Consider the following 58933-nt stretch of genomic DNA (forward strand, 5'->3'; position numbering starts at 1 on the left):
GTGTCTTGTCATGAGGGCAGCCTTTAGCGTATGCTGGATGCGTAGACATTCTTTAACGACGAAACTTCAATGACACCATGATGCATAATGTGGCCTGTGGCTCAAGGGGCCGCGTGCGTCGCGGTGTCCGAGGCGACGCTCTCCGCCTGCCGCGCCACCCACCGGCACCGCTACTACCCCGTGGCACATCGCGGTGGTGGGGGAGGCGGTGACAATGCACGCGATGCTGTCGATGCTCCTCCTCGTACCCTGTCCCAGTTGACGAACCCCCCTGGGGGCCGTCTCAAGTCTCAGCTGGGAGTCGTCTCAAGTCGGAGCTGGGAGCCGCTGTGGGATCAGCGCTGCGGCAGTCGCCAAGGAAGCAGCAGGTAGAGCTCTCGCTGCGTTTCCCTTCGTTTCCTCTCGCGACGCTCGCCAACACGTAGATCGTGATGTCAGCATTCCCCACTGCCTCGCTCATGCTGTTAATCTACACTCAACGTGTTAATATTACTACTACACGCTTTTATTTAACTCACTCTGTCTGTTGTTGTATCCTCAAATCTTGTAACTCAATTTTAATCCACTTCCCAATGTCGTATCGACTGCAAACTTGGTATACGTATGTCATACTGGTGACAATTCTATATTCTATCATTAAAATAAAAAATATTTTTAAACCATCTTTTTAATATGTTATGTTTCGGCTTGGGTCTAATTGCCCACGCTCAACTGACGGCTGTAAATCACCCGGCACCTTACGTTGTGGCAAGCTTCGGGGCCACTTCCTAGAGTCGTGGAGTTCAGCCATTACTCGTACCGTACATTTCATTAAAGCGTGTTTTTTTAAGTATTTCTAAATATTACTTATTTAGTTTTACCAGGTAAGGCACACTGAGCGATGTAGCTCTTTTTCAGAAGCGACCTGGCCAAAAGACCTCTCACGTGTGACTTACTACGTGCACATTTATAGCGGCAGCCAATTACTCTCAAACCCAGCAGAACCCAGAGGGAATTCCACACGACCACGGGGAGAACATCCAAACTACAAATATACAACAGACGTCAGGGTCGAGATCGAACCCACCAGGCGAGATAGTTAACATCTCGCCACCATGGTGCCCCCATTATTAATGATTAACTCCGCTAAATTGTAACTTTCACACGCGTCGAAGGGGTTGCATGCGGACACAGGCTGAGTAAGGATGATAAAAGTAATATTTAAAAATACTTCTTTTAAACACCCTTTAATGAAATGTACCGTACGAGTAATAGACCCAAGCCGAAACATAAGGTATAAAAAAGATTGCTTCAAATAATTATTTTTTCTTTTAAATGATAGAATCTAGTATTGTCATCAGTATGACATATTTATACAAAGTTTGCAAGTCGATACCACATTGGGAAGTGGGTTAAAATTGAGTTACATTATTTGAGGATACGACAACAACAGACAGAGTGAGTTAATAGAAAGCGTGTAAAAATTCACGCGTCTGTGCCAAGTCGCCGCCGTGTGCATCACCACCATCGTCATCACCATGATGATGATGATGGTGATGTATCTGTACAAGCACGGGGCCGCAGCGTCACCCAGTGAGCACTGCTGCTATAGATGTCCACACGAGCTTTCATTTGTGGCCAGGTCCCTTCTGAACAAACGATGTATAGCTCAGGGGACCTTACTTGGTAAAACAAATAGTCTAGTTCGTCGGCACCGACCGCCAGAGTTGTCTGGACGGCTCCGTGCTCCTGCTCCTCCAGCCGCTCCTGCTCCCGGGTTGGGCGAGGGCGCTCCCAGCAGCCAGCCCAGGGCGGCTTGGCGAGCGCGTCGCTCGCCGGTCTCCGTACACATTACCCGAAGACAGAGTGGAGTCTACCTGCCATGGTGTCGCGGATGTCTTTGTGAGTACTTGTGCCGTGAGATGACTTCGTGACAAAGTCGTACGCCCAGACCCCGAGACTGCGGCGTCCACGACTCGCTCCCCTGTGGCAGCACTGGCAGGTTTTTTCGCTTGTCTCTCCAGACGCGGTCCAGGGCGCCGCGGTGGCAAGATCTCAACTCCCTCGCCTGGTATGCAGGATTTCGAGGATTTGAACCCAACCCTGACGCCTGCTGCTATATATTTGAAGTTTGCATGTTCTTCCCGTGGTCACGTGGATTTTTCTCCGGGTCCACCGGTTTTTCCCTCTACATTTAGAATCAACATCAAGCGTTTCGAGTATTTGGCTACTATAATTGTCCACGTGGCGTTGTGGTCGATGGAGTCGAGGGAGACCTTGATGTCGATGTAGGCCACGTGGAGTCGTGACAGTGACCTCGGCCTCACATTGGACCTGCTCAGATGTTGAGATGACATTTTGATAGCAGCAGTTGCGTGGTAAATAGCCTCCGAATGTCTCTGATCTTCGGGAGATTTTGAGAACACTGGCATTCCACAGGGGTTGAATTCCCCAAGATGCACATCCTCCCACACAGCCTCGGGAAGCTGCGAGCCACATGATGAGCGGAGAGGCTGCTGCGTGAATCAGAAGTACCTTCTCCAAAGGTCGCGGGCAACGATGATTTCTTTGCACACGCATTCATTTCTTGTACGCCGGCAGACGAGCAGCCGCCTTACAGCGGACCGATCATGGATGTGGGCGCTTACCTGGAGCGGATCTGCTTCGTGGGCAGCACAGCCCCCAGCGCGGCATCGCTCCGCGCCCTCCACCGTGCCCACGTGCTGTCCGTGCCGTTCGAGACCCTCAGCATCCACTGTGGGGAGCCCATAACCCTGGACCTAGAGAAGATCTACCGCAAGGTGATGACGGCACGTCGCGCGCACTGCGATCGGCACAGCGCGAGAGTTTCCGGTGATGTGGGTTTCACGCAAAAGTTAGCAATCCGATGGATTTACACTGCAGCATCTGTATGGCTCTCAGAGTGTGTTTTCAGGAATATACGTATGTGTTGAACTTATTTCGCACCATATGAAGTATCCGGAATGACGGCGGGAAACCACTTGACGGGTAGCACACTTTATTAAAACTTGTCTTTCCACAATAACACGTGTGGTCACTATTTCTCACACTACACACTCCACTTGACACGTGTGGTTACTACGGCTCACGCTACATGCTCACGGTACACGCTCACGGGCATTCCAGCCCCGTAGCGTCCGTGGAGCCTACAGACCCACCCCAGCTTGGGCGTGGGTCACGACCTCTGGGTCCCGCGGGCCGGCCCTCACACGGACGTTTGGCCCCGGGTCCCAAGGTCCCGCCTCTGAGCCACACAGGGCCCCGGTCCCCACAAGGACAGCGGGACTGGGTGCCTCAGGGCCCTATCTCTTCCTCCTCCGTCTTCTGTCTTCACTGGTCACCAACTCCCCGTGCGCCTGTGCGCACTGCCTTATATAGCCTCCGCTCCCGGGAGACGGAGCGTATGCGGACCGCGACGTGAGCACCCCCTTAGTTGACCAATCCCCACGCGCTGCCACACGATCCCCTCGCTGCCAGCGCGCGTCACCGATACCCAGCCAATCACCGCCTCATAACCCATGACCCCGCGCTGACCCATGATCCACTACATCACCCCCTCCTGCCCGGCTGCTAAACAACACAACAACAACAACAATAGTAACAACAACAAAATCCCCACCCCCCAGTGTGCCCCGTAACACAACAACAACAACACAACGACACAACACCAGACAACAACCTATGTACAAACCGACGAACAACACAATAAAAAGTCAACAACAACATACAACACCAGACAACAAGCTATGTACAAACCGACGAACAACACAATAAAAGTAATTCCAAGAAAAAAACGTGTCCAGTGTCTCTGTATCTATCGATCCCCCCCTCCGCTCGCTCCTCAACCGGGGTGATAGAGCGGTCGAGCGGATGGGGAACGCAGTGACGAGACGCTCCGGCCGCATCGGCCCCTCATTCAGTTGGTCAGGAAAAGTTGCGCGACTTAGCGCGAGTCCGCCTGGCCGGTCCATCGTACGGGACGGGACGCTGACGACCGTCTGGTGGCTCCGGCAGCCCTGGAAGGCACGGATCGGGCCTGGAAGGACCGGCCGTGTCGCGGGGATCCGGCCGCCGGTGGTCGGCAGCTGTCAGTTCCGAGCCACCTGGGAGCGGATCAGGCGGAGGCATGTGAGGATCAGGCGGAGACATTTCCCTCCTCGGGTCGTCGGTCACGTCACATGCTCGGTCCTCACGACACAAAGGGAGGCCATACGGAGGCGAGAACGGTTTCAGCCGGGAGGGGTGGACGTACCAACGGCGCTTTTCCCATTTTATCTGAACACACTGGGGGCGTGCAACCCGCACGACCTCCATGGGTCCCCGCCATGGCCTCAACAATTTAGGCGACGTAGCCAAAGGTGCCTGAGGGCAGTGCAGCCAGGCCCTATCGCCCGGTTTCCAATCGTGCACGGACACTTTTCGTGCACGCAAGCGCTCGTTGGTGATTTGCCGAGACCTCGAATTAAGCCGTGCGGCCTCCCGTGCCTCGGTCAGCTTAGCAATGTTAAATTTAATATGTTCGGCCAATTTTGAATTCGTTCGTGGCGCGGAAAGTCCCAGCTGAGTTTCCATGGGCGGGTCGGCCTCCCGACCATACATCAGATAAAATGGGGAAAATCCCGTTGCTGCATGTGGGGCCATTCTATACGCGGCGAGGACCCCCGGAACCTGCAGGTCCCAGTCAACATGTGCCTCGCACACCTGCTGGCACAGCATAGAAGTCAAAGTCCTGTGGAGTCGCTCCACCATCCCGTCCGTCTGTGGGTGGTACGGGGAGGTACGCATCTTCTTAGTACCCAAAAGGTCGCACACCTCCTGCAGCAATTTACTCGAAAAGTTCTTTCCCTGGTCGGTCAGCAAGCGTTCGGGAGCCCCCTTGTCCAGAACGTAGCCCTGGACAAAGGCGTCCGTCACAGCCGCCGCCGACTGGTTGGCGAGTGGCCACGCCATAGGCCACCGGGTAAAGTATTCCACACCAACCAACAGGTACTTGTTACCCCTAGGCGTGACTGGAAAAGGCCCCAAAATATCGAGCGCAACGAGCTCGTTAGTGCGCGAGACCTGAATAGATTGCAGCGGTGGATTTGACGCCACGGGCGGTGGTTTCCATCTGGCGCAGTCTACACACCCCTTTAGTATATTTACCACATCGCTCCCCATCCCCGGCCAATAATAGTCACGCTGAAGCAGAGCAAGCGTTTTGTTTACCCCCAAATGCAAGAGGCGTTCGTGTGCGGCCAGGACAACTTTTCCCCGCATAGCGGAAGGCACCACGAGTGCGTGCCGCCGGGACAAATTGTCCCATCTCATTAGCAGGCCCTGCTTGAGCAGCCAGGAGCCAGTTCGCTTCCGGCCCTCCTCGGGACCCCCCATCCTGCGACGCAACGCTAGCAGGGAGCTGTCAGCCATTTGGAGACGGCCCCACTCAATCAGAGACAGTGAGAGCAGCGAGTCCCCTCCCTCAGGGGTAGCGGGAACGTCACCAATCGGCGCATTCGCGGTCGCGGCCAACGCACCCACGCTTACAGCACCTGGCGGTTTACAGCGCGCCGACCCCATTAAGCACGCACATTTGGGACAAGGCGACAATCGCGACTGGGCATCCGCGTTAGTGTGGCGCAATCCCTTACAGTAAGTGGTCGTAAACTGATAGTCCTGGAGGACTTCCACCCATCGTGACAATTGGCCCGAGGGTTGGGCGACCCTCAATGAATACTGAAGCGCCGCGTGGTCCGTCCGGACCGTAAAATGACGGCCATAGAGGTACGTCTAAATTGCTGTACAAAAAAAACAATAGCCAGCAACTCGCGACGGGTGACGCAGTAGCGCTGTTCCACCGGCGACAAAACCCTGCTACCATAGGCGACCACCCGTTCGACTCCCCCAACGACCTGTGAGAGCACCCCCCCCAATGCCCGTGTTGCTAGCATCCGTATCTAGCAAGAAGGGACTTGTAAAGTCAGGATAACGTAAGGGCGGGGCACCCACCAAGGCGTCCCGGAGGGAGCAGAACGCGGCCTCCTCCTCCGGTCCCCATCGGAACTTGACTCCTTTTGCCGTTAGAGCGTGCAAGGGTGTTGCAATGGTGGCGAAATGCTCAACGAATCGGCGGTAGTAGGAAGCAAAACCAATGAAACTGCGTACGTCAGAAACCGACGTGGGCGTTGGCCATGAACTGACACAGTTCGTCTTCGCGGGATCGGTAGAGATCCCCGAAGAATCGACAATGTGGCCCAAGTATCTCACGGACTTCCGAAGAAGGTGGCATTTGGCTGGTTTAAACTTTAATTTAGCCGATCGCATCCGCAAGAACACCCCTCTCAACCGCTGGAGGTGTTCCTCAAACGTTTTACTGAAAACAATGACATCGTCTAGGTAAATCAAGCAAGTTTCCCATTGCAGACCCGACAAAACCAACTCCATAAGGTGCTGAAACATTGCGGGAGCAGAGTGAAGTCCCATGGGTAACCGGTTAAACTGGAACAGGCCCCCTGGAGTCCAAAATGCTGTCTTAGGTTTAGACTCGTCGTCGAGTGGCAGCTGCCAGAATCCCGATAATAAATAAAGAGTAGAAAAATAACGCGCACCAGACAATGCATCGAGGGACTCGTCCATTCTGGGGAGCGGATACGCGTCAGCCACGGAGATTTTATTCAGGCGACGGAAATCTACACAAAATCGCAAGGACCCGTCTTGCTTTTTAACCAGCACGATAGGTGCTCCCCAAGGACTGGAAGAAGGCGAAATGATGTCGGCCGCCAGCATATCGTTGACGGCCGACTGAACGTGTTCCTTCTCAGCAGGACTCAGCCGGAAGGGATTCTGCCTGACCGGTGCCGCATCGCCTGTTTCAATATGGTGGCGCAACAGGTCCGTGCACCCAATGTCATATTTGTGCTTACTGAACACATCAGAGAATTCTATCAGCAAAGCACGCAGCGCACCCAACTGTACCCTTGACAAATCCTTTGAGTCCGCACACAGCGAATCGACCCATTCAAGGTCCTCCCCCGATCGAATTTTCTGCGCCGGGACCGGATCAACATGCGCAACAAGGCGCTCTTCCGCAGGAACCCGTGCCGCATGAGCAAGCACAGTGCCCTGCTGAATAACGGCCGGCCGCGAACCAGCGTTTAGAACCATAACGAACGGGTCCTTGTCAGCCCGAACCAAAGTGTGAGCCACCGACAAATCCAGACCTCCGACAGCCCTATTTGATGGACCCAAAAGCACGCCCTGTTCCGAGGTCTCCCCATCCAATGGCTTCCTCAACCGGAGGGGAATCAACATCTGCGAACCCGGGGGCACGTGCACGGTCTGTGTCGCCAGCGCTTGTATCATAGCGCACGCCGTCCGAATTTCCGTAGGATTCGACAAAAAAGAAATACGGCGACCCGATGGTAGCTCAATGCAACGTTGATCGATGAGAATTTTAATGGGCATTTTAGACAAAAAATCTGTGCCCAACAGACAAGGAACCGCTGAGGAAGAGGAGACGAAAACAGGTTCCGACAATTTAATATCCCCTATGCAAATGGACGCCCGAATCTGCCCGACAATGCCCAACGAGCCCCCATTTGCCGCGTAAAATGGCACGTCCACCGGAAGCAGAGGTCGACATTGGACGGGGAGAATGTTGTAAATGAGGTCTGAAATAATAGTCGCCGACGCCCCCGTGTCCACTAACACCCTGACCTCGACCCCGTCTATGAATCCCGTAACGACCGATGAACCCGCCGACGCAGCCACTATTCTGTGACCCAACTCAGACCATTTAATGTCCCCTCGGTCCCGCACGAACCCCCCTCTCCGAACCGAATCCCCGACCCCTAATCGGCCCTCCTCTGCCGCAAAGCGACGGCCCATGTGTGTTGTGCATGTAGGCCGAGCATGTGAAGTGCCGCGACTTGCCGGGGGTAGTAGGGATGACTTGGGGCCTTGGTCGTCGTCCAGCCGAGGTCCCATGGCGCGCTGACGTGGAGCGCGGCAACCGGATGCCACGTGGCCCCGGAGGCCGCAGTTGTAACACATGATGAGGGACGTCGGAGGTCTCGGTTGCTCCAGCTTGCGGGCCGATCACAGAGGCGAACGACCCCCCGACCTCCAGTCCCCCGGTCGTCCAGCGGAGAACGCCTCCTCCCGTGGGCAGACGACTTGGGGCCCGGTGACCACCGGGCCCGGAGCTGAGGCCACGGCAGCAGTGCAGACGACCCCCTGTTTACGCTTGAGGACCTCGTACGCCTGTATACTTGTTGCGACCCGCAATGAAGATATGTCGACTTCGTCGGCCGTGTTGATGGGGACCCCCAGGTCCTGCGCCAACTTGAGCAGTTGCTCCAAGACCATCGCATCCTGGCCCTCCTCGTCCATACGAGGGAACGCGGCGTCGGCGAGAGCCAACAACGCCGTGCGGTAGGCGAGCGCGGTCTCCGTGTCCGCCTTCCGTTGCTCGTAAAACTGATGGCGACAAGCCGAAGGAGGTCCATAGACCTTGGCCATGAGGCCCAACGCAGCCTTAAGCATGGAGTGGTCCGACCTCTGTGCGGACCTGAAGGCCGCGAGCACGTCGTCGTCCAACATGGCAGGCAGTGCCCGCAGCGCCGTAGCGTCGGACCAGGCCGACATTTCTTGATGCGCCAGAAACCTGCGTTGGAATGCGCCCCAGTCCCCGCCTTCCGCCTTGAAGGCTGTCAACGTGGGAAGGCGCTGCTGGAAGATGAAGTCGTCCTCTGCCACGTGGTTCCTCTCCGCCGCACCGTCGGTCTGCAAGATGGTGGCCCCTATGGCAGGTGGCTGATGGCGGTCCGTAGCACGCGCTGATGACGTAAGCGGGCGCGCTTGGAGAACTCCCGCCACGTGTTGCTCGCCGTTCCTGCCAAAAGATGTCCTCGTGGTTGAAATGGCGGGAACTGCCAAGTCATTTTGGTGGGAATCTGCAAGGCGAGCCTGTTGAATGTCCGCCGATGTCCCCGCTCCTCCCGACGTGGTGATCTCCGCCAGGATGGATGCCGCGGCGAGTAGCAGCTCTGCCAGACGGGAGCGCGCCTCGCGGAGTCCGGCATCAGCCCCCAGCCGCTCGTCGGGCGCCCCCGGTGGGTCCTGCGGCGTCGGCATCTCCTCGTCCTCTCCCCCTGATGCCAGCTGGCCCGAGTCGTCGAGGTTATCCTCGCGGTCAATCCCGTGAGTCCGACGAGTCTTCCTTGTATCATGCCTGGAAGACTGTTTCACTTCTGACGCCAGTTGAAGTATTCGGAATGATGGCGGGAAACCACTTGACGGGTAGCACACTTTATTAAAACTTGTCTTTCCACAATAACACGTGTGGTCACTATTTCTCACACTACACACTCCACTTGACACGTGTGGTCACTACAACTCACGCTGCACATTACACTTGACACGTGTGGTTACTACGGCTCACGCTACACGCTCACGGTACACGCTCACGGGTACTCCAGTCCCGTAGCGTCCGTGGAGCCTACAGACCCACCCCAGCTTGGGCGTGGGTCACGACCTCTGGGTCCCGCGGGCCGGCCCTCACACGGACGTTCGGCCCCGGGTCCCAAGGTCCCGCCTCTGAGCCACACAGGGCCCCGGTCCCCACAAGGACAGCGGGACTAGGTGCCTCAGGGCCCTATCTCTTCCTCCTCCGTCTTCTGTCTTCACTGGTCACCAACTCCCCGTGCGCCTGTGCGCACCGCCTTATATAGCCTCCGCTCCCGGGAGACGGAGCGTATGCAGACCACGACATGAGCACCCCCTTAGTTGACCAATCCCCACGCGCTGCCACACGATCCCCTCGCTTTTAGCGCGCGTCACCGATACCCAGCCAATCACCGCCTCATAACCCATGACCCCGCGCAGACCCATGATCCTTCACCGTCAGCGCGCGTCACCAACACACACAGCCAATCACTACGCGCTGGCACACGATCCTTACCCCAGCGCGTATCACCACTACACATATATGCAGCCGACCGCGCTAATCGGAGGTGTGGGGGAAGGACAACAAACTAAACACAAAAAGCGGTTTAAAAAAAATTCGTTTTCAATTTAAAGAAATGTGTTTGCAATATTGTGCTAATTTAATTTGAGGACTCTTAATGATTTCGGAAAAGTATTTGTCAGGACTCGATGGTTATTCAGATAACATGGACATTGTTGCTATGATATTACTCGAGCACGACAGTTCCTTGCCCATAATATTGTCGTGCCATATATAAAACCCCACGAATATTTCAGTGTTCCCTTAGACTGTAAGACAATCCCTTGGCGACCTCATCTTTTCCAAGAATGTTCCTGACCGTGACTACTTCTGCCCACTTTACGGACTTTTTTGAGTTAAAGAATATACAGTAAATCAAAACCTATTCATGAATCTCACAGTAGTGGGGCAACTCGAAATCTACTTTTTATCTACACCGACACTTGCATGCATTTAATCCGCACAACTAGTTTCTCTCTGTATACAATCTACACTGGACACATTGGTAAATCTTCTTGGTTCTTTCGGTAAAGTCACGTAGAAGGGAAGTAATAAAATAATAAACATTTAACATAAAATCATTCTCACGACGTGTCGGCCACAACGCAAGCAGCCGTCCTCAGGTGAAGAATGAAACACCACCAAGCTTGGAGCGTATATTTAAGCTGGGTTGGAGGGGGGAAGAAGAGTGCCTTGACTAAAGAATTTGCATATGAAGAAGAAGTTTGTAGGTGGGGGAGTTGATAGGAACACATTGCCAGTGAACTCAAACACGTACGCCAAGCTCTTAAGGCTAATGGTTACTCCGACTACACAATCCGCAAAGCCATCACTCCAACCATCAAGAAGGATCCTGTTGAGGAGCCTTTCAAAACCATCACCTTACCCTACATTGCTGGGGTCACAAAAAAGATCTCCAAAATCCTGATTAAACACAAGATCCAGGTCCGATTCAACACAGTACATAAAATCCGTGATCTGGTCCTGTCTGTAAAAGATGTGGTTCCAGACATACAGTACCCTGGCGTCTACAAACTAAGTTGCCTCTGTGGTAGCAGTTACATTGGAGAAACCAAACGACATGTCTCGGACCACATCCGTGAACATAAAGCAGACCTGAAACACGGTAGGACAAACACCTCAGCCGTAGCAGATCACTGTTACAATTCAGTGGGCTCACATGACATTGACTTCTCCAAGACAGAGGTTCTCTGCAAGCCATCTGGCTACCATGAGAGATTCGTTCATGAGGCGATCCACATATACATATACAAACACAGAGACAATTTCAACCGAGAAGATGGATTCTGGCTCAGCAATCATTGGAAGGACGTAATAAACCATTTCGGATCTTAACTGATTGTGTTCACGTTTACGGTGACTTTCAGACCGCAGTCCACTCACTGGCATTGACTATATATCTTGTATTCTCCACAGGGAATGGATTCTTTGCTCCGCTGCAAGTCTCCCACCACCACTCTTCCATTGACATATTTCGTTGCTTCCTCTTAGTATCTTTCACGCGACGGTCAATGGTATAGTGTATAGCAGATTGTATAAATAGTATAAAATTGTGGTGTTTAATACAATGTATAAGGTAATATACAGTATCGTAATTGTATAGTGAATATGCAGCAGTGTGGTATACAATAGGGTGGGTAGAATAATACTTAGGGTAATATTATAGACGAAGGTATAGAGTGGTGTATAGTAATACAGTATATAATTTAATGTTGGGTTTGTCTATGGTAGTATATAGTACGGGGTAGACCCGTGTGATGTAAGAGAAAAAAGTTTAGCTGGAAGCATATTATATTTTTTGCGACATAGAATTGTAATGTATTACTTACTGTTAGTAGCTCAGCTTATTGGAGAGTATATTTAGTATACTGATGATACTATGTAGTTTATACTTTAGTTTTTTTACGTGGTTGTTTAGTAACTGCAGCTACATACTATTAACATTCCTCCCCTTTGTTAATGCTACCCCCATCCCCTCCCTTTGATGCTGCTAATCCTGCATAATGCACGGGCATAATATGACTTTCAAACCCCCCGCCCACCTCCTACGCATTTGCCATAAATATGCTAAATTCCTCTTGATATGCAAATTATTTAGTCAAGGTGCTCTTCTTCCCCCCTCCAACCCAGCTTAAATATACGCTCCAAGCTTGGTGGTGTTTCATTCTTCACCTGAGGATGGCTGCTTGCGTTGTGGCCGAAACGTCGTGATAATTATTTTATTATGTTTTATTTTTATTATTTTATTACTTCCCTTCTACGTGACTTTACCGAAAGAACCAAGAAGATGAATCCATGCAGTCACGAAAGCTTTAAATCGAAACATTGGTAAATATTGACAAATATCACATTTATCTTATTTGTCATCTAAGGCGTTATAAACCTTAGGCGGATTTTTTGTTGTTGTTGCAACTGACTACTGGCTCACGGGCCGCGTGACAAGGCCGTTGCTTGCCCGACAGATTGTGAAGGAGCGGCGAGGAGGCTTCTGCTACGAGAACAACGGCCTCTTCTCTTGGCTGCTGCGGCAGCTGGGATTCCAGGTGACCCTGTGTTCAGCTCGTGTGCTGAGCCCCTTCACTCACAGGTAACGCCTACCTTGACGCGTACCTTGACGTGGGTCTCTCTCTCTCTATGCCATACACAACATGATTGATTCTGCAAACACTGACCCTCTGCCAAGGGAATGCGTAATTTCCACAATTGGGCATAGGGCCAGCAATGGACGTACAAGCACTACCGACTGCTCGTACGATCGGGGAGGCTGCTTCACTGGAAGTTACGATTGTTCAGTGTTTTTCATCAGATTGGGAGCAAGTCTACATCGCACGCTGACTACAACTACAGTTTGCCTCATATTGGTTGTGTGATACTGGTTGTGTAATACTGGATGTATCATTCTGATGATGTGATGCTGGTTGTATAATACTGGTGTGATACTGGTTGTGTGATACTGGTTGTGTGATACTGGTTGTGTGATGGTGGTTGTGTGATACTGGTTGTGTGATGGTGGTTGTGTGATGGTGGTTGTGTGGTGCTGGTTGTGTGATGGTGGTTGTGTGATACTGGTTGTGTGATACTGGTTGTGACTACCAGCAAGTCGTCTGTAGCTGAATCTAAACATGAGATCGCTCTCCAACACTGGTGGTGGTGCTGCTGCTGAGGCAGCAATTTGATGGCACGTTGTGCAGGTGACAACTTCATTTATCGCCATGCCGGGTGGAGGAGGGTTTACGACACACATTTTTCTTCTGCGGTGATCCAACCCAAAAATCAATTATGAACCACAACATTGGTGGCAAAATCCCAGGAGTGTTCAACTTTAGTACATGTGAAGTATTGGAAAATGACGGCAGGAAACTCCTTGACGGGAACACACTTCTTTTATTAAATCTTGACTTGTAACAATACAACACGTGGCCTCTCTTCTTCACAATGCGCTTCTCTTGACTCTGGATTCTGTGCTGCCGGCTCTCTGTGCCTCGTGTAGACTCCGCGCCTCGGCTACACTCCTCTCTCGCCTCGTGTAGACTCTGCGCCTCTGCTACACTCTCCACTCGCCTCGTGTAGACTTTGCATCTCTCTCTCTGGCTACACCGTATGCATACTCGGCTCGTGTAGACCTTCCTCTCTCTCTGGCTACACCGTATGCATACTCGGCTCGTGTAGACCGTTCTCTCTCGCTGGCTACACATTATACATTACTCAGCTCGTGTAGACCGTTCTCTCTCGCTGGCTACACACTATACATTACTCAGCTCGTGTAGACCGTTCTCTCTCGCTGGCTACACACTATACATTACTCAGCTCGTGTAGACCGTTCTCTCTCGCTGGCTACACACTATACATTACTCAGCTCGTGTAGACCGTTCTCTCTCGCTGGCTACACACTTATACCTTACTCTCCTCTACTCTCCATTACTCTCCATTACTCTCCATTACTCTCCTCTCCGGGCTCTATCTCTGCACCTTCGTCTTCATTCTTAGATGGTTCCACTTCTGCCCCTGCTCCTCTGTGCATCACCTTATATACCCCTTCTTCCCGGGAGACGGAGCGGATGCGGACCTCAACGTCGGCACCGCTCCTCAGTTACCCAATCCCCACGCGCTATCCCTACGATCCGGTTCCGCTCAGCGCGTGTTTCCACTCCCCGACCAATCACACCGCGCTGCTACCCGATCACTCCCTCTGGGCGCGTCACCGGCACACAGCCAATCAGCAGCACTACCCCCACCCGCGCACTGACGCCTGCTCCTCCCCGTCAGCGCGCGTCACCACACACACACCCGTACATACGCGCTGGCACACGACATATACACCCAGCGCGTATCACCACTACATCACCCCCTCCCACATAGCTCGCAGCCGGCCCGGCTGCTAACAACAACCAACCGCGACGATAAAACGACAACCAACAAAAAAAAACCCCGTAACCCCCCGAGTGTGCCCCGTAACATAACACAACAACAACAACAAGAATAACTATGTACAGATTGACAATGAACCCGAAAAGTCAACAATAACACGATACGAGCAAATTCGAAACGAACGCGCCCCACGTCCCTGCGACTACACGCAGTGACGAGGCGCTCCAACTGCCCCGACTCCTCACGAGGCAGGTCATGCAAAGTAGCACGACCTGGCGCGAGTCCGTCTGGCTGGTCCATCGTATGGGGCGGGACACTGACGACCGTCCGGCGGTTCCGGCTGCTCCAGACGGCGCGGAACGGGCCTGAAAGGGCCGGCCCCGCCGCGGAGATCCGGCCGCCGGTGATCGGCAGCTGTCAGTTCCGAGACACCTGGGAGCAGATCAGGCGAAAATACGTGTGGATCAGGCAGAGACATTTCCCCCTCTGGGTCGCCGGTCACGTCACACGCCCGGCCATCACGACACAAGGGGAGGCCATATGGAGGCGAGAACGGTTTCAGTCGGGAGGGGTGAACGTACCACCGGCGCTTTCCCCACTTTATCTGAACGCACTGGGGCCGTGCAACGCGCACGACCTCCACGGGTCCCCTCCACGGTCTCAACAATTTAGGCGACGTAGCCAAGGGTGCCTGAGGGCAATGCAGCCAGGCCCTGTCACCTGGTTTCCATTCGTGCATGGACACCTTCCGTGCCCGCAACCGTTCATTAGCAATTTGGCGAGCCCGCGAATTAAGCCGCGCGGCCTCCCTCGCCTCTGTCAGCTTGTGAATATTAAACTTAATATGTTCTGCCAAATTAGAATTAGTTCGTGGAGCGGACAGGCCAAGTTGCGTTTCTATTGGCGGGTCAGCTTCCCGACCGTACATCAAATAGAATGGGGAAAACCCCGTAGCTGCATGGGGGGCCATTCTATACGCGGCAAGGACTCCCGGGACCTGCAGGTCCCAATCTACATGTGCCTCGCACACCTGCTGGCACAGCATGGAAGTCAAGGTTTTGTGGAGTCTCTCCACCATCCCGTCAGTCTGCGGGTGGTACAGGGAGGTACGCACCTTCTTGGTACCCAACAGATCGCACACCTCTTGCAACAATTTACTCGAAAAATTTTTACCTTGGTCGGTCAGCAGGCGTTCGGGAGCCCCCTTGTCCAGGACATAGCCCTGGACGAAGGCATCCGTCACAGCCGCTGCCGACTGGTTAGCAAGAGGCCACGCCATAGGCCATCGGGTAAAGTATTCGACCCCCACTAACAAATATTTATTCCCTCTCGGCGTGACTGGGAAGGGCCCCAAAATATCGAGTGCAACGAGCTCGTTGGTACGCGAGACCTGAATAGATTGCAGCGGTGGATTAGCTGCCACGGCCGATGGTTTACGCCTGGCGCACTCAACGCACCCCTTCAGAATATGCACCACATCACTTCCCATTCCCGGCCAGTAATAGTCACGCTGAAGCAGGGCAAGCGTCTTGTTAACTCCCAAGTGCAAGAGGCGTTCGTGTGCCGCCCAGACAACCCTCCCCCTCACAGCGGAAGGCACCACGAGTGCGTTCCGCCGGGACAAACTGTCCCATTTCAATAACACGCCCCGCTCAAGTACATAGGAGCCGGTACGCTCCTGGTCCCCCTCGGGACCCCCAACCTTGCGGCGCAATGCTAGCAGCGAGCTGTCCGCCATCTGGAGGCGGCCCCATTCGCCGAGCGACAGCGAGAGCAGCGAGTCCCGACCCTGAGAGGCAGTGGAATCATCCCCGATCGGTGCGCCCGCTGTCGCAGCCAGTGCCCCCATCTCCCCCGCAAGCGTCGGTTTACAGCGCGCCGATCCCGACAAACACGCGCATTCATCACAAGGCAACAACCGCGACAAGCAATCGGCATTCGTGTGTCGCAACCCCTTACGGTACGTAGTCGTAAACTGATAGTCCTGGAGGACTTCCAACCAACGCGACAACTGGCCCGAGGGCTGGGCGACCCTCAATGAATACTGTAGCGCCGCGTGGTCCGTTCGGACTGTAAAGTGACGACCATAAAGATATGGCCTAAACTGCTGCACAAAAAAAACAATGGCAAGCAGCTCGCGACGGGTGACACAGTAGCGCTGCTCCGCCGGAGACAACACCCTACTACCGTAGGCGACAACTCTTTCGACACCCCCAACGACTTGGGATAGCACCCCCCCAATGCCCGTGTTGCTAGCATCCGTGTCCAGCAAAAAGGGACTGGCAAAATCGGGATAACACAAGGGTGGGGCACCCACCAAGGCGTCCCGGAGGGAGCGAAACGCGGCCTTCCTCCGGTCCCCATTTGAACTTCACTCCCTTCGCCGTTAGAGCGTGCAAGGGTTTTGCAATAGTGGCGAAGTGCTCAACGAACCGCCGATAATAAGAAGCAAACCCGATGAAACTACGCACGTCGGAAACGGACGTAGGTGTCGGCCACGAACCGACACAATCCGTCTTCGCGGGATCGGTGGAGATCCCCGAAGAATCGACAATGTGACCCAAGTATCTAACGGACCTACGAAGGAGGTGACATTTGGCCGGTTTAAATTTCAACTTAGCCGATCGCATTCGCAAGAACACCCCTCTCAATCGCCGGAGGTGTTCCTCAAACGTTTTACTGAAAACAATGACATCGTCCATATAAATCAAGCATGTATCCCACTGCAAGCCCGACAAAACCAGCTCCATAAGTCGCTGAAACGTCGCTGGAGAGGAGTGAAGTCCCATGGGTAACCGGTTAAACTGGAACAGCCCCCCTGGAGTCCGAAATGCTGTCTTAGGTTTCGACTCTTCGTCGAGCGGCAACTGCCAAAACCCCGATAACAAATCAAAAGTCGAAAAATATCGCGCACCAGACAATGCATCGAGGGACTCATCCATCCTGGGGAGCGGATACGCGTCAGCCACAGAGATCTTATTCAGGCGACGGAAATCAACGCAGAATCGCAGGGACCCGTCCTGCTTCTTAACCAGCACAATAGGCGCTCCCCACGGGCTAGAGGAGGGCGAAATAATATCGGCTTCTAGCATATCGTTAACAGCCGACTGAACATGTTCCTTCTCCACGGGACTCAGTCGGAAGGGATTTAGCCTGACCGGCGCCGCATCGCCCGTTTCAATGTGATGGTGCAACAAATCCGTGCACCCAATGTCATACTTATGTTTACTGAATACATCAGAGAACTCAATGAGCAACTCGCGCAGCGCACCCAACTGCCCTTGGCTCAACGTTCCGCTCGGGGCTCGAGCCCACCTGCGCAACCAACCCATCATCCCCAGGGACCTGCGCCGCGTGAGCCAGCACGGTGCCCTGCGGAATGACAGCTGGTCGCGACCCCGCGTTCAAAACCATCACAAACGGATCCCTGTCAGCCCGCACCAAAGTGTGAGCCACCGATAAATCAAGACCCCCGACAGCCTTGTTAGAAGGACCCAAAAGCATACTCTGTCCCGAAGCCTCCCTCACCCATGGTTTCCGCAACCGGAGGGGAATCAACATCTGTGAACCCGGGGGCACTTGCACTGTCTGCGTCGCCACCGCTTGTATCGTAGCGCACGCCGTCCGAATGTCAGTAGGGCCCGTCAAAAATGAAATCCGGCGACCCGATGGCAGTTCAATGCATCGTTGATCGATAAGAATTTTAATGGGCATTTTAGCCAAAAAGTCAGTGCCCAAAAGACACGGAACTGCCAAAGAAGACGAAACGAAAACGGGTCCCGACAATTTGATATCTCCAATGCAAATGGACGCCCTAACCTGACCGATAATGCCCAACGATCCCCCATTAGCGGCGTAAAATGGCACATCCACTGGAAGCAGCGGACGACATTGGACCGGAAGAATATTATAAATGAGGTCCGATATAATAGTTGCCGATGCCCCCGTGTCCACTAACACCCTAATCTCAACCCCATCAATAGATCCCGTAACAACGGACGAACCCGCCGAAGCAGCCACAATTCTATGCCCCAATTCCGCCCATTCAATGTCTCCCTGGTCCCGGCCGAACCCCCCTCGCCGAACCGAATCCCCGAACCTTAACCGGCCCTCCTCCGCCGCAACGCGGCGTCCCATGTGTGCCGAATAAACAGGCCGAGCGTGTGAGGTGCCGCGACTTGCCGGGGATTGTAGAGATGACTTGGGCTCTCGGTCGTCGTCCAGCCGAGCTCCCATGGCGCGCTGCCGCGGAGCGCGGCACCCGGACGCCACGTGGCCCCGGAGGCCGCAGTTATAGCACGTGACGAGGGTCGGAGTAGATCTTGGTTGCTCCGACTTTCGGCCCGATCGCAGAGGCGACCGGGCCCCCGGCCTCCAGTCCCCTGGTCGTCCCGTGGCGAACGCCTCCTCTCGTGGGCTGACGACTTGGGGTTCGGCGACCACCAAACCCGGGGCTGCGACGACAGCAGCGTTGCAACCAACGCCTTGCTTCCGTTGTAGGGCCTCGTGCGCTTGAATACTCGTGGCGACTCTCAAAGAAGAAATATCAATCTCGTCAGCTGTGTTGATAGGGACCCCCAGGTCCTGCGCCAACTTGAGCAGCTGCTCCAAAACCATCGCGTCTTGGCCCTCCTCGTCCATCCGAGGGAACGCAGCATCAGCAAGAGCCAGCAACGCCGTGCGATAGGCCAGCGCGGTCTCCGTGGCCGCTTTCCGTCTTGCGTAGAACTGATGGCGGCACGTAGAGGGAGGCCCGTAGACCCTGGCCAACAAACCCAGCGCATCCTTCAGCGTGGAGCGGTCCGACTTCCGTGCAGCCCTGAAGGCCGCGAGCGCATCGTCGTCCAGCATGGCGGGCAATGCCCGCAGCGCCGTAGCATCGGACCACGCTGACATCTCTTGATGCGCCAAAAACCTTCGCTGAAATTGGCCCCAGTCTCCGCCTTCCGCCTTGAAGGCTGACAACGTGGGCAGGCGCTGCTGAAAAATGAAGTCATCCGCCTCGTGGTTCCTCTCCGCCTGTCCGTCGGTGTCTAAGATGGCGGCTCCAGCAGCAGACGTAAGATGGCGGACCCCCTCGCGCGCTGATGACGTCGATGCGCGCGCTTGGGAACCCACCACCACGTGGCGCTCGCCGTTCCCGCCAAAAGTAGGCCCAGGCGCAATGGCGGGAATCCCCCATTCGTTTTGGCGGGAATCTGCGGGGCGACCTTGTAAAATGTCCCCCACCGTCCCCGCTCCTCCCGACGAGCTGATCTCCGCCAAGATGGACGCGGCGGCGAGCAGCAGCTCCGCCAGTCGGGAGTGCGCCTCACGAAGCCCGGCGTCTGTCCCCGGTCGCTCGGCCGGCGCCGTCGACGGACCCTGCAGCGTGGGCAAGTCCTCTTCCTCACCCCCCGCCACCAGCGGCCCCGAGTCGTCCAGGTCTTCCTCGCGGTCAATCCCGTGGGTCCTACGGGTCTTCCTCGTCTCCATACTTGGAAGCCCGTTTCACTTCTGACGCCAGATGAAGTATTGGAAAATGACGGCAGGAAACTCCTTGACGGGAACACACTTCTTTTATTAAATCTTGACTTGTAACAATACAACACGTGGCCTCTCTTCTTCACAATGCGCTTCTCTTGACTCTGGATTCTGTGCTGCCGGCTCTCTGTGCCTCGTGTAGACTCCGCGCCTCGGCTACACTCCTCTCTCGCCTCGTGTAGACTCTGCGCCTCTGCTACACTCTCCACTCGCCTCGTGTAGACTTTGCATCTCTCTCTCTGGCTACACCGTATGCATACTCGGCTCGTGTAGACCTTCCTCTCTCTCTGGCTACACCGTATGCATACTCGGCTCGTGTAGACCGTTCTCTCTCGCTGGCTACACATTATACATTACTCAGCTCGTGTAGACCGTTCTCTCTCGCTGGCTACACACTATACATTACTCAGCTCGTGTAGACCGTTCTCTCTCGCTGGCTACACACTATACATTACTCAGCTCGTGTAGACCGTTCTCTCTCGCTGGCTACACACTATACATTACTCAGCTCGTGTAGACCGTTCTCTCTCGCTGGCTACACACTTATACCTTACTCTCCTCTACTCTCCATTACTCTCCATTACTCTCCATTACTCTCCTCTCCGGGCTCTATCTCTGCACCTTCGTCTTCATTCTTAGATGGTTCCACTTCTGCCCCTGCTCCTCTGTGCATCACCTTATATACCCCTTCTTCCCGGGAGACGGAGCGGATGCGGACCTCAACGTCGGCACCGCTCCTCAGTTACCCAATCCCCACGCGCTATCCCTACGATCCGGTTCCGCTCAGCGCGTGTTTCCACTCCCCGACCAATCACACCGCGCTGCTACCCGATCACTCCCTCTGGGCGCGTCACCGGCACACAGCCAATCAGCAGCACTACCCCCACCCGCGCACTGACGCCTGCTCCTCCCCGTCAGCGCGCGTCACCACACACACACCCGTACATACGCGCTGGCACACGACATATACACCCAGCGCGTATCACCACTACACATGTTACCTCACTGCTTGGGTTATAATTTGAGGTGGCAAGCCTCGTGACGTTATTAAATCAATCGGCGGTTTGGGCCCCACATTGTTCATTTTTGCCCTGCACGCCTCCCGTTCTAAACATCAACGTGACGTGCAGATGGAGCAGTGGCGCAGGGGTTAGCGCACTACGAACCCAGCCACCCGAGTTCAACTCCTGGCCACGGCTAACATCAGTGGCGAGTGATACTCAACTGATCCTGGGTGCCTCACTTTCAAAAATCCTGCACTGACCAGCGTGGGGAAGTATGCTCGGCGTGGAGATCTTCATCCAGCAGTGGATTGACAAAGGCTACACTTTGTTGTTGTTATTCTGTAGCTTTGCTCTGGGACCACACCTCTCTTACAACTCGGAGAATCTCAGAGCAGTCCAAGCGTGATGTCCTTTGTGCCAACAGACACAGTCATTTCCTTTTGTTTGAATGAAATGCCTCACCTATTGCGCTAAACTGTTTAATGTACCATACGTAGCCAACCGTACTAATCCTAGGTGTGGGGGAAGTACAACAAACCCTCGCCTGGTATACAGGAGGTCGTGGGTTCGATCCCAACCCTGACGCCTGCTGTATATTTGGAGTCTGCATCTCTAACTGTCTCGCCGTGATTGCGTGGATTTTTCTTCGGGTCCTCCAGTTTTTCTCTCCACATTAGAAACATGTGTTTAGTGTATTTTACTTCGACTATAAATTTCCACGTGATAAGCCACTTCGTTAGTGGCCAGGTCGCTTCTGAATAAGAGCTACATAGCTCAATGGGCTTTACCTGGTAAAATAAATAGTTTAGCTTTAGTTTTAAAACAAAAAGCAGTTATAACGAAATTAGTGTACGATGGTTAATCAGAGCAAAATGAAATAAAATCCAATTAAGTTGATGTTATTAATGATTGTGTAATGTTAACATCAAGGTGAAGGGGCAGTAGCGGTGGAAGCATTCGCGGCCGTGGCCACGGCGGTGTCCAGATCCTGAATGTGGCCTCACGTGCAGGTACGGGCCTCCTTTTCAACATCTCATGATCCTCGTGAAACTGGGTGCAACGGACGGCCAGAAGTGTCCATCGGCGCTTCCTTCAGGGGAGCGACAGCTCGAGAGGTTCGTGGTGGATGTTGGCTTTGGGAACGGCATGCGGGAGCCGCTGGAGATGGAGAGTGGGCGGGAGAGCGAGCAGGAGTCTGGGACGTACCGGCTGCGCAGCGACTGCCCTGCCGGCTGGTGGAGCCTGGAGGAGGCCTCGGTGGAGGAGGCCTCGGTGGAGGAGGCCGGCGGTGATGGGATCCAATTGAAAGATGTACGCTCGCTGCACACTAACACAGCGACACGCGCCTGCAACATTCCCAGCAAGTCTATACAATGACTCCACTAACCATCGCGATCCCTCAAGGTGCTGTGCTGCCACAGCCACCGTACTCCAGCACACGAACTGATCTCATCGCGCTCCCCCTCCTTCGGTTGCCATTCCGTCGCCAGCGTCATACGCTGGCTATTGTTCCTTGTAGCGGCGTGTCCCATTCAGGAGTTAGCATGGGGGTGGTGATGTATCGCTCTCAACGTTGTGTAACTTAATCACCTGCAAACTGCTTTTTCCATATCCCACACCTCCGATTAGCACGGTTAGCTACGTACGGTTTGAACGAAGTTCAAAGTACATACATCTCAGCGAGTTATTGTACAAAACGGTTCCTGGATTTGTAAGTGTGTGTCGTATTTTCTGGTAATTGTGGTGCTGGCAGTCAAAAACATTTTTTTTTCAACAGCTGGCCATTTTAGTCGTCTCATGTGTAATGGTTTTTTTACTGTTTTGTCATTGATATATCACATTTCTCTTTCGCAATAACTCTTCCAAATGCATGATTGGCCACCTCTCCCCATTTTAATTTGACAGCCGAGTTGTATTTTTGTACCGACCACCTCTTTACAACGATAATGAAACGGTGCGTTCGGGATCGTAACCAAGCAGAGCTCGCAAACCTGTGCATGCGATCGGAACTCGGCTCTTAACTCGGTGACGGCACCAATGCCATGAGGCAGAAATCCATCTCCGGGTGAGCGACCGGCTGTGCAATCGCCGACTCGGCGTGGATCCAGCCGCAGAGTGCAACATGCAGCTGACACGCACGACAAAGGCAGAATATCAAGATGGCGCAGTCGATCAATGTTCAGAGTGTAGATGCTTACATGTGTAATAAGACTCTTTGAGACGACTTCTGGAATCCGTCTTTTATTCACTTTGGGTTACATCTACTTCACGCTGCTGATAGACAACGTGAAGGGACAGATAGACCGAGAGAGACGCACTGCCACGTGGCAACTCGGAGCCCCGCTCTCGCGTGGCTCCTTCCTCCGTTGGTTCCCGTTCTGACCACGTGTCGTTCCTCTCTACCCCTATTTAATCCCCGGGTCACGTGGTACGCTTCAGCCAATCCTCGTTAGCCTGCATCGAATCTTCCAGGCTCCTCGTCAGCTGCCGGGACCACGCCCCTGACTCATCTCCCCATTGGCTGAGGCCAAAGCCAGCAGAACCAATCTCCATAGCTGTCACCCTTCCATCACGTCAGGGCCATGCCCCCAGGCTTCCCCCCATTGGCTGTAAACCAGGACCGGCAGAGCCAATCACCATGACAAGGTGTGATACGTCAGTGAGCCGGATATATTCTCATTACACATGATTTCTCTTGTTTAAAAATAATCCTCGTTGTGTTTGTTAATTGCAGGTAGAACTGCAGCCACCTCGTGCGGGAGAAGACGAATGTTGGACAGTGCTTTACAAGTTCACAACAATCGCACGTAGATTTCTGGAATTCTCAGACATGTGCCAGTACAACCAGACGTCACCGAGCTCCATGCCCGCGTCTAAATCTCTGTGCACCCTTCACACGCCTCAAGGTCGGGTCACCTACATGGGCCAACGTCTCACCAGCACCACCGTCAAGCCGGCGCGGAACCATCGAGTCCGCAGGAAGAGCAAAGCCGTCCGTGAGCTTTCCAATGAAGAGATCCCCATCGTGTTGAGGGACGTCTTTGGAGTCGTTCTCAAAAATCCATTGGTGCCAAAAGATCGTGCCATTGTACCTGAAGAGTGCGATCAGTTTTAATGTTTTAGAATTGTAACACGGGAAGGCCAACGTGCACCTGGTGTTACTGTGCATCATGCATGCATGCACGCACGCGCGCACACAAACACGCAAACACAAAGACACTAGATGAGCACCCACCAAGGCCTCATTAAGCACACGTTCTATGGAGCATGGCGAGACCAGCATGGTCTACATACGGGGTGGTGGGGCTGGTTGTCGGGGTGCCATGTTAACTAGCGCGATGTTAACTATCTCGCCTTCGATCCCCACCCTGACGCCTGCTCTGTATTTGAAGTGGTCACATGGATTTTTCTCTGGATCCTCCGGTTTTAAAGATGCATTTAGAATAATTTGCTGGTAGAAATTTCCACAATAAGCCACTTAATTGAGCTATAATTTGTGGCCAGATCGCTTCTGAAAAGAGCTATATAGCTGAGTGGGCCTTACCTGGTAAAAGTTTAGTTTCACTTATAATAATATAAGTCCTATGAGGATGCGTTACCAACCTTCGTAAATTACCATTTCATACGATAAACACTTCATAACTTACAGTGCATATTGTAAACAAAGACAATTTATCATAAAAATTGTAAAAATATTACGGCGCGTACTAAGGGGCCCGGGGGGGGGGAGCTGCAGCACGCGTGGAATTTGGGGTGCAAGCGGTGGGAACGCCGGGAGACGGTGGGGGGGGCATAGAAGGGGCTTTGTTGCGCCTGGACGGAGCGACGCACTGCCGCGGTGTGGAAGACGGCTGCTGCTGCTCTGTGCCGCTGTCGTGCTTTGCTGCAATTCCACTTCAAATAAAGATCACTTCAACGTCGCTCAGCTGCAGCTCTCTCAGCGAGAGCCTTTTAACCATTGCAACCTCACAGTCCTGATGATCACGATGCACGTGCTGCCACTTCCAGCGCAAGGCGTCGTGGATTGGGCATTGCGGCTCTTGACATGTTGAGCTTGCTATCCAAGTCTAAAACAAACAATATCCCTTGTGAGTTTGGTTTGCTGACCCCTCGTAGCTCGCACGGACGGAGGTTTGCTTCGGGAGGAGAGGGAATCCGTCCGAGAGGGGAAGTCCAGGCAGATGGAGCGATGCAATTAGAATAATGAGGTGGCTGTGGCTTGGGGAGGTCTTCATCGAGCAGTAGATTGACCCTCGTGTGTAGTGTTGTTGTGTATAGTGTAGTATATAGTAGTGTAGTAGTGTGTAGTGTAGTAGTATATATTAGTGTAGTGTAGTAGTAGTGTATAGTGTAGTAGTGTATATTAGTGTAGTGTATAGTGTAGTGTATAGTAGTGTAATAGTGTGTAGTGTGTAGTAGTGTATAGTGTTAGTAGTGTATAGTGTAGTGTATAGTAGTGTATAGTGTAGTAGTGTATAGTGTTAGTAGTGTATAGTGTTAGTAGTGTATAGTAGTGTATAGAAGTGTATAGTGTAGTGTATAGTGTAGTGTATAGTAGTGTAGTGTATAGTAGTGTAGTGTATAGTAGTGTATAGTAGTGTATAGTGTGGTAGTGTAGTGTATAGTGTAGTAGTGTATATTAGTGTAGTAGTGTATAGTGTAGTAGTGTATATTAGTGTAGTGTAGTAGTGTGTAGTGTATAGTGTAGTAGTGTATAGTGTAGTAGTGTATAGTAGTGTATAGTGTGGTAGTGTAGTGTATAGTGTAGTAGTGTATATTAGTGTAGTGTAGTAGTGTATAGTGTAGTAGTGTATAGTGTAGTAGTGTATATTATTGTAGTGTAGTAGTGTGTAGTGTATAGTGTAGTAGTGTATAGTGTAGTGTATAGTAGTCTTCTTGGTTCTTTCGGTAAAATCACGTAGAATGGAAATAATAAAATAATAAAAATAAAACATAATGAAATAATTATCACGACGTTTCGGCCACAACGCAAGCAGCCGTCCTCAGGTGGAGAACAGGTCTGTCGAGAAGACAGAGTCTGAATGACACACCCCGGGCTTGGAGCGTCTATTTAAGCTGGGATGGAGGGGGCGAGAGCACCTTGACAAAATAATTTGCATATCAAGAGAAATTTAGCATATTTATGGGAAATGCAAATATGTGTAATAGAGTTCACGACTCTTGGACGCCGGAGTTGGAGGCACACGGGTTTATTCACACAGCACAGTTGTGGCATACAACACTAGAGGGGGTGTCGGCCCCCTCACCCGGCTAGCTGGGGATACACGCGCTAGCTACTTCCTAGCCTGCCTCCTAGTCCTCCTCTAACGGGCTAGGGGAGGCTATCTGGCCCGACACTGTTAAGAAACAGGACGGCTCGTTGCGGTTTTGCCGACGCATACCCGCTCCCACGGATGGACGAATCGCTTGACGCCTTGGCGGGAGCGCGATTCTTCTCCACATTGGATTTACTTTCGGGATTCTGGCAGCTTACTCTGGACGATGATTCAAAGCCTAAAACTGCTTTCCGTACACCGCACGGCCTGTTCCAATTCAACCAGTTGCCGATGGGACTCAGGGTTGCGATTTGCGCACCAATTTCCGCAAACATGCTGTTTTCGACCGCATTTCGCGGTAGTTTCTGTGACCCTCTTCCGCACAAATTTCCGCAATTTGCGGTGATTCCTGGGAAGACTTCCGCAAATCGTGACTTCGATTCCCGCCTCCCCCCCCTCCCCCTCCTCCGCCCCCTCCTCCCACCCCCCTCCTACCCCCTCCCACCCCCTCCTCCCTTTCCCCCTCCTCCCAGCCCCCTCCTCCCATCCCCCTCAATCCCCCCCCACCCACGTTCCTCCCCCCCCTCCTCCCTCCCCCCGCTCCTCCCTCCCCCCGCTCCTCCCTCCCCCCGCTCCTCCCTCCCCCCGCTCCTCCCTCCCCCCGCTCCTCTCCCCCTCCTCCCTCCCCCCGCTCCGCCCGGCGTCGTCTGAAATTCCGAGCGCTCCGATGTTGGCGATGTGAAGGGGGAAGTCGAGCGGAGACACAGACAGAGAGTGGACGAGGGTCGCAGCCCCTCCGCTCCGACATCAATGAAGGTCGGTCGGCGATGTTGGTCGTGAAAGCGGCACCGTGTTCATGAGCCTCGGCTGCGTCTCACAACGCGGCCCTCCCTCCGCGGCGGGGCTGTGTGGCATCTTGCTGCTGCTGTTGTTGTTGTTGCTGCTGTTGTTGCTGCTGCTGTTGTTGCTGCTGTTGTTGTTGTTGTGAGTTAATCCTCCAACTTCCTTCCTTCACCTGCGCTGTTGATGGTTCACGTGGTGAGCCGGCGGGGGAGCGGTGGTGCCGCGGTTAGCACGCTGCGCTACGAACCCTCTGGGTGGACTCGGACTCAAATTAGTTTCCTGGTGTGGTGTTTTTGTTATGCATCGCCGCTTGGGAGACAAAGGGGGCCGAGGGTGGTGCTGGCCACCCCACTTCATAGCTCCTACTGGCTAGCAGCACTTGTCGCAACAGTCTGTGAAGGCGACACGGGAGAGGGGGGGGGGGATCTTTGCTATGAGTTACTGTTGTATATGTTGGGTATGAAAATTTTGATATGTTGTATGCGTGCGTGGGTGAAATTATTATGTTGTATGTGTGGGTTATGAATATTCAGTGAAAATAATAATAATCAATTGAAATTTGGCCAAATGTGTAATTATCCGGAAATATGTTAATTGAGGTAATTATGCACATTTAATTATGCCAATTCGAGAGGTAATCGTAGTAATTATGCGAGTGGGTGGAATTATGATAATGCAAGTCGTTATGATAACCAGACCCCGCCTCGGTGACGAGGGTGGGTTATCGATCGGAATAAGGCAATTAATCGTATGCAGTTATGCAGGTGTGGTGTAAGTATGCAAGATTAACTTAGATTAACTCGGCATCGTTGTCTAGGTTCGTCTCATTCACGCTTATATTTTTAGGTCCCCGGTTCACCCCGTTATCGCTTTAACATTTACTGAGTATGTGTTAGTGTGTTTATTAAGGTCACCAAGTTCAGATCTGAACGCAGAAGCAGATCTTATGCATAGACTTCAGGAAAGAATCACACAACCACTTCTGTATTAATCAATTTATTACTAATTCAACCTCAACTATGATATAGTATGCGAACTCTCAATCCCGGAACGTCAACACGGCATCAATACAGTATCATCAATGATTGTCTGATTTCACTTGACAACGGCACATGGATCCCGCATAACGCGATGGTTGTTAGTGAGAGAGAGAGTCGTTACAACATGCAAATATTATGCTAAGAAAAACCTTAACTTTAATGAATGATTACTCAATATTATTCACGCAGTACCGTACTCCTTATTGATAGGATGCGAGTACGTGCGGCGATTATGACTGAAAGACACTTGAAAGATTATACGGCGATAAAAAACACAATCAAAAACAGTTCTTATTCTTAAAGGCATCAATCTCAACAGATACATCGGCAGGTTATCTGACAACAGAATGGCTCGGAGTAAGGGCCTGCGACGGTTCTCCTTTTCCGAAGATCGTTATCTTATCAAGTTTACTAATTGGGGACCAGATCACCTGATAAGGATCTGGTGGGCCACCACTCCCCACGTGAGCGTGGCTCGGCGGAAGGAGGTGCCAAGAATCAATTCGTATTGATGGATCTGTTGGGAATTTATGCGATTAAGAGTACAGCCCACTAAATATTAAAGATAAAAATTACGAATACTCTTATAAACGACGGATGGCCATCACTCGGTCTCGAGTGTTTTCTTCACAGCCACGGATGGCTTATGGGTTCGAGTGTGTTTGAGTGGTAAGAGTGGTCTTGAATAGTCAATGTTCGGAGTCGGTTCTTTATGTCAAACAGACGCCTGGTGGTCGTGTGGTGAGGGGGCGGTGCGCGTCATACGTATCAGTCGCTCTCCTGTCGCCGTGTTGAATTGGTTTGGATGCCTGTTGATACGCTGTCGTAGTTCGGAACCCGGTCGGTAGGTGGCGCCCACAGCTCGCTCGCAGCGCGCAGTGCTGGGTCGTCGCCTCGTCGCCAAACCGCGACCTTCAGCTGCAGAGACCTCCGACTCGGCAGAGGTTGGCCCACGCAGGCCGAGTTGAGCTGTCAAGCGGGTCTTGCCCGCCTGCAGAGGAGATGGGGAGCCGCTTGAGTCGAGCCCCGAGAGCCGGCTGAACTCGGCTGAGTCCCAGACGCTGAAGAGTCGAGCCGACCCGTTGGTCGCAGCTCGCTCCTGAGTCGACCCGCTCGGTCGAGCTGAAGATGAGTCGAGCCGACCCGATGGTCGCAGCTCGCTCCTGAGCCGACCCGCTCGGTCGAGCTCCTGAGCCGACCCACTGGTCGAACTCGGCTGATGAGTTGACACTCCTGGTCGAACTGGTTTCCAATGCTCAGGGTCCTTTCTTTTATGCCGAAAAATCCCTTTGGGTCCTGCCCACAAGGCGGAGTTTCTTTCGATTTTTGCTGTGTCAGGATCTGTCCGTAGGTAGGTGTGTCCATGTGTGTGTCCGTACGTCCGTGTCCTTGTGTGCATCACCCACGGTATATTCCGTTGTCATACTCCCTCCATAAAACCCATGAGCAAACAATCAGAGGTTACAAATTGCCTCGAAATCGTCTCTCTGTCTGGGTGCAATATTATCTCTTGTCTGGCCTTCTTCATGAACCAAAACACAGACGTTACAAATCGTCTCACAGGCGCCTCTGTCCGTGTTGCACGACCTGGAGGGAGGGGCACACTCCCTCCGACCCTCACAGACGCACACAGACATGGTTAAAAAGTTTTAAATTAACATTTGTCCCTTACCATTTCCCAGTTATGATTCTGTATGTAACCTCAGGTGTGTCGTTTCCCATCGTGGTGCTTGACCCAAGTGGAGGTGCCTCCCCGAGCACATACACACTGCCATCCCGCGCTGCGGGGATACAAAGACGGCCGGGATCTCCCTTTCTCTCTGACCCTGGGTTTAACATCGCTCTTTTATTATGTATTTTATTTCGACCTGGTGGTGATTTATCCCGCTATCCTGGCTTTTCATAAGTTTTACTTTTGTCTTTTCATGCATAGGCTTATTATTATTAATTTATTTCCGATATGTTAGGTTAAGGGGTAAGTTTCTTGATCCTAGGAATTCGTATTCCTTGGTGTCTGCATGGTTATATAAGCGGAATATAGTTGACGGTGAATAGCGTTAACATTGATGTTATGTACGATATTATGTATTGTGATGTCTTTAACTTAACTTGTTGGTCGGCTTTACTGACATGAAGTTGCATTTCATAGCCTCGCAGTCTTTGCCTCACTCTGTCTCTGCTCGCCGTTGTTGTTGCTGTCCAGCTGACGCCGTTAACTCAAGGCCTCATTAATTTCCGTCACTCCTTGTAGGTGAGGGCGGTTGAACCTTGGAGTCAGTTCTGGTTTTTGTCTGCTTGCTTCTTCTGATGTCCCCTGACCCCGGGAGTTATTATTTCTACTTTTATGGCCTGTCGAAGCCCGACTCGCTGTTGCTGGGCTTGGTGGGTCGCTGGGTTGGTGTGTTCCCGGCTTTTTTGCTTACGTTTGCAGTTCGCCGTGCTCTTAATTTCCTTCCCTCTTCAACCTTATATCGACTATTCGCTCCTGTCTGGGTGCGATTCAATTTTGACTTAGGAAGGTTCTGATTGTCATATGCTTTGGGTCGAGTTGTATATTAAAGTATGGAAATAACATTTCATATTGACTTAATGATGGTGATGGTTCAGTAGGCGTAACTTGTGGCCTGGTTTAATTGGAGTGGGTGTGAATATCAATAACTTTAGCCTACCCTGTTGTTAAATTCCGACTTTAACGTGACTTTAATAGCAATACAGAATAATTGAGCTTTTTGACTTAACTAGGCGAACACTAACTTTTGGTGACCCCCGCAGCCTCGCCGTTCAGCTGAGCCTGCAGCCTTGAGAAAGGCACAACACCCTTATTCTCGTCTCACTGTGGTCATCCAACCTTCTGCTCTGGGAGTGTGATTAATTTCAGGACACAGGCCCCCTCACGTTCAGACGCGCAGGGTTGTTAATCAGCTCCCTCCCCTGTGTACACAACCTTGAGCTGGGCCACTTCGTTTGACCACTCACCCTGGATTTATCTTTCCTTGAGGCAAGGTTGCAAATTCTGTCATCCTAGCCCTCCTCCAGTTCATTACTTAACAACACCTGGTGTTTTGCAGTTTGCTGCGCTTTGGGGTGTTTTCATTCATTATATATCAATGATGGAAGAAGGCTAGAATACAACATTCCGCCCTTTTAAAAATGGCCAGTGGTCAAATGGCCACGGGTTATTTTTAAAAACTGTATACCCTTCTTCCATCATGAACCATCGATTGTCCTCAAGTTTTGCTGCTATTTCCTTACAACGCGCGCGTACGTGTCACAACTTAACATGATTATATGTGACAAGAGAGGAAAAAAAAATTCTAAAGGAAGGTAAAACGATAAGGGAGGGAGAAATTATTCTATTGACTACGTGGTATAGGAGATATCGTTAAAAAGATAGTTTCTACGGTTATTCTTGGGTGGCATCATCAGGCCTTGGCTCCCTTCTAGCTTGGCAAGGTACGTTAGCAGGAGCGTGAGCAGGAGGGCTGCCATTCCCTGGAAACATGTTACACATTATCGTAGTGTGATATGCCCATTAGTTTAGTTCCCCCCCCCCCTTTTCCACCTTTATTCCTCATCTTGCTTCACCAGCACAGGGTACGGTTTGATTTGGTTGATGTGCACCCACTTGTATTGCTGCTCTCTTCCTGTCTTTGTGATTTTTAGCTGATATACTACTGGGGACATTTTGTCAACAACCTCGTGTGGTCCTGTCCAGGAAGGTAGGAATTTCCTGCACTTCTGTTTTCTTTTCTCGTAATTGAGGTACCACACCTGGTCTCCTAGTTGGTATTCTGCGTGGCTGGCTTTTTGGTCATAGTATGCTTTGCTCCCCTGAGCCTCTACTTGCAACTGGTCCCTGACCATAGCGAATGTGCTCTGTAGGTGACTATTGAGTCCCGTCAGGTATTCAGTTGGCGTCATTGCCGTTGGGGTCTCGTCCTCTGCTGGGACATATAACAGGTGTACTGGGAGGGTCATTAGCCTCCCTGTCATGATCTCGAAGGGTGTCCTGCCTGTAGCTCGGTTGGGTGTGGCTCGCATGGCCATCAAGACTAGGGGTAGTTTCGTATCCCAGTCGCGGCCCGTGGTAGACACATATTTCTTTAGGAGGCTCACGATGGTCCTGTTGGCTCTTTCCACCTGTCCTGAGGATTGTGGATGGTATGCGACATGTAATTGTCTTTTTACTCCCAACATCTTCCACACTTCTGTGATAACCTCGGCTGTGAAGTGGCTTCCTTTGTCTGAATCGATCGTTGACGGTAGACCCCATCTACTGAATATTTGGTTGATCAGTAGGATAGCGGTCGTTTCCGCGGTGTTGTTGGGTGCTGGTAAACACTCTGTCCATTTAGAGAATGCACAGGTCACAGTTAGCATGTACTTGTTCCCTTTGGTTGATCGGTTGACAGGTCCTATCCAGTCGATTTGTAGGTTGGACCAAGGATAATCTGTTCCCCTCCTCTGTAGGGGTGCCCTATGCTGTGAGGTCGTTGGCTGGTACTTACAACACACGAGACAGTTGGACACATGTTTGTGTATGTCTTCCCCCATTTTTGGCCAGTAGGCCACCTGTCGCAGCATCTGTCCCGTATTCACCTCGCATCGGTGGCCGCTGCACGGTTCATTGTGGGCGTGTTGTAACATTATTTCCCGATATTGAGAGGGGACTACCCATCTAGGTCGACCGTCTTTTTCGTTTGTGTATACCAGTAGCCCTTTCCGCATTGAGAACCTTTTGATTTGGCTATGCATGATCTCGAGCTCTTTGTTGTCATTCAAGTTGTCAGTAGTGATTGGTTTTCCTGCTGGATCTTGGATATGATCGGCGAGTGTCTTTAGTGTTTCGTCCTCTTGTTGCATTCTGATCAGGTCTTCGGAAGGCTGGGCACTGTTCAATTGGGCTCTGGTTCCAGCTTCTGCCGGGTTCTTCCCACTTCTTGTGACCAGTCTTATCACGGCGATGTCTTGGTTCGTCGACTCTGGTTGTCCGTCTCTGTCGGTTTGGTCTTCTAGCTTCCACGGGGTGCCTTCCAGGCTTCCCACCTTTGCTATGGCATCTGCTTGGTCGTTCCCAGTTTTCTCTTGACCAGGTATCTTGGAGTGCCCTTTGACTTTCTTCCAAAATATCTTCATATCCTTGTTCTGAACCATCTTATCTATGGCCTCGAATAGTTCTCGATGGTGAATTGGTTTATTCCTATGGTTCATCATCTCGTTTTTTTTCCATATGGGTAGGTGGTGCAGGAAGCTGTGCTGTACGTAGTTGGAATCAGTGCACACCACCATGGTCCGTATTTGGTTATCGGATGCCATTTGGACAGCGATGTGTACCCCGACCAACTCTGCATACTGGTTTGACTTTGGTCCCAGCTGAAATCCCTCTTGAATCCCTGTGAGTGGGCCAGTTTCCCAAATGACTCCTGACCCAGCGTGAAGCTTGTTCTCCCTCATCTGGGAGCATCCATCGATGTATACCACTGGTAGGTCGGCACATGTCTCCTTCCTGAAGGGCAGGTACCTGTTTTCCTCCGGAGGTATCTTTCCGTCCTCTGCTTCTACGCTGTCAAAGGTACAATAATGTAAATCGGCAAGACCTTGGGCCATTGGACTTTTCTTGTTTTTTGCGTATTTCACTGTGATTGGTAGGCCTTGGAGTGTCAGTGCCCAGCTGGCTATTCGGCTGCTGGTTACGCGGCCCTCTCGAATCTTCTTACTGTTGAGGTATGCCAGGGATTCATGATTCGTTTCCAGGATGATCTTCTCTCCGTTCAACAAGTTCCGAAAATGTTGTATGGCCCAGATGTTTCCAAATATCGCCTTCTCACACTCGGAGAACTTCATCTCCACTCCCCGGAGGGCTTTGCTGGCATAGGCAATAACTCGTTTCTCTGCTTCCTGTCTCTGGTACAGTACCGAGCTGATACTATGATCTGAGTATGCGGTCTCCAGGTAGTATTCTTTCCCTTTCTCTGGGTATGCTAGGCAGGATGCCTCTGTGATCTGTCGTTTTAATTCTTTTTCTGCGGCTTCCTGTTCCTGTCCCCACTCCCATGGTTCGTCTTTTTGCAGTAGTTTGACTAAGGGTCGAACGATTCCTGCGTAGTCGTCCACGAACTGTCGAAGGTAGTTGCAAATCCCTAAGAAGCTCCGAAGGGTCGTGACTGTGGTGGGCGATTTGAGTGCGAGGAGGGCTCCAAGTCTTTTGGTTTGGGGTAACAGTCCCTCCGTGCCGACCTGGAGCCCGAGGTAGTCCACCCTCTTGCGTGCCCACTGTCCTTTTTGTATTGAAATCTTTGCGCCTGCTTCCTTTAACTGCTCGAGGGTATGCTGGAGGCTCTCGAGGTGTTCTTCCCAGGAGGAGTCCTTGACCAGTATATCGTCGACATAGACGATGGTACCTCGCTCTTTTGCGTCGTCCATTGCCTTGTGTAGGAATATGTTAAAGTCCGCAGGTGAATTTGAGTATCCAAATGGACATCGGTTCCAAGTATACTGTATTCCATTGAATGTAAATGCCAACTTGTATTGATCCGCTTCTTTCACGGGCATGGTCCAGAAGCCATTTGATAGATCCATGGTGGTGAGAATTTTTGCGCCTTTTATTTGGTTGAGATTCTGGTCGATCTCTGCCATTGGCCATCGAGATAGGGGAACCGTTTTGTTGAGTTGCCTATAGTCGATGGTGAGTCGCCACTTGCCGGTGGGTTTCAATACAGGCCAAATCGGTGAGTTGTAGGTTGAGTTGCATTCTCGAATTATATTCTTCTTGAGTAGGTTCTCCAAGGTTTCTTGGATTGATTCGTAGGCAGCCAGTGGAATCTTGTATTGTTTCACATATACCGCTGGCGCTCCTTCCAGTGTGGGAATAGATACCACGTGTAGGTCGGTTTTGCCGCAATCATAGGGGTCTTCTGAGAACAGGAAGTGGTATTTGTGGAGCAGTTGACGAAGCTCATTTCGTTGAGTGTCGTTCTCGAGGGCGTCTGCTGCTTCAATTTGTTGTTCGATTTGTTCTTCTATTATGGAGACTCCTTGTCCTGGGTCTGGGTCCAAGGCCTTCGTGGTTTCGGGCGGCTCGGTTGAAAGTTCCTTTTGCGTTACTATCGGTTGAGTTGCCTTGGCTTCATCCGAGGGTAACACGCTCTTGCCCTTGTGTTCTCCTTCATCGGTTTGCAGTTCGTCGGTTTGGCCTCCAGGGGGCGGTATATACTCCACGAGGGGACGGTCATTTGGTGATACTGACTCTAAGTCGGCTTCCTTTCGTTCTTCTCTCAGTCTGTTAGTCATTAGCTGAGTGATTCGAATTCCTGCTGGGAGCTCGTCTTCGTTCCTGATTGTCGTTGATAGGTCGTTGAGCTCTTGTGTTATCACTTGGATTCCCGTGGAGTCTCTCATAACGTCTTCATCTTCTGAGTCCCTTTGTTGCTCCGGCATTGACTGTGCCCAAATTTGTCGGGATTCAAGGTTCATAATGGGTTTCAGGCGATTCAGTAGTTCTATCCCAATGATCAGCTCTTTTCCGGGGTTCCGTACGACATATAGGGGATGGTTCATGTTGATTTTGTTGAACGTCAACTTCGTCATAATTTTGCCCAATGGTCGCATGTGGGTCCCTTCACATCCTGAGTAGGTAAGTTTACTTGGCATCATCTGTAGTGTTTCATTCTTCCTCTGGAGGGCAGTCTGGAGTTCGTCAAATAATTCTCTGGATATCATGGATATTTCTGCTCCAGTATCACAAAGGCCCTGGCTGGTCAGGGTGTCTTGCAGTATTACTTCCACGTGGACTCGTCCGACTGGTCCTACGGGAATCAATTCCCCCAGATGGTACCCTTTTTCCTCTGGTACCACTTCGGTGATTGCTTCGGGGCTTCTTGTCTTCCCTACGTTCACTTGGGCTACCTTTGCGCTGGGTGTGTCCTCCTCTTGTGTGGGTATAGTTGGTATTCTTCCCTTCGCTATTTGCATGGGAGTCTTCATACTCCCTAGGAGCTCTTTTTCCATCCTAATGTGGTGAGCATATCGATTCCTGTTAGCTAACGGTGGTCTATGCTCTATTGTTAGTGGAGGCGGCAGTGGGGGACGATATGGTGACTGGTTTGGTGGGCGTCGGCCTCCGCGGGGTAGGTATGGCCCGTCACTCGCTTTTCCTCCTCCATAATTCCAGCCTCCGCCTTCTCCTGCATTCCATGGTGGTGGCGGCTGTGAGTGCCAGATTCCTCTGGTCTCGTTCCTCCCCCCACGTGGAACGTTATTCAGCGTGTTGTGGACGGGTGTTGATTCCATTGGGTTAGGCGCCCTCTCCTGGGGGAATTCATGTCCACCCCGTGTGGCGCTAATATTATTCCTTGGAGATTCGCTTCCCTCCAGATCGAGGCATTCTTTATCTCTGGTGACGATGTGGGTTTTGGCTATGCTAGTGGTTTTCCGTCCGTTCACCCAGGCCGTGTGGGCCTTGCTTTCAATCTGGCGTAGGGAGGCAGTCTCGGGGTCCAACATCATTCCTACTATTCTCACTATTTCAGGTCTCAATGATTGAAAGAACATCACTTTTAAAACTGTCTTATCTCCCTGGGCATTGTCCCCGTCCCCTGCGTAATATGCTTTCTTAAGGCGTAGGAGATAATCTCGTGGGTCTTCGTCTACACGCTGGGTCATCAACTTTGCCGCATTCAATCCTTCGGATAGTGTGGAGTATTCCCCAAATCTCTTAACTACTGCTCGGCTCAATTGTTTAAAGTCACTCTTCACCCTATTTGGCAGGGAGGCTACCCATGGTCTGGCGGGTTCATGTAGGCTCCTTGATAATAAACATGCCTTTTCTGCTGATTTACCCAGACCCCGGATCTTAGCCTCCTGTTCTACTGTAGCTATGTAAGTGTGTATGTCCCTGTTCTTGTTATGTGGATCGAAGTAGGGAATTCTCACGAGTGCTTTGTCCATTAGTTTTAGTGTCTTACTGTTAAAAGTGTGTTGTTCGTCATCAGTGGTGTCGGTTCCTGAGGAGTGCTCCCTTGAGCTACCCTTGTCTCTACTATCACTGTTGTCATGTTTCCCATGTCTGTGTCGTGATCTCCCTCTGTCCGAGGATTCGTATCTGTCCCGTTGCTTGTGTCTCTTGTTTTCCTTACGTGGGTCTTGTGATTCGTGCTTGTGGGTTGGTGTGCGTGGTTTGTTTGAGCGGTGTCTATGTGGTGAGTGTTTTTGTCCTTGACCTTCATGCTGCCTACTACGTGTGTGGTGCCTGCTAGGTGAGGTGTTGTATTTATGTTTGTCTCGTGCTTCATGGTTATCGGAATTCCTGTCTCTGTCATCTGTGGTGCGGGTGGTTTTGCGTGGGTGATTTTTACGGGTCATGCGTCTCTCTGGTGAGCTCTCTCTGTTACCCATGTCGCGTTGATAATGTTTACGTGAGGTGCGTCTCTCTGGTGAGCTGTGTCTGTCATCTGCATCATGTCGGTCATGTTTGCGTGAGGTGTGTTCCTCTGGTGAGCTCTCTCTGTTACCCGTGTCGTGTTGGTCATCGTCAGAGGAGTCAGTGTCAGATGAGCCGTCACCATCACGGTGGCTTTGCTTAACATAACTTTTGTAGTGCCTTTTGCACCTGTAACGTGGGTCAACTTGGCTCGGTGATTTCTGCTTATCCCATGGCTCATGCTTGTGTGATGTGCGTCTCTCCTGTGAGCTCCTGTTACCCGTGTCGTATTGGTCGTGTTTGTGCGAGGTGCGTTTCTCTGGTGAGCTGTCTCTGTCATCTGCATCATGTCGGTCATACTTGCGTAGCGTGCGTCTGCCTGGTGTGCTGTTTAGGTCATGTTTCCCGTCTTGCACCAGCTCCGCCCTTTTCCGCCCTATCATTACAGTGTATCCTGATGACTTAGGGTTAATTATTTGTCTCTCTCTAACGTTGGGGTGGTCGGCCTCATGTTTTCCCGTTTGTATTAATATTCCCTCTTCTCTCTCCTCGATTTGCGAGGGTGTTACTTCATCAAAATTGCTTTGCACAGTAGCCATACTCATTGTGTGATCTGGCCCTGGGCTACGTCCACGTGGCTCGGAGTGTGGTAAATTGTTACTCCCGTATGTGTTCTGTGTATCAGCGTCTGGGTGTTTCACTGGTGCATTTAGTGCGGATTCTTTCTCTCTCACGAGGGCGTGCAGACTCTTTACCTGCTCCATTAAGGACAGTTTCTCTTGTCTTTCCCTTTCAAATTTTTCCTCATTCCATAATCTTTCTCTGTCTGTCTGTGCGAGGAGGTACGAGTCTACCCTCGCTATTTCTGCAATTTTTACGTCACGTTTGGCTTTGCCACATTTCATCACGTCCTTATGTAGTTTCCTTCTATGGGCCTTTACATCTTCTGTATGGCACCCCTCCCATATATCTCTCTGCTCCGTCTGCTGGCTAGCAGTCCGTCCAGTACGTTTTAACACAAATTCCCGATATTGTTTTTCCATAGATTCCATCTCCTCCTCAGAGGTCCACTCTGTATCAGTGTTATGCGTTGGTGTGTCAACCTCAGAACGTTGTGGATCCTGCGCCATCTCTATTACATAGTGTGGTTAATAGACTTAAGAGTGTATCTTAATTCTAACATCTCATGTGCGGCGTGAGTTACTCTAGAATTCCCCTTCAGCGCACATATAAACAATTGTATCACAGGATGCGTCAGTTCAACTCGAGCAAATAATCTCAGCCCAGCTGTCTTTGTTATACTCTGCTACTCTGGTATTTCCCTTCAGAGCGCGTTTTGTTTTGTTTTACGCCCGTTTACAATCACAAGGCAACGTTAGTTCACAACACTTTGATTAACACAACAGTGATTCGTTCCTGAATTCATGCATAAACTGTCTGCGAGAAATCCCGGACAAGAGCCCCCATTATGTTGTATATGTTGGGTATGAAAATTTTGATATGTTGTATGCGTGCGTGGGTGAAATTATTATGTTGTATGTGTGGGTTATGAATATTCAGTGAAAATAATAATAATCAATTGAAATTTGGCCAAATGTGTAATTATCCGGAAATATGTTAATTGAGGTAATTATGCACATTTAATTATGCCAATTCGAGAGGTAATCGTAGTAATTATGCGAGTGGGTGGAATTATGATAATGCAAGTCGTTATGATAACCAGACCCCGCCTCGGTGACGAGGGTGGGTTATCGATCGGAATAAGGCAATTAATCGTATGCAGTTATGCAGGTGTGGTGTAAGTATGCAAGATTAACTTAGATTAACTCGGCATCGTTGTCTAGGTTCGTCTCATTCTCGCTTATATTTTTAGGTCCCCGGTTCACCCCGTTATCGCTTTAACATTTACTGAGTATGTGTTAGTGTGTTTATTAAGGTCACCAAGTTCAGATCTCAACGCAGAAGCAGATCTTATGCATAGACTTCAGGAAAGAATCACACAACCACTTCTGTATTAATCAATTTATTACTAATTCAACCTCAACTATGATATAGTATGCGAACTCTCAATCCCGGAACGTCAACACGGCATCAATACAGTATCATCAATGATTGTCTGATTTCACTTGACAACGGCACATGGATCCCGCATAACGCGATGGTTGTTAGTGAGAGAGAGAGTCGTTACAACATGCAAATATTATGCTAAGAAAAACCTTAACTTTAATGAATGATTACTCAATATTATTCACGCAGTACCGTACTCCTTATTGATAGGATGCGAGTACGTGCGGCGATTATGACTGAAAGACACTTGAAAGATTATACGGCGATAAAAAACACAATCAAAAACAGTTCTTATTCTTAAAGGCACCAATCTCAACAGATACATCGGCAGGTTATCTGACAACAGAATGGCTCGGAGTAAGGGCCTGCGACGGTTCTCCTTTTCCGAAGATCGTTATCTTATCAAGTTTACTAATTGGGGACCAGATCACCTGATAAGGATCTGGTGGGCCACCACTCCCCACGTGAGCGTGGCTCGGCGGAAGGAGGTGCCAAGAATCAATTCGTATTGATGGATCTGTTGGGAATTTATGCGATTAAGAGTACAGCCCACTAAATATTAAAGATAAAAATTACGAATACTCTTATAAACGACGGATGGCCATCACTCGGTCTCGAGTGTTTTCTTCACAGCCACGGATGGCTTATGGGTTCGAGTGTGTTTGAGTGGTAAGAGTGGTCTTGAATAGTCAATGTTCGGAGTCGGTTCTTTATGTCAAACAGACGCCTGGTGGTCGTGTGGTGAGGGGGCGGTGCGCGTCATACGTATCAGTCGCTCTCCTGTCGCCGTGTTGAATTGGTTTGGATGCCTGTTGATACGCTGTCGTAGTTCGGAACCCGGTCGGTAGGTGGCGCCCACAGCTCGCTCGCAGCACGCAGTGCTGGGTCGTCGCCTCGTCGCCAAACCGCGACCTTCAGCTGCAGAGACCTCCGACTCGGCAGAGGTTGGCCCACGCAGGCCGAGTTGAGCTGTCAAGCGGGTCTTGCCCGCCTGCAGAGGAGATGGGGAGCCGCTTGAGTCGAGCCCCGAGAGCCGGCTGAACTCGGCTGAGTCCCAGACGCTGAAGAGTCGAGCCGACCCGTTGGTCGCAGCTCGCTCCTGAGTCGACCCGCTCGGTCGAGCTGAAGATGAGTCGAGCCGACCCGATGGTCGCAGCTCGCTCCTGAGCCGACCCGCTCGGTCGAGCTCCTGAGCCGACCCACTGGTCGAACTCGGCTGATGAGTTGACACTCCTGGTCGAACTGGTTTCCAATGCTCAGGGTCCTTTCTTTTATGCCGAAAAATCCCTTTGGGTCCTGCCCACAAGGCGGAGTTTCTTTCGATTTTTGCTGTGTCAGGATCTGTCCGTAGGTAGGTGTGTCCATGTGTGTGTCCGTACGTCCGTGTCCTTGTGTGCATCACCCACGGTATATTCCGTTTTCATACTCCCTCCATAAAACCCATGAGCAAACAATCAGAGGTTACAAATTGCCTCGAAATCGTCTCTCTGTCTGGGTGCAATATTATCTCTTGTCTGGCCTTCTTCATGAACCAAAACACAGACGTTACAAATCGTCTCACAGGCGCCTCTGTCCGTGTTGCACGACCTGGAGGGAGGGGCACACTCCCTCCGACCCTCACAGACGCACACAGACATGGTTAAAAAGTTTTAAATTAACATTTGTCCCTTACCATTTCCCAGTTATGATTCTGTATGTAACCTCAGGTGTGTCGTTTCCCATCGTGGTGCTTGACCCAAGTGGAGGTGCCTCCCCGAGCACATACACACTCCCATCCCGCACTGCGGGGATACAAAGACGGCCGGGATCTCCCTTTCTCTCCGACCCTGGGTTTAACATCGCTCTTTTATTATGTATTTTATTTCGACCTGGTGGTGATTTATCCCGCTATCCTGGCTTTTCATAAGTTTTACTTTTGTCTTTTCATGCATAGGCTTATTATTATTAATTTATTTCCGATATCTTAGGTTAAGGGGTAAGTTTCTTGATCCTAGGAATTCGTATTCCTTGGTGTCTGCATGGTTATATAAGCGGAATATAGTTGACGGTGAATAGCGTTAACATTGATGTTATGTACGATATTATGTATTGTGATGTCTTTAACTTAACTTGTTGGTCGGCTTTACTGACATGAAGTTGCATTTCATAGCCTCGCAGTCTTTGCCTCACTCTGTCTCTGCTCGCCGTTGTTGTTGCTGTCCAGCTGACGCCGTTAACTCAAGGCCTCATTAATTTCCGTCACTCCTTGTAGGTGAGGGCGGTTGAACCTTGGAGTCAGTTCTGGTTTTTGTCTGCTTGCTTCTTCTGATGTCCCCTGACCCCGGGAGTTATTATTTCTACTTTTATGGCCTGTCGAAGCCCGACTCGCTGTTGCTGGGCTTGGTGGGTCGCTGGGTTGGTGTGTTCCCGGCTTTTTTGCTTACGTTTGCAGTTCGCCGTGCTCTTAATTTCCTTCCCTCTTCAACCTTATATCGACTATTCGCTCCTGTCTGGGTGCGATTCAATTTTGACTTAGGAAGGTTCTGATTGTCATATGCTTTGGGTCGAGTTGTATATTAAAGTATGGAAATAACATTTCATATTGACTTAATGATGGTGATGGTTCAGTAGGCGTAACTTGTGGCCTGGTTTAATTGGAGTGGGTGTGAATATCAATAACTTTAGCCTACCCTGTTGTTAAATTCCGACTTTAACGTGACTTTAATAGCAATACAGAATAATTGAGCTTTTTGACTTAACTAGGCGAACACGAACTTTTGGTGACCCCCGCAGCCTCGCCGTTCAGCTGAGCCTGCAGCCTTGAGAAAGGCACAACACCCTTATTCTCGTCTCACTGTGGTCATCCAACCTTCTGCTCTGGGAGTGTGATTAATTTCAGGACACAGGCCCCCTCACGTTCAGACGCGCAGGGTTGTTAATCAGCTCCCTCCCCTGTGTACACAACCTTGAGCTGGGCCACTTCGTTTGACCACTCACCCTGGATTTATCTTTCCTTGAGGCAAGGTTGCAAATTCTGTCATCCTAGCCCTCCTCCAGTTCATTACTTAACAACACCTGGTGTTTTGCAGTTTGCTGCGCTTTGGGGTGTTTTCATTCATTATATATCAATGATGGAAGAAGGCTAGAATACAACATTACTCCTTCATCTCAGTATGAGATGTTTCATATCACAACAAGCCATGTGTATTGCTCGTGTAAGTCGCCGGTGGTGTACGATTGCTGAGGGTCACACGCCAGTCGAGCCGGATGGTGCATTGCGTGTTGGTATACGGCCGAGTAATCTTAAAGGGGAGTCCCCGTAACCTCTTCTTGGTTCTTTGGGTATAGTCACGTAGAAGAGAAATAATAAAATAATAAATATAAAACATAATAAAATACAATTGTGGTTCTTGTGCGGAAATGCGGAAATCATATATTCATTGCAATCAGTAGCTCAAAGCCCTGCGTGATGTTGGGCCTTGCATATATCCTTTCCAATAGAACGCATTAACGTGTTGTTAAAAGCGCGCGGTCACAGGAGTAGTCTTTCCACCGTTTGCGGTTGACATTAGCAGAAATGCGGGAAAAATTGAACCCTCCTTCCGCATTTTCCATGCCGAAATCGCAACCCTGATGGGACTCCACTCAGCGCCGGCAACTTTCCAGCATTTGATGGAATTAGTTTTGGCTGGATTGCAATGGGACTCGTGCTTGATTTATTTGGATGACGTTATCGTCTTTAGTAAAACATTTGACGAACATCTCCAGAGGTTGCGGGCGGTTTTCCAAAAGATGCGGGCTGCTAATTTGAAATTCAAACCCCAAAAATGTCATCTGTTACGCGAATCGGTGCGTTATTTGGGACACATCGTGGGACGCTCAGGTATTGCTACCGATCCCGCCAAAACGCAGTGCGTCAGCTCCTGGCCGACTCCCACCTCGGTGGGAGAGGTCAGGAGTTTCATTGGCTTCGCGTCCTATTACCGACGGTTTGTCGCGGATTTTGCGACGATTGCGAAACCCCTACACGCTTTAACGTCAAAAGGGGTTCGGTTCCAGTGGGGACAGAAGGAGGAGGCTGCTTTCCGCTCCCTTCGGGACGCTCTGGTGAAAGCTCCTCCCTTGGTTTACCCCGATTTTTCTAAGCCCTTTTTGCTTGACACCGATGCGAGCAACACGGGTATTGGGGGTGTGCTTTCCCAGGTGGTTGACGGCGTGGAACGGGTGGTCGCGTACGGTAGTCGGGTGTTGTCTCCTGCGGAGCAAAGATATTGTGTCACCCGTCGGGAACTGTTGGCAATTGTCTATTTCATCCAACAGTATCGCCCATATCTGTACGGTCGGCATTTCACCGTCCGCACAGATCATGCGGCACTACAGTACGCCCTGCGAGTTCAACAACCATCGGGACAATTGTCTCGATGGTTGGAGATTCTCCAGGACTTTGATTTTGAAACCACCTACCGTAAGGGCGTTCGCCACACCAATGCGGACGCTCTGTCGCGCATGCCAACCACCTCCGAATGTGCATGCCTCCTGGGGTCTGGACGTTGCAGGCCTCTGGGGGACATATCGGTTCCGGTCTTGGCGGCCGCCGACGACGACGAAACATTGATTACAAATTCGATCGCACAACAGGGAAAAGATTCCCTGTTGGGGTTGCCCATCACTGAATGGGGGCGCCTCCAGATGGAGGATACCTCCCTCCTCGGGTGGCGTCGTCGCGTCGGGGGTGCTGCGCAGGGGAGGGGTGATGCCGACGCATGGGAGATGGTGCAAGGTCTGCTGATGCATTGGGACGGGAAATCCCATCGACACCGGCTGGTGGTCCCTTCTGGGTTGCGGGGCAAGGTGGTGTGGGCCGCTCACGAGCGCCTCCTACACCTGGGGACCCAAAAGACCCTCGCCTTGCTCCAACTTGATTTTTTTTGGCCAGGCATGCCGAGGGATGTCGGGGATTTATTGGGGTCATGCCCTCGGTGCGCGCAACGAAAACATAGTATGTAGCTGCAGTAACTGCAGCTACATAGGAGGGGCAACCCCCAACGAAGTGGGAGGGCCCCCCCACGAGGGCCCCCCCCCAGCGAGGTGGGAGGGGCCCCCCCCAGCGAGGTGGGAGGGGCCGCCCCAAGCGAGGTGGGAGGGGCCGCCCCAAGCGAGGTGGGAGGGGCCCCCCCCTGCGAGGTGGGAGGGGCCCCCCCCAGCGAGGTGGGAGGGGCCCCCCCCAGCGAGGTGGGAGGGGCCCAGGCGCCGCAGGTTCAGCCGCAGGTGAAGGTCGCCTCCACCCTCAGCACGGCCACGGGCTCACGAGCACACGCGCTAGCGGCCAGCAACAAACAGTGCACGCATCTCCCACAAGGTTGTTGTACACTCGTGGAGTAGATAGGGACAGGTTTCGGGAATTGAGCCAAGGCGTTTGTAAGCGTTTTGGGGAAGAGACGATGGTGGTGGTGGTGGGAGGAGGAGGAAGAGGAGGTTCCATACCGGGACAGTGGGAAGGAAGAAGCGGATCGAGCAGTGTGTGAGTGAGTGTGTGGGTGAGTGTGTGAGTGGGTGGGTGTGTGTTGTGTGTGGGTGAGTGTTGTGTGTGGGTGAGTGTTGTGTGTGGGTGAGTGTTGTGTGTGGGTGAGTGTTGTGTGTGGGTGAGTGTGTGAGTGGGTGGGTGTGTGTTGTGTGTGGGTGTGTGTTGTGTGTGGGTGAGTGTTGTGTGTGGGTGAGTGTGTGAGTGGGTGGGTGTGTGTTGTGTGTGGGTGTGTGTTGTGTGTGGGTGAGTGTTGTGTGTGGGTGAGTGTTGTGTGTGGGTGGGTGTGTGTTGTGTGTGGGTGAGTGTTGTGTGTGGGTGGGTGTGTGTGTGTTGTGTGTGGGTGGGTGTGTGTGTGTGTGTGAGTGTGTGTGTGAGTGAGTGAGTGTGTGGGTGAGTGTGTGTGTGGGTGAGTGTGTGAGTGGGTGGGTGTGTGGGTGAGTGTGTGAGTGGGTGGGTGTGTGGGTGAGTGTGTGTTGTGTGTGGGTGAGTGTTGTGTGTGGGTGAGTGTTGTGTGTGGGTGAGTGTTGTGTGTGGGTGAGTGTGTGAGTGGGTAGGTGTGTGTTGTGTGTGGGTGAGTGTTGTGTGTGGGTGAGTGTTGTGTGTGGGTGAGTGTTGTGTGTGGGTGAGGGTGTGAGTGGGTGGGTGTGTGTTGTGTGTGGGTGAGTGTGTGAGTGGGTGGGTGAGTATTGTGTGTGGGTGAGTGTTGTGTGTGGGTGAGTGTGTGAGTGGGTAGGTGTGTGTTGTGTGTGGGTGAGTGTTGTGTGTGGGTGAGTGTTGTGTGTGGGTGAGTGTTGTGTGTGGGTGGGTGTGTGTTGTGGGTGGGTGAGTGTTGTGTGTGGGTGAGTGTTGTGTGTGGGTGGGTGTGTGTTGTGTGTGGGTGGGTGTGTGTTGTGTGTGGGTGGGTGTGTGTTGTGTGTGGGTGAGTGTGTGTGTGGGTGGGTGTGTGTTGTGGGTGGGTGGGTGTGTGGTGTGGGTGGGTGTGTGTTGTGTGTGGGTGGGTGTGTGTTGTGTGTGGGTGAGTGTGTGTGTGGGTGGGTGTGTGTTGTGTGTGGGTGAGTGTGTGTGTGTGTGAGTGAGTGTGTGTGTGGGTGAGTGTGTGTTGTGTGTGGGTGAGTGTTGTGTGTGGGTGAGTGTTGTGTGTGGGTGGGTGTGTGTTGTGTGTGGGTGAGTGTTGTGTGTGGGTGAGTGTTGTGTGTGGGTGGGTGTGTGTTGTGTGTGGGTGAGTGTGTGTGTGTGAGTGAGTGAGTGTGTGGGTGAGTGTGTGTTGTGTGTGGGTGAGTGTGTGTTGTGTGTGGGTGAGTGTGTGTTGTGTGTGGGTGAGTGTGTGTTGTGTGTGGGTGAGTGTGTGTTGTGTGTGGGTGAGTGTGTGTTGTGTGTGGGTGTGTGTTGTGTGTGGGTGAGTGTTGTGTGTGGGTGAGTGTGTGTGTGGGTGAGTGTTGTGTGTGGATGGGTGTGTGTTGTGTGTGGGTGAGTGTTGTGTGTGAGTGAGTGTTGTGTGTGAGTGTGTGTGTGGGTGAGTGTGTGAGTGGGTGGGTGTGTGTTGTGTGTGGGTGAGTGTGTGGGTGAGTGTGTGTGTGGGTGAGTGTGTGAGTGGGTGGGTGTGTGTTGTGTGTGGGTGAGTGTTGTGTGTGGGTGGGTGTGTGTTTTGTGTGGGTGAGTGTTGTGTGTGGGTGAGTGTTGTGTGTGGGTGAGTGTTGTGTGTGGGTGAGTGTGTGTGTGGGTGAGTGTGTGGGTGAGTGTGTGTGTGGGTGAGTGTGTGAGTGGGTGGGTGTGTGTTGTGTGTGGGTGAGTGTTGTGTGTGGGTGAGTGTTGTGTGTGGGTGAGTGTTGTGTGTGGGTGAGTGTGTGTGTGGGTGAGTGTGTGAGTGGGTAGGTGTGTGAGTGGGTAGGTGTGTGTTGTGTGTGGGTGAGTGTTGTGTGTGGGTGAGTGTGTGAGTGTTGTGTGTGGGTGAGTGTTGTGTGTGGGTGAGTGTTGTGTGTGGGTGAGTGTTGTGTGTGGGTGAGTGTTGTGAGTGGGTGGGTGTGTGTTGTGTGTGGGTGAGTGTTGTGAGTGGGTGGGTGTGTGTTGTGTGTGGGTGAGTGTTGTGTGTGGGTGAGTGTTGTGTGTGGGTGTGTGTTGTGTGTGGGTGAGTGTGTGTGTGGGTGAGTGTGTGTGTGGGTGAGTGTGTGAGTGGGTGGGTGAGTGTTGTGTGTGGGTGAGTGTTGTGTGTGGGTGGGTGAGTGTTGTGTGTGGGTGAGTGTTGTGTGTGGGTGGGTGTGTGTTGTGTGTGGGTGAGTGTTGTGTGTGGGTGAGTGTGTGTGTGTGGGTGAGTGTGTGAGTGGGTGGGTGTGTGTTGTGTGTGGGTGAGTGTGTGGGTGAGTGTGTGAGTGGGTGGGTGTGTGTTGTGTGTGGGTGAGTGTTGTGTGTGGGTGAGTGTTGTGTGTGGGTGAGTGTGTGAGTGGGTAGGTGTGTGTTGTGTGTGGGTGAGTGTTGTGTGTGGGTGAGTGTTGTGGGTGGGTGAGTGTTGTGTGTGGGTGAGTGTGTGAGTGTTGTGTGTGGGTGAGTGTTGTGTGTGGGTGAGTGTTGTGTGTGGGTGAGTGTTGTGTGTGGGTGAGTGTTGTGTGTGGGTGAATGTTGTGTGTGGGTGGGTGTGTGTTGTGTGTGGGTGAGTGTGTGAGTGGGTGGGTGAGTATTGTGTGTGGGTGAGTGTTGTGTGTGGGTGAGTGTTGTGTGTGGGTGTGTGGGTGGGTGTGTGAGTGAGCAGGGTGTGTGTGGGTGGGTGAGTGTGTGAGTGAGCAGTGGGTGGGTGAGTGAACGGGGGAGCGGTGGTGCAGCGGTTGGCGTGCTGCACTTTCGACCGGGCTACTCGGGTTCGATTGCTGCTCAAGATCAACACCAATGACGAATATCTGAACCGGTCCTGTATCTTCCCTGGGTCGACTGAGTCTCAAGTGAGTACCTGTTGCGGTGTGTAAACATCGCCACTGGGGAGACAAAGGCGGCCGGGCGTGGTGCTGGCCACCAAAGGTGGGACAAAGTCATTGTTATGCAAGTCCAAGTCGAGTCGCAAGTCATCAAATTCATGACTCGAGTCTGACTCGAGTCCAAGTCACATGACTCGAGTCCACATCTCATAGGTGGGACAAAGTCATTGTTATGCAAGTCCAAGTCGAGTCGCAAGTCATCAAATTCATGACTCGAGTCTGACTCGAGTCCAAGTCACATGACTCGAGTCCACACCTCTGCTGGCCACCCACCCCCTCGTGTGCCGTTCCAGTCTTCATAGGTGCTCGCTAACAGCACTTGCCCCTACAGTTTGTTAAGGTTACAAGGGAGATATTTTTCTTTAATGGGGAGGCTCGTGAAGGACGCTGCTACTGGACAGTTGGAGGCAGTCACCCTCCAGCAACAGCGGAGGCCAGAGGAGCGACGCTCACAACAACGAGCGGAGCACCGGGCGGATAAAACGAAGCGAGTTGGCAGAGTATGGGGCATAGGTGATGCATCTGTCAGTCATCTCAGTGACTGAGTGGGTGGGTGACTGAGAGTGTGGGTGGGTGTTCTTGTGACTTGAAGTGTGGTTGTGAAACTCGGTATGGATGGGACGACACCGTATTCTGGATTGAGCCCTCAGCCTGGGTGGAGGAAGTTCACGGTGACCGCGGCAGCAGCGGCAGCAGCGTGACAGGGAGCGAGTGGCCAGGGTGAGAGCTGGACCAGCATTCTGCTGCGAGCGTTCAGCAATCCCTCGATGCGTTTGCTGACTGCAATACGAAGTCAATTGTGGCAATTTTGATGACCTTAGAAGGGCTGTCGCTATGGCTTGCTGACAGCTCGTGTGTGTCTGTGGCTTACTGAATTCCCGTGTGCCTCCAGGGCTCACTGTCTGGCACCGTCAAACAAAGGTAAAGGTCAGTTCTGCAATCGTGTTGCCGACTCGTGTCTGCGATGACAGAATATGGCTCCAACCGTTATACCGAGTCCTGTGTTTGGGGTTGCTTATTGATGATTATTGTTAGTACATTTGTAATAACAATAATCTCGTGACGACTTGTCCTGGCACGACTATACATATACAATGTAGCCTGTTTGTTACGTAGTGGGTGGTGGAAAGTGTGTGCGGTGAACACTTTCGCCTGGGGAAGAACCCGAGGTGGCGGTGCCCCTGTGCGTGACGAGGGACGTGGAGGCTCTCGCCCTCCTCCAGCCTCGGGACGCATTTCGAGCTTTTGCTTGGATGCCAAACGTTCCGGATTCGATCCGCTGCTGTGAATCTGGTACAACGCGGGCCTACGGTGGTACAGAGGTTGTTCCCATCGCCCACGTGCGGGCAGCAGCACCCGCGGTCTCCGACTCCCCGCCACCGGTGGCGGACACCGTGCGCCTGTCCGTGCGTCGCGCGGCCCGCTTCGACAATGCGCGTTGTTGTCGTCGTCGTCATCATCAATTCAGGAGCGCTTGGACCGACTCCCCTCCATTGGCTGCCAGTTCCGAGAAACGTCGCACCTCCACACACCAGGCGGCAGGCTGGGACTGGCACCCCACCGGAGAAGAGCCGCGCCCACCCAAATCCACCGCTGTGCGTCGCTCTCTTCAGCCGGACCCGCTGCCCGCCTGCTCTCACGGGACCCGCCGGCACCACCGTGGCTCCACGCGCCACGCCGGGACGAGTCAATGGAGACCCCGTGGCACGAGCGGCTCTCATCATCGGCACGTCCACGAACCAATTCCTTGTGGATGAGCCGACGATCCGCCCGCCTGGGTTTGATCTTAGGCGCCTGATTGGGCCCAGCTCACCAGCCAAGGCCTCCTCTGTGCAGCAGAACCTGCACCGGTGGGGCTTAAGCGATGACCAGATACTGCAGCCGCGGTGTCGGATGGACGGCGACGCGTGTCACTGAAGACTGTGTCCACTAACCAAGCCAAGCGACCAAGCGGCATCGCCACATTCTGCAAATGATGAATCTGCTGCCTGACTCGGCGCAAACGCCCCACGCTGAACACAAAAATCGCCCCCTCTTCCTCATCACACGCTGTGTGCTGTCATATTTTTTGCTCTTTTTTTTAAACTTGCTTTGACAATTTGTTTCTGCTGTTCGTTTTAAATGGAACTTGTAATCTCTATATGCAGGTCCAGTGGCAGACTGGGACTAAACATCGGCACGGGCATTATTTTGTAAACATACCGGCCCAAATTCGGGATATGGGCAATTCTTTTTTCATTTCATTTTTTTTAATGGGTTGTGAGACGAACTGTATACAAGTAGCTAGATTTACGATGTGACGTGCAGTGCTAACGTGATTTTGCCGTGCGATCCTCATTGGCCTCTTTGGGCTGGGTCCAAATACAAATGCGGGGCGGGTGAGGAAGAATCTTTGGGGCTCCCAAATATGGGGACTTAATGCCAACGGATTGTGTAAATAAGCAATGAAGCGTGCGGACACATTGGTGATAATAAATATTTTAATTTAAAAAATAATTTATATCACATTTTAAATTTCCCCACACATCAGCCCTCGGAATTGACCGGCCCACCAAGCATTTGTCCTGCGGACTGCTCTCAGGCCAGTCCGGGCCTATCCAGGTCCACATTACACTGAATATTAGGGATTTGTAAACCATGTGCTGCTCAATTTAAACACATGGTCTGGTGGTGATGATACAGCAGTGTTGTCGAACGTTTCAGTTCTATACGTGAGCGGTCGCATTGCTCCGGGCGGTCATGGATGTTGGCGCTTACCTGGAGCGGATCCGCTTCGTGGGCAGCACAGCCCCCAGCGCGGCCTCGCTCCGCGCCCTCCACCGTGCCCACGTGCTGTCCGTGCCGTTCGAGAGCCTCAGCATCCACTGTGGGGAGCCCATAACCCTGGACCTGGAGAAGATCTACCGCAAGGTGACGACGGCACGTCGCGTGCATTGGACGTTAACCGCATCGCGAACGGCATCGCGGGGAGATCGTGACCTGACCCGTAGCCCCGAGCTCCCTTCCTGCCGCCTTGTCTGGTTTCCAACATGAGGACAGTGGCTAAGGTGAAAACTCCGCCATACCTCACAAAAAAATTCCGGGACAAATGCGTTTCTCATTTGTCTCGGCCACTGAATTTTACACGTAAAATTTTACACGTAAAATTCAGTGTAAACGTGGTTCTGCAAAATTCATATGCGGCACATTGCAGTCATATCTTGATATGTATTCCATGGATCCCTCTTTATAAGTTGCTTTCCATTTCAGGTGTTAAAACGTTGATATTGGTAAATATCAAAAAAGATGTGGAAGTACACGGGCCGCGTGACAAGGCCGTTGCTTGCCGACAGATTGTGAAGGAGCGGCGAGGAGGCTTCTGCTACGAGAACAACGGCCTCTTCTCTTGGCTGCTGCGGCAGCTGGGATTCCAGGTGACCCTGTGTTCAGCTCGCGTACGCAACTCCGTCACACACCGGTGAGGACCCTGCCACTAGGCTCTCTTTCTGTCTCTCTGCCGGGGAATGTGATGGGAACAACAGGGGCCTGCCTCCTAGCCACAATAGATTGCTAGTTGACATTGCCCATTATTCTGTTCCCAGCTATCAAAATGTGTGTAGATATAATAATGGATCTGTAATTATTTAAGTAATATCACTCTTGTGTCTATCGAGCAATGATTACATCATAATTCCATGATTAAGTTATGTAACCTGTGAGTAAACATTTGCCCACTAATTTTCTTCTAATAATCGGTCCCATTTCGTTGATGATGTCTCCGGTTATACCACCTCGTTCAGGACCTTTCCCTTTTGTTTATACTCTGAAGGGCAGTGTTTACTTCGTCAGGTGTAACGTCTGGAATTTCCTCTTCAAGTTAAATTCCTGGGTATTTTAGATCTGCATTAACGCTCTCCACTAACTTTGAGATGCTATCTGTCACACCTGTCACGGTAATCTCTCTCCCCAAGGGCCCCATTTCTAATCAACCTATTTTGATGATTTTATGCTCCCGTTTCTTACTACGATGTCTTGAGTAAAATTTGTGTAACAAAAAATCTAGTTCGTGAGGTAACCATATATTTATGAATTCTGAGCAACAGATTTAAAATGCCTCGGGTATCAAAATGATGAAATCAACGTATTGGCGGTACACCGGTGCAGCGTGACATAAAACGTTGTCAAATCAAAATTTGAACTGACATTCGACGAGAAGTGACTTTGACGTACCTCGCAAGGTTTTCTGACCGGGGTTCCAAATCGCGGAAAATAAATAATTATTGCGAAAATGTGCCTTTAGTTTTTTTTTTTACCGCGCACCAGTGTGCCGTCAATCCGTACAAATGTTCACATAGCCTCTATAGCGCCCTCTAGTGGAGACCCTTCCAACCAGTGGTGGCGTGAGCAGGACACTGCAGGGCTGCACCTCTACCTGTTAACCGAGGCTCGAGCGCAAATGACTCACGCGGTGACTCGGGCTGCCGCCAACCAACCAGTCGCTCAAGGCGTGCAGTTTGATGATTCCTCGGGTATCGATTACCAATTCATGACTTGCGCAATCGGTAATTGATCTTGAAAACAGTTACCACTTTATTGGTAATTGAACCTTATGGCCAGACCCCGGGGTCCCATAAGCCCCCGGCTCTCGCATAAACATGATATTATAATCTTGATTTGAAGCTTTCGTGACTGCAGGAATCAATACTCTTTCGTTATTTCGGTAAAGTCACGTAGGTACAAATACAATAAAATAATTCACGACGTTTCTATCGCAACACAAGCAATCTTCATCAGGTGGAACAACCACAGCAAGAAAATGCTGAAGTAGGCGAGAGAGCTGCCGTGGCAAGAGGTTATATAGGTAAGAAAGGGGGAGGCAAGGGGGGAGAGAGAGGGGGGGGGGGCTGCGTGAGCACTAGGGGGAGAAGAAGTGAGGCTGTAAACAAAAACGTTGCTCTTTTCACCAATCGGTTTGAAGGACGGTGGCAAGTGTTGTCTTGTTAAATTAAGCCTTTAAAACTGAAAACTACTTACCTGCAGTACCTCTATTTAAATACTATAAAACAAACAAAATTTACACCCCTCTGTCAATCATTGTGTTTCTCAGTGTGGATTTGTGTAAACAGTACATACAATATTACGTGTTTTCAATGCGCTGTTCATATTGTAACAAGCGTTTATACCAATGTTACTCTTCAGAGTAGTGGGTCGCCGCTCCTCTTATCCGCATTGATACGAGCGGTATGTGGGCACTATGGCTTGACGACAAAAAAATACATATCTGCACAGATGTATACGGACAAGAGAAGTATTATCAAACAGGAGGAATTAATGGTGCAACGCATCTCATCTGTTAAATATCTGCAAGTAATAGGATTGTCATCGATTGCTCCTGGCTGCAGATATTGGTAGGTCACAAATAATAATTAAGATAAGAGAGCAGTTTCACTATATTATGTATACCGTTATGACAAATAAAGAACTTAAGTCCTGTAGGCAGTTTGAGAAGCTTTGGATAAGACTTATGATCCTGCCCATACACGAGCATGGAGTGCATTCGCTTGTTCAGCTCTTCTGCACATTCATCCTCGCTGCGCTTGGACGACACGACAACAGAATGATCCATGCCTGGTGGGTCGCGGCGTTTACGTGCGTGGTGGGATGGGTTCGCCAAAAATAAATCAATTAATTACGATTCTGACTTTCGTTTATTCGGGACCCCGGGGTCCCGCGATAAGGTTCAATTGTAGAACAGCGACAAAGCTGATGTCATTAAACCTCGTTTGGTGAAGCATTGTTTTTGTTTATTCTTCTCGTGATTGCCTACAATTTGGATTAATTCCTACGTAACTGTAATCGTGTTGTAATTCTGAATACCTTTGGCAATTTCTCTACTGATCCACTATTGTGCAATGTGCGCAATGTGCGCAGGTATGGCCCACCGTTTGATCACCTAATTATCCTCGTGACACTGGGTGCAACGGACGGACAGGAGAAGTGTCCATCGGCGCTTCCGTCGGGGGAGCGACAGCTCGAGAGGTTCGTGGTGGATGTTGGCTTTGGGAACGGCATGCGGGAGCCGCTGGAGATGGAGAGTGGGCGGAAGAGCGAGCAGGAGTCTGGGACGTTCCGGCTGCGCAGCGACTGCCCTGCCAGCTGGTGGAACCTGGAGGAGGCCTCGGTGGAGGAGGCCGGCGGTGACGGGATGGACCGACTCGTACGCCAGCGCAGCCCTAAACACCAGCGCCAGCACCACATTGAATTGCCACCTTTATCAATATCGACTCCAAACAGATGTTTCAATATCAGTGATACAAGATGAAGTGTTAATACCTTTAATAGAAACATGTGTGTGCCTTCATTGCTGAAAAATCACTACCGCATCTGCTGTTTCCCAAGCAGTATGTACATAGCTCCCCCACACCGTATGCCTGATACTATTAATGTTACAATTCTTGAACCATTTTTATAATGATTTTTGAAATGTTTTTCTTCATTTTCAATGATAAAAAAATGGCTTTTAATGCAATGAAATGACAGCATTACGTCGATGCAATGAACCACTGGCGGACGTGAACGGAAGTTCCCTCTGTCCGGGCGTTCACGAGAACAGGCTTTGTGACAAATTCGAACACGAGAGCATGAACATATCGCCACGTGCGTGTGAAGTTATGTGCATGCTGGTCTCGTCAAATACAACGTTAAAACGTTACGCGCTTGTGTAACAGTATTCACAATAGAGTACTCTGTACTGTACTCTGTACTGCTCTGTCCACTGCATGTTGTTGATATCATGAGCCATGCTTTATCTACGACTGGTTGAAGACATCACGAGTGGTATCCACTGCTGTTGATATATGTTTTATTGTCATGAACGAACCCAGAATACAAAGTAGATTACAAAAATAGGGAAAAAAACGCGGATAACGTGTCACAAGTATACACTGCTATTAATGATCTTGTTCATGGTCTTAATTAACATAAGGTAGATCTGAAACACGGGTAGGACCAATACCTCAGCCGTGGCTGATCATTGTTTTAATGCGGTGGGCTCACACGAAATTGATTTCTCCAAGATGAAGGTACTCTGCAAACCCACTGGCTATCAACAAAGATTTGTTCATGAAGCCATCCAGATATATAGACACAGACGCAATTTCAACCGAGAAGATGGGTACAAACTGAGTAATCATTGGAAGGATGGTATTAACCAGTTTAAGTCATAACTGGCTGTGATGTTTCCATCCTACCTTTCGATGTTAGCAGTTATTTTCGACTCTCTGATTTTACATGAACAGGTTCACACTAACACAGCCACCGTTGCTCGTGTCCTCGATGTGGCGGCGGTTCTGCGATCTTACATTGACATGCTAATCTCTCACAATACAATGGCCACCTCCGCATCCTCGTCGTGGAGGTAGCTCTCCTATCTTACATTTACATGCTAATTTCTCACATTAACATCACTAGCCTCGCCCACTTCGTTTAATACCCTTGGGCTACACCCATTTCAAACCTTTAAAACAGCCTGCCTCAGCAGCTTTTCCCCTCTTTTTTTATCCTGATGATGATTGCTTGTGTTGCGATCGAAACCGAGTGATATTTTTATTAATTTTTATTCACTTTGCATTTTTTTTGGTTATAATTCTTTCTTCTATCTATGTGACTTTACCGAAAGACCCAAAGAATATAGAGATAAACCTGTTTGCACATTAAGTAACATTTTACGTTCATTTTGGAAAATTGTGTTTTTACAACTTAATACTTAATCCTTTTTGCCAGATATCCTTTGTAAAACAACATCAATCTTCCCACTCATTTTGCAATGGAGAGCAGCATAGGGCTGACTGCATTTTAAATCGGACTCTCGTACTCTGGAGCCACAGAACCTCCCCATGACCCCAAACACCTCCATACTTCAACTGGCCAGAAATTGATTACCAAAATAAATTATTGAACAGTAATATTGAAACTCCGTCACGTTTTCTGGATTTAAGGTTCTTAACTTCACCTCCGATTAGCATGGTTGGCTACATATGGTGCGGAGAAAATTCACCATATATGAACGCCATTTGTTCCACCCATATCCCCATCACCAAGAGTGAGTACCTCATTTTACACAGCTATCTCTGAATGCAAGTTTTTGGGCAACTCAAAGTGTTTTTCTTTTTGGGAGATGACAATTAAGTACTTTATAGATGCAAAAAACTGCGTGATATTTTTAATTTATAATAGTTCATTGGTTTACATAACTTGTCCAGTTTTATAATAATGAGTTTTACTCCATTTTTATGTCGACCACAGGTGGATAATCAGCCATCTGATGTGGAGGACCATCAGGGCTGGAGAGTGCTTTACAAGTTCGAAGCAAAGCCACGGGAATTTCTGGATTTCTCAGACATGTGCCAGTACCACCAGACCTCTCCGTGCTCTGTGTTTGTATGTAAATCTCTGTGCGCCCTTCACACGCCTCAAGGTTGGGTCACCTACATGGGCCGACATCTCACCAGCACCACCGTCATTCCGGCACGGGATCATCGAGTCCGCAGGAAGAGCAAAGCCGTCCGTGAGCTTTCCGATGAAGAGATCCCCATCGTGTTGAGGGACCTCTTTGGAGTCGTTCTCAAACATCCATTGGTGCCAAAAGATGAGGCAATAATCCCTCCAGACTGTGATCAGATTTAACCCTTGGAATTAATTAAATATGGACGTTTATTTGTTCCAGCTCTGCAATCAATCAATATATATTTTATTAAACACGTTTGAACAGTCACAACGAAGGGCACGCTATATGCCAGTACGGTTGGCAGGTTTGGAAATTGCGCCCCTCTGGTTTGGCTTAATTCCCTAACTGGAACTTGTTTGGGTACACACAGTTAATGTTCGGGTACAAACGGTCCATTCTCTAATAAAGACAGCGAATGGGGGCGGGTGGGGGTATGAAAAAGATACTGAACATTAAAAGAAGAAGGGAACAAGGTGCAATCAATAATTTGAATGTTTCAAATAATTGAATAATAAATTATACTTATAAAGTGCTCTTCTTCCATGTGAAAGAAGACTGGTCCTTTCCTTTGTTCGCAAGGTAAAGTCTTTATTCCACACACGGGTCCATACCATCGTTCTCGCTCTCTCCCGCAACCCCCCAAACTCCGCTCCCTCTTTTAACGTCTTCCTGGCTATGCCACTCGTCGCACTCCTCACCAATCTTACCCGAACCTCGCCTAACCATCCCAACTGATGCTCATCCAACCCTCCAGCTCTTTCCCCTTTTGAACATTCCGGCCAATCGTCTTGGCTCCCCATGCCCTAACCAATCAGAGCGTGCAGTGTTTGCTCCACCCTTCTTGATTACTCTCGTCCCAGGGATCGTGTGGGACAAACGCTCCACATGGAATAAGCATAAACACCTAACAAATACAGTTTCTAAAATAATAAAAGGAGGGCAAGAGCATGACAATAAAATTATATGAAAGCCTTCTTAAATAGGAATGTTTAAGTGGAGTCATAAAAATCTCAATTGAGGCCAAATCCCTGATGACTTTTGGCAAAGCGTTCCAGAGTGGAGGGGCTACGCAGGCCACAGCCCGGTTCCCATAGAGCGGAGCCTCAACCTGGGAGTGAAGAGGAGGCCCAGGTCCTCGCACCTTCGAGATCTCGATGGAGCATCAGGGGGCAAAGCAGTTCATGAGGGTATTGTGGTGCTACATTATGTCGGCCCCTCTAGCCGGTGGTGTCATCACCCCTCTTCTCTCTCGGTGCTTTCCTCTTGAGGTCTAACATCATCCATATGTCTTTAGTGGGGTTCTCTTTCCCCCTTTAATCATCAGATCATCTACCATTTGCAGAATGCCTCATCAACTTCTTCAAGGCCGGAGAGCATGGCGTGCCATCTGCCGGCTCACAGCACAGATGGGGAGTGCCCGCCCTGACCATTGCACAACAGCATTGTCTTCTCAGCAGTCCAACACCTTGAGAGCGATGGTTATGCAGAGCTGTCTGCCTCTTATGAGAGACGCAGACGAGATGGTGGACGTACTAATAACATGCAATACATCTGAAAGCTTTCGTGACTGCAGGAATTCATACTCGTTGGGTCTTTCGGCAAAGTCACGTAGTTAGAGAAATAATACTGGTAGGAACGAAATGGACCAGACCACCAATAGATTAATGTGTCCGTCCGTCTGTCCGACAAGATGGCCGCCCGCTCCCCCTGCGATCTGTGAACTAAAAAAGATGGCCGTCGCTTCCGGTGCCTCACGGCGAAACTTTAAACTTCGCTTCAAATTTACTTTACTGAAACGCATCACGTTTTTTTTAACACAGAGACAAGATACATTTATTAACACAGAGACGAGATACATTTAATCGCCTTATTTGTGCACGAAAAGCATGGCGCGAGGCCTAGTGCGGCAGGCTTCGCGAGGCCTAGTGCGGCAGGCTTTGCGAGGCCTACTGCGGAAAAGGCATCGCGAGGCCTACTGCAGGGAAGGCTTCGCGAGGCCTACTGCAGGGAAGGCTTCGCGAGGCCTACTGCAGAGGCTTCGCTAAGTCTACTGCAGAGAAGGCTTCGCGAGGCCTAGTGCAGCAGGCTTCGCGAGGCCTAGTGCGGCAGGCTTCGCGAGGCCTAGTGCGGGAGGCTTCGCGAGGCCTAGTGCAGAAGGTGGTGGTCAATTAATCTCAGATGTGATCGTTTGGAAATGAAAGACTACGAGTCTTTAAATCTCACAGCGTTTCTTGTCAAAACAAACACTTTTAATTAACGTTACACTAGAATACAGTATTTTTTTCTTTAACTCCTCTATACCCGGTCAATATCCCTGTACCGGTACTAAGTATTATTCCTACCAGCCCACCCCGCAGGGTCCTGTTAATAAAAATCACGACGTTTTCGATCGCAACACGAGCAATCGTCTTCAGGTGAAAAAACATACAGCGAGAGA

General features: G+C 51.0%; 2 protein-coding genes across 7 annotated transcripts; both read left to right on the top strand.

Annotated features, from left to right (window-relative positions):
• Nucleotides 1-330: 330 nt before the first annotated feature.
• Nucleotides 331-24016, top strand: LOC144931601 (arylamine N-acetyltransferase, pineal gland isozyme NAT-3-like). The gene is made up of 5 exons (XM_078855658.1): nt 331-368; nt 2581-2780; nt 12469-12593; nt 21912-22212; nt 23636-24016. The coding sequence occupies exons 2-5, from the start codon at nt 2610-2612 to the stop codon at nt 24014-24016; spliced, it is 978 nt and encodes a 325-aa protein (XP_078711784.1). The 5' UTR covers nt 331-368; nt 2581-2609.
• Nucleotides 24017-26874: 2858 nt separating this feature from the next.
• LOC144931600 (arylamine N-acetyltransferase 2-like) lies at nt 26875-56992 on the top strand. Of its 6 annotated transcripts, none has more exons than XM_078855655.1 (6): nt 45017-45045; nt 47812-47978; nt 50715-50921; nt 51344-51468; nt 53922-54207; nt 56295-56992. In XM_078855655.1, the coding sequence occupies exons 3-6, from the start codon at nt 50751-50753 to the stop codon at nt 56673-56675; spliced, it is 963 nt and encodes a 320-aa protein (XP_078711781.1). In that variant the 5' UTR covers nt 45017-45045; nt 47812-47978; nt 50715-50750; the 3' UTR covers nt 56676-56992. The 6 variants fall into 6 exon arrangements, with proteins under 6 accessions (XP_078711778.1, XP_078711782.1, XP_078711781.1 ...); XM_078855654.1 differs by having other exon boundaries at nt 45032-45049; XM_078855652.1 differs by lacking the exons at nt 45017-45045; nt 47812-47978 and adding an exon at nt 26875-26993.
• Nucleotides 56993-58933: the final 1941 nt, after the last annotated feature.

The sequence above is a fragment of the Lampetra fluviatilis genome, chromosome 4, assembly GCF_964198595.1.
Source record: "Lampetra fluviatilis chromosome 4, kcLamFluv1.1, whole genome shotgun sequence".
NCBI classification, from domain to species: domain Eukaryota; kingdom Metazoa; phylum Chordata; class Hyperoartia; order Petromyzontiformes; family Petromyzontidae; genus Lampetra; species Lampetra fluviatilis.

Bases quoted from the DNA above. Each gene is read 5' to 3' on its own strand.
- LOC144931600 (XM_078855652.1), top strand. From the start codon at position 50,751: ATGGATGTTGGCGCTTACCTGGAGCGGATCCGCTTCGTGGGCAGCACA. The intron at 51,469-53,921 runs GTGAGGACCCTG...CAATGTGCGCAG, and splicing joins CGCAACTCCGTCACACACCG to GTATGGCCCACCGTTTGATC. The intron at 54,208-56,294 runs GTACGCCAGCGC...TGTCGACCACAG, and splicing joins GTGACGGGATGGACCGACTC to GTGGATAATCAGCCATCTGA.
- LOC144931601 (XM_078855658.1), top strand. From the start codon at position 2,610: ATGGATGTGGGCGCTTACCTGGAGCGGATCTGCTTCGTGGGCAGCACA. The intron at 2,781-12,468 runs GTGATGACGGCA...CTTGCCCGACAG, and splicing joins TAGAGAAGATCTACCGCAAG to ATTGTGAAGGAGCGGCGAGG. The intron at 12,594-21,911 runs GTAACGCCTACC...CCTCACGTGCAG, and splicing joins CTGAGCCCCTTCACTCACAG to GTACGGGCCTCCTTTTCAAC.